A 60,948-nucleotide genomic window follows, 5' to 3' on the forward strand; every position below is an offset into this window, starting at 1 on the left:
CTATTTTTCAATAATCACCATCACTGCTTATGTATTTTTGTGACCAGAAATGATATGATCCAGGAAATTGTCCTCTTCAGCCTCATGTTCAGTGGGTCATGATAAACCGACATATGGTGTTTCTGTTCTTGTATGAGAACTTGTGGGATCCACCTGGCTCAAACTTTGGAATATTCCAGCACTGGCACCATTGTTTTCAACACGTTGAAGCTGATATTCAGCTCATTCTACAGTTTCCTGGTTGTAATCTGCCTCATGTGGATGAGCTGATCGAGATGCTCTTCATTTTGTGGTGCCACAGCTGCACATGATGGTCTGGAACATGGCTTATCTTTCAGACCACTTTCACCACTGCTGAAACACATCACCACCACCTCACTGTGCTCACATCCACTGTTTGCTCTCCATAGATGTTCAGCAAGGGTCTATGACTGTCAATGGGTGTGATTTTTTCCAAAGAGAGGAATTCAGTTCCACACAACTGCTCTGAAAGCACTTCTGTGTCAGACATCATTTTGTCAGACTACCCCCTGCTGCTATCTGTCACACAGCAACGAAATGAAATGTACAATTGATGGGAATGTTCAGCCTCTACTGCCTCTACCTCTGGTGTCATGGGCCAACCTAATAAATTAGGATGCATTACTTTCAGAGCAGGCTTCATATTCCATTTCAGGCCTTCATCTATGGGTCATAAAAGAAAGCAGAGCAGGTAAAAGTTTGTGAATTGCACTGTGATACCTTGTCAACTGTGATATAAATGTATATCCACACTATTCTTTGTATCTCAGTATTACAGTAACACATATTCACAACTATGACACTATGAGCCTTCAATCCTTCTCTGTGAGAGTATTTGATGACTCAGCTATGAAAGTTGCAGGGTTTTTCTTTTTAGTATTTTTTTTTCCTCTTGCAATGGAGCTAAACAGAATACTTAAGGATGATATTCAAAATTAGCTTTAGGGAAGTTTTGCCAAAAAAAAAAAAAAAAAGAATCAAGTATCTAAGCAGGCCTGGGTTTTATAATTTGAAAAACCTGTACTTTCTTGTCTTATTTTTTATCCACTGTCCCATGTATCTCAAGATCTTCATATACTTTTGCCTGGATTTGTTTCAAAGAGTGTGAATATTCCAAGTTGATATGGTCATTTTCTAACATGCTGAATTTTTACTCATATCAGATTTTGATCAGACTTTTTTCTATTTGCCTGGATTACTATGATTTTTTTTTTCTAACATTTTAGTATTGATGTCTTGCCAATGTGTAGTGTGCATAATAAACTCTATTTTGTTTTTGCAGGGTATTTCCTCTATAGCTGATCCTTCTATCTAGTTAGCTTAAAATGAGAAAAAACACTTCATTCATGACAGCTCATCACAACTTCTGGGCAGGTCTGTGTTTTCTGAAGCTTTACCAAAAAATTTTGCTATCTTGTACAAATGTAGTTGAGGAGCATGTCTGATGTCTGCGTGGACACAAGGGTTTCAACAGAGATGCTGAACTAGTGTGCCAATGGTCTTAAAGTTGAAAGATGTCTTCTCTCTCTTTTGTTTCTTCTTTTCACAAGGAACTACTTCTTGCATTTAACAGAGTTGGATGTTGACATCTCTCTGTCCACTAAACTTTAAAACACCAAATGAAGTATAGATAGTTGTATTAAGTTATGTTCTAGTTCAAGTCAAAAACATTATCTGCTTAATGTTTTCCAGTAATGTTTCTTTGGAATTTGAATGTCTGACTATGACAGAAAATGCTTATGGTTCAGAAAACGCTTATAATCAATCTCTGAACACATGGCTCATGATTTAATTTCATTGCAGCAATAAAAGGATGTTCCTTTTCATATATTTCATGCCAAGAAGTAAAGTTTTTCTTTTCTGTACTTGAACTATTTATCATTTTGCTCTGGCTCTTCTGAATTTCAATAATTATCTTGTCACTCTAGTTCTCATCAACTGTCTAACTGTGTATATCGAGCAGTCTTCTCAGGAATCTGAAACACAATCACGTCATGCTATGGACACTCAGAACAATCTCTTTCCTGAAAAACTTTCTTACTATTCGACATGGGCTTCTTTGTTAAGTAGAGCAGCAGGAGACATTTATCCCAAATTCTACTACTGATGCCCTGTATGTAAGTCTAAATCTTTGATACAGGGAATGCCACAGTTTGCACTTAAGGGACAGGGTTTTGTGGGGTTATATTGGTGGCAGGTGGATGGTTGGACTAGGTGATCTTGGAGATCTTTTTCAACCTTGGCAATTCCATGATTCCATTTATCAATAATGTTCTGTCCTGGGATGAACCCTTCAGTGTGACACAGATCATCTTTTTTTTTTTTCCTATGAGTATTTCCTAGAATATCTGGGACATTAATATCCAGGTACTGTTGTACAACTATCCTTATGCTAGATAAGTTTCAGGATTTGGCTTAGCCAAATAATTGCATAGTTTTCTTTTATGGGCTGAATTTGATTCTTAAAAAAGTCTTTTCAATGCTAATTGTAGGGTGTTTTGGCATAATCAGAAGCTGTTGGCTTTTTAATTTGAATAGCTGCTATGCTGTAATCCTTATAAACAAAATAGGGGGAAAAATATATTTACTTTCCTATTTTTCTTGCTAGAATCCAGAAAACTTTTGTGGAAACTGCAGAGAATAATTTTTAACAGCTGGTTCTTAATATGATGATTGAATTGTTGTTTAACAGTATTGAAATAAGTGGCTTATCTCAATAAACTAAGCAAACTGCTGCCTTATTTGGTAAACAGTCTTGAGCCTGTCAAAGCTAGAAATAGATACAGCCCTTACAATAAATATTTAAGACTCCAACAGAATTTCTAGTGATTTTAGTTTTATAATATGCTTGGAGTTTGAGTGCTGATTCTTTTGTTTAAAGAGCATTCACTATATCTTCACGCATAAAAGCTGTGGTGTGTCTTTTCTGATTGTTTTTGTTGTTGTTTTGTTGTTGATTTTTGTTAAACAAGACAATCTAGAAGTGAAAGACAGTATCCCAAAAGAACTTTTCCTTGTCATTATATTAGCTTTTGCATTGACCTATATTAGGCAAATTGCTTAAAACTCTTTGAAAGGGTAGATAACAGCAGGACAAGGCGAAATGTTTTTAACTTGAGGGAGGGAAGATTTAGCTTGGATATCAGGGGCAAGTTCTTTACTATGAGGGTGATGAGGTGCTAGAACAGGCTGCCCAGAGAGGTTCTGGATGCCCCATCACTAGAGATGTTCAAGGCCGGATTGGATGGGGCCCTGGGCAGCCTGGTCTAGTAAAAAAGGTTGGTGGCCCCGCTTGTGGCGAGGGGGTTGGAGATTCATGGTCCTCAAGATCCCTTCCAACACAGGCCATTCTGTGATTCTGTGATATCATTTTGACATTTGAACTGAACATTACTTGAAATATTTTGGAATCCTATGAGAAAAAAAGTCCTTAAAAATGTGAAGGTTTTCATTGTCCTTCATTACCAGTCTTTTACTTTCTTCTATCATAACTATTTTTTTGTCAGGATTGTTCCATTTTGTTGTTGTTTGTTTCTTCTTGTTTTTTTTCTCCACACATACAGATGTCTGTTTTTTATATACACTAGCTAGACAAAACTTGTATTTGAAAGCTCTTGTTAAAAGAAACATCTTTCAAAGAATAGTAAGAGACTTGTCCTAATATCATAGTCATACTAGCATGGATCCGTCCTTAATTAATAAATCTGGGTATTTTAACCAGACTGCCATTTGTCTGCGGTACTGTTAATCCATAGAGAGACAACTCAATAAAATAAGAGGTGGCTCTGTGTTTGTGTTCATTCTTTCCTCACAAATCCATATAAAGTTGACTTCAGTACATCTTGCTTTTGCAGATTACACATGCTGGTCTTTCCTAGATGGTGCAAGTATTGGGTTTATTAGGATGTAGCTTTTGCGAATATGAACGTCAATGAAACATTAGTAATATTTTAAAGCTGGGGCAATATTCAAAACTCAGCCTTCAGTTATTGAGTTTATTTGTGGTATGGATTTCAATCATGCCCAGAAGTGATTTCATCAAGAGACAACTTATTTCTGGCCATTCTAACTACCACAGTATTCAGATGAACTAAAGAGCTGTGTGGATTTCAGCATTGCCATGGTTACGGATTTAGCCTCACTTTTCCTTGAGCTGGTTCTATGTGTAGTTGGAGAAGAATACTGCAGAGGCAGATTTTATCAGATTTTATCATACAGTACTCCTTAACATCTTTATCAGTGACATAGATGATGGAATCAAATGCACCCTCATCAGGTTTTCTGATGGCACCAAGCTGAGCAGTGCAGTTGATACTGCAGAAGGAAGGGATGCCATCCAGAGGGACCTCAATAAACTCAAGCGGTGGGCCCTTGTGAACCTAATGAGGTTCAACAGTGCCAAGTGCAAGGTTTTGCACTCAGGGTGAGGTAATCCCAGATATATATACAAACTGGGAGAAAAAGTCCTTAAGAGTAGTCCTGCTGAAAAGGAGTTTGGGGTCCTGGTTGAAGAAAAAGTTAATATAAGCCTCCAGTTTGTACTTGCAGTCCAGAAGGCCAATGGTATCTTGGGTTTCATCAGAAGAGGGTGAGGGAAGTGATTGTCCCCCTCTACTCTGCCCTCGTGAGGAGCCAGCTGGAGTATTGCATTCAAGCCTGGGACCTCCAGCACAGGAAAGATGTGGAGCTTTTGGAGAGAGTCCATAGGAAGGCCATGATAAGCCAGAGGCTGGAGCACTTCTCCTGTGAAGACAGGCTGAAAGAACTGAGCCTGTTCTGCCTGAATAAGAGGAGGTTGCTGGGAGAACTCACTGTGGCCTTTCAGTATTAAAAACATGAGGGAAATCAACTTTTTATGTGGGTAAATAGTGATATGACAAGAGGGAATGGTTTTAAACTAAAGAAAGGGAGATTTATGTTACAGCTAAATCTCTAATTTAGAGGAGGAAGTTTTTTACTGAGAGAGTGGTGAAGTGCTGGAACAAGTTGCCCAGAGGGGTTATGGATGCCCTATCCCTTGAGGTGTTTAAGGCCAGGTTGGATGGGGCCCTGGGCAATCTGATCTAGTATTTGATCTAGTGCCTGGCAACCCTGCCTTTGGCATAGTGGTTGCAACTGAAGATCCTTTAGGTCCCTTCCAATCCAAGCCATTCTATGATTCTTTGAGGGCAATTTGATTGCAGTGGGTTGTAATGAGTCAGTCTCAGCAACAATCTGCTGGAGTTATTCATATTCCTCTTGTCCGTTCTATTCTCCTCTGGCCTTTAAGTTCCCATAAGGCTTATTTATTTACTCTCTATATCGTGTGAATTTTTCAGCAAGCCCTAGTTTGGGATTCTTCATAGAGTAACAAATCTTCTGTGGTGCTGGGTAGCACAAGGAACAGCCTGCAGTGTTGCTGTTCAACACCTACTTCCAAGTTCCAACATTAAGCAAGAATTAGCATGAAAATGTTCAGTTCAGGTTGAGCCATCTCAATGGATAGCTACTCAGAGGCTTCTGCATCATGCTGTCCATAACTTCTCTCTTAGAAACCATGTTTTCACAGCTATTTCTGCATAGTTGGAGACAATGCAACACATACTACCCTATATACTCAGAGGCTTTTGTACATGTCAGTACAAAATGTGCAAATTTGCAATTTCAGGAGTGTGTTTAACCATGCTGTAAACACTTACCATTTCCTATGTGAAGTAATGCAGTTGTTAAAAAGAAAACACTGAACAAGCAAAAGGAGTTAACCTGATTCCACTGAGGGAGAATCTGCTTGTGAGAAATCTCTACAACAGACTGAAATCTAGCTGCTGTTGGTTTATTTGCTGGAAGAAAACCAGACCATCATTTGCCCACTTCCCAGAAGTGTGTCTGTGTGTGTTCTCTTTTCTCTCTCGCTAATACTAGAGTTGCAATCTTGCAATAAGGCCCAACCGTTAAAATGACTATCTCAAGGAAACTGTTGTTACAGAAAATACTGACATCAGCCCAACTTCTCTGTTGTTGTACTTGTACTTCTCTTGGTACCACAAGAGTAAGGACTGGGTTGCTTCTTTCTTGGAACAAGAAATGCAGTAAGAATTGCTAAGCCTAGCTTTAATTCTTTGCTGGGTTATTTTGTTTACTTAAAACCTTCTTTGTCCCAACCTCTAATTACATGTATTCTGTGTAAATATGGATCAGAGAAAAAAATCTTCACAAACACTGAGTTCTCCAGGAATATGAGGATGATAGAAAGTGCCTCATCCCACTTGTATTTGTGAGTTCCAAAAATAAAGCATGCCTCTATTTACAAAAGAGATATTTGCAATTGGCATTATTCCTTCATCCCGTAGGAGAGGAAGCAACCACCAACCCTGCAACACTGTGAACTCAGTTACTAAAGGAAACATGAATTTGTGAATCTTTGTAATACTCGTTGCAGTAGTTGAGTACCCTGCATCAGCTGGTAAGTGTTGTCAGTTATGTCTTTGGACTGTTACGAATCCATTAAGAAAAAAAAAGAAAAAAAAAGTAGAAAAATAACAACCAAAAGTAAACTGGGCTTGTATTCCCTTTATAATTTGTTCTGCTTCCTACTGGTAGAAAAGGTCAACTTTAAAGGATCATTCCTATAAATCTTTAGAACAGCCACTTTCTGCTCTAGTTGTGCTGCTCTTAGCTAGTTGTCACTGCCCACCATCTGGAACCTTTAGAGCTTCGTGCAAAACCATGCAAGAGAATGTTCCCTAGTCTGAAACCACCTTCATTGTTGGATGAATGGAGCTGGTCCACTTTGCCTGAGATGATAAAAGATTATTTACTTCCTTGTATCAGCAGGTTTAGGGAGATGGTGACAAATATTAGTGTAACAATATTTTCATCTATCACAGCTTCACAGAGCAGTTATCCCTCTGGTTAGTTTGATACAGTCTTTCCCCTTCATCCATGAAGACTGTGTTCCTAAAAAGTGCTGTGATTAACAAGTCAACAGATATCAAAGCATTTTTTTTCCCCATGAAAATGACTATTACAGATGGGAGATGCGAACACAGACTTAGGTACAATTTATATACATGGGGACAGTGTGGATGCTGTGAGAGGTGAAGAGGCAGAAGCAGGACTGAGTGAGCTGGAGGAGGTGTTGGATTTTGGACAGCTGAGATGTTTCAGAGTGATCCGCCACATTGTTTAATACCCTGTTTTGCTAACTGTCATCATTATCCTGTTTTTCATCCTTCATCGTTGAGAGGTAAATAAAATTCACTCAAGTTGGAGGAAGATAATGACAGTGATGAAGAATGCATTCAGATGTGGAGTCTTCAGTACAGAAGAGATATGAACCTGTTGAAGTGTGTCCAGAGGAGGGCCAACAAAACCATCCAAGGGAGGAAACACCTGCCCTACAAGGACAGGCTGAGAGCGCTGGAGCTGTTTTGTCTGGAGAATAGAAGGAGACCTCTGGGTCTGGGGACCTAAGAGCAATGTCTCAGTATCTAAAGGAGGGCTATGAGAAAGAAGGTGACTCTTTAACAGCGTCTGTTGTAACAGGACAAGGGGAAAGGACTTCAAACTAAAAAATGAGTGATTAGACTGGATGTAAGAAAAATGTTTTTTACAGTAAGGGTAGTGAAGCACTGTACAGGCTACCCAGAGAGATGGCTTCCCCAACCCTGGAGGCTCTCCAGGTCAGGCTCAACAGGGCTCTGAGCACCCTGATGTTGCTGCAAGTGTTCATGTTCACTGCAGGAGTGTTGGACTAGATGACCTTTAAAGATCTCTTCCAATTCAAACAATTCCATGATTCTATGAAAAACCAACCATTCAGAAACAGGCAGCAAGAAGGCAGAAAAGGTTTAGGTCAGGCTTTGGCCTTGTGACATGGCAAAGTTTGATAGACATGTATGGTCCAAAAGAGCTCCGTCACAAACACCAGCCCCCTGGAAAGCAGGCACCTCCTCCAGCTGATAAACCAGATGATCTTACTGCCTCCTTCTGAACAGTTATGCTTTCATCACTGTTATCTTTCTCAGATGAATTAAGGTCAATAAATTATGAAGGATGGAAATGTTTAATGGTGGTTAGCAGGGAAAGCTGTTAAACGATTAGTGATGCTTTTGATGAGCAGCTTCTCTCTAGTTTAATGGTTCCATAACATAACCGTACCAAAGTTTATATCACGGAAGTCAGATTCTTAGTTCACTGACCATTAGCACAAGCTATTAAGTTGTCACATCATTATACAGTCCTAAGCTTTTTACTCAGCAGTACTCTTGCCTCATTTGGTGTAGCAGATAAAGGACATTCACTCAATGAACAACAATTCAATATTGCTTTCCCTTGCTTACTCAGTGTGTGGCCTTCAGACTGATTTATTGCATATTGTTTTCAAGACTGAGCTATGAAGACTGTTAGGAATTTTCCTCACTAGGGTGCACACGCATGTCTCACAAAGCAAATTATTTTACTGCTTTTATAGACAAGGGGCTACACCACACAAAGATTACATTTGAAATTATTTGCTAGTTTTGTTTGCCTAATCTGAGGCATTTTGGATCTGGTTTGCTCAAAGTATTTGTAATGAATAGGCCTTCATATGATAAAATACAGATTTCACTGCTCATACTGCAAGTTCTGAAAGCTTTTGCAAGTGATAGCCTGAGATCTCCAGCCAGGCATGTAGAAAATAAGTAAGTATATACTTACAGTCATTTAAATGCAATGTAATTCAATTCTTTACAGTGAAGTAGAATGAACTGAGATCTTTCTCTCCCAGCATCCCCATATCTTAACTTACCATCATTGCTAGATGCAACAGGTATGAACAAACTTGGGGGCTTACAATAGAATTAATGGGAAAAAGGGGAAGGATGACCTAGAACATTGACCAAAAAAGCATCAAAAAAGGAAGCAATGTGTGATATTGCTTGCTGGGTTACTTTCTGAGAGAGACAGAAGTTCCTGTATGTTGCACTGAGCTGCTATCTCCAGAGGGTTGCTGCTTGCCTGAGGCCTGTACTGGGACACTGTTGGAGACCTTGCTGAGTAATCTTGATTTGAACTGCTGTGCTTTGCCTCCAATCCTTACCTGTATGGACACGAATGATATTATTCTCCTAGTGCAGTCCTTGAGCAGATTACTGCAGTCCTCTTGGGGGCAAGAGTGAAAGGTATGGAGCTCCAGGTAGTGTTTTCCTTAGCCTTCTTATCAAAGGAATCATAGACTCATAAAACTACCAAGGCTGAAAAAGACCTCCAAGATCATCCAGTTTAACCACCTACCTACCACCAATACTTCCTCACTAAAACATGTCCCTTAGTACAACAGCTACACGTTTCTTGAACACCTCCCTGGGCAGCCCATTCCAGTGCCTGACCATTCTTTTGGAGAAACTTTTTCCTAGCGTCCAATCTGAATCTCTCCAAGTGCAACTTGAGGCCATAAAACTCTGTGAATACTCTGGGATGTGTGGAAATACTGCTCATTATCTGTGTAACCAGTGTTATTAGAAGGGTTTTGGCCCTTATGACTGTAGGGTTCTGAAGAATGAGAACTGCCAAGGAAAGATAGGGTCCACTTCAAAATCTGGAGAAAGAGCACATTTGCCAACAGACTTGCTAACCTTGTGATGTGGGCTTTAAACGAGGTTTAAGAATCATTTCTTCACAAATGATGTGGGGATCTCTGGAGGATGAGCCCTCCAATGTACCCTTGCAGTGGTGAAGGCTTGCTGTATACTGACCTGTGATAGCAAGAGCATGTCCAGTAGACTGAAGAAGTTGATTATTCCCCTCTATTTGGTACTGGTGAGACTACATCTGGAGAATTGGGCCCAGTTTAGGGCCTCTCAAAAGATATGCCAAGAAACTGCAGAAAGTCTAGAAGAGGGTCTCTGAGATATTTAGGAAGATGGCACTTTTTTTTATGAGACTGGAGGAACTGAGTTTGTTTTGTTTGCAGGAGAGAAGGCTAAAGAAGAAGGCAGAGAGGACTCTAACTGTCTCTAGTTAGAACTAATTAGATGTTGGAGAGAAAGATGGAGCCAAATTCAGACTTCATGGAGGCACACAGTAAAAACACAAGAAGCAAATGCCATAAGCTGCAAGAAGTAAAATTAGTTACATGAGAGTAGTTGGGTAATATGGAGAGAGGCTGTAACATCTCCATCCCTGGAGAAATCTAGCAACAAGGCTCTGAGCAGCCTGAGCTAACTTAAAAGTTATTGTGTTTTTAGCAGGTGATTGACTTCAAGAGCTCTCATTCAGCCTATTCTTTTCATCTCTATTATCTACTGAGATTACCGTTTACTTAAAAATTATCTTCTTGTCATTACAGAGCACACTCTTCTGCTACATAAATCACATTTCAGTGTTGCTCTGAGGCTAGAGATAACATCCTACTATTTGACATTGCACTATGAGTGTTTATCTGGCTCAAGTCTTTGCCAGGGATCATAGAGGAATACTGTAGTAGAACTAGAGCTGCCATATCACCTAGTGCAGTTATTCACATTGAACAGCAGATAATGGCAAAGATACTGTCTGCATACATTTACATCTGTCTCATTCTCTCTTTGCAGGTCACTACAATGGTAATAAATCACTGAAACAATGTGGTTCCTAATTGCTTTCACTTATTGTGTTGAATGGACATCTTTCATCAAAAATAGCCTGAGCAAAGATATTCCTGCCCTGCAAATGAGTCTGTGGAGAGAAGTACATGCTTGCAGTTTTTCCTTCAGTCACAAAGTAAGGATCATCTGCTAATTTGGGCAAAAAGTTTCTGGATCAATATGAATGTGGGTACTATTGTCTGAAAGGATTTATCTCATGCAACAAAGACAAAAATAAATTGATGAGTTATGTGATTTTTGACTGAGCAAGTAAGGGTTACTTGCAGTCTTTGCCAAAGCCATTACTTACTATTGTTGCAACATTAGAGGAGCAGTTACCAGGAATTAGTGCCAGTTTGGTTCCGTGCAAGGCAATGCTCACAGTTCTCAACATATGTCACTGGATTCTACAGAATCTGTGAGCACAATCACTGCTGGTGACTAACTTTTTTGCCAAGGTAGGAAGAAATTGCAAGGCAGTGAGCATTCACCAGAGATTGTGCAGTCCAAGCAGTAATAAGGTTCAGTGCAGAAAGATATCCAAGATATAACTTTTTCTTAGTCTTATGCAGTATGGCACAAGTTCACTGTTTTGATCCAGAATTGGCTGGAGGGTCCCTGTTCTCCTGTACAGCTACCTTCAGATTCAATGGAAAAGGAGAACAGAGAAGGTTCTCTGTCAGAAAGTATCTTGATGGCCCAAAAAGTTGTTTTAATTTGGTCAGTTTAACTTAGATGCCTCTCTACTCTTCCAAATACAGCAGTAGCATTGTGACTCTGTAAAGCCATGTGTTCTATAAGGTTTTATGAGGAAAACATGGAAACAAAATACAGTTTTGAACAGTCTTTTATTATGGTGTGGCCTACTTAACAAAAATAATTAAGAATAACATATAAAATTAATCAAAAGTTATTTTACAAGTGTTACATTTGTAATTCTCAAGGATGAAAGGGTTTAAAGCATCTGTCTGTCCTAAAATATCAATAAGCACTTGTGGCAATAGCAATGTTGGGATTCCTAATCCTGCACGTATAACATGGCTTGTGCTTTTTAAAAACAGTGCACATGTAAATGATTGGCAAACTAGACATCACACCATAAATACAGGAACAAAAGGGAACGTTTATGACAGGCAGTTGTAGAAGCTGACTGTTCTGAAAATCATTAACGTGCAAATACATATTCAAAGAAAAACCATGAGAGTATTGTATTGATTTTGTGTACGTGATGGGTGCACAGGTGAAGATTTACTCAGAATGAGGGATTCTAGCTTTCCATTAACAATTATTATGTAGTAAAATGTTGTGATTTACAGTTGCGCAGACTATGTGCACCACATCTCTCCTGTGCTTAAAGGCTTAAAAACCAGCTAGAAACAAATAATTTTCAGATGCATATAAAGAGCCGTTATGGAATGAGATGGTTTTTCATAGCTATAGGCCTTCAGTAAAAGGTCTTAAGGTCATTTCTTTACAAAACTCACACATTATTAGATCTGTTTTGGCTCCATCTAGAGATTCATTTACAAATTGACAGCAGTGCAGTCCTCCACTGTATCCACGTGGGCTTTTGTGTAAGACACCAAGGGGTACATGAAATTCAGTATCTAGACCTATTTTTAATGCTGTGATTGCTGTCAGATATAAACACACACATGGCCTTTGGACCCCAGAAATCATGCATACTTAAAAGGAACTCTTTATATTTAAGTGAACTTTAAGAAAGAGTAAAACTTTCTGCAGTTTATAGGCTGCCATGGGCTTTGAAACATAGGTACACAACAGTGGCCAAAAGCGTAGATCACCAGAACTGCATTTCACTCATGAAGGCTCCAGATGGTAGCTGTTGGACTGGGGCTATTTAATCTTCCCATCCAAAGACTACTTGGGATGAAATTCTACTGTTAATTTCATGTAACTAGTAGTACTGCTGGATCTTGATATAGGCACGATGGTTTGAAATTTAACAGTTTCAACATACTGCAGCAATTGCCTTTTTGTAGCCTTCAGCTATTCGTACTTCTGTACAGGAGTGTTACCAGGAAAAACATTTACACAGTAGGTTATTGCAGAGGAGTGAATTTGCCAAAGCGGTCAGTATCATGAGCTTTGGCATCTTCATAGGATCCTGATGGTCATAAAGACCCAAGAGATCCTTATATGGTCCAGCAGTGCTGTAACTTGTAGCAGTTCTGTACTTCAAGAGAAGACATTGCAGATGTTTAAGCAATAGGAAGCCCTGTGCGTCAAAGCCGAACTCTAACCTGAAGAATAATCTACAGAGGCAGATTATTAGTTTACAGGATCCTCAGTACAACATGCTTCCAAGAAAGTATGAGTATGATTTTAGAGAAAAATCTGTGTGTTTAACTCTGGTCTTGGTTTGCTACTCCAAAAGAAAACCAACCTTATTACTGATCTAGATTACTTGTATGATGGAGAATCAATGGACATGTTAAAAAAAAAAAAAAAAAAAAAGCAAAAACAAACAAACAAACAACAAAAAAAAAAACATGTTAAAGGGAGGGATGGAAATGACTGCATTCCTTTTGCTTTTTTTTTTTTTTCCCCCTCTGCTCCAGTTTTTACACAACAAAAAGCTGTAAAAAAATAAACCAATGAAAATAAAAAAATATCGAGTAGCGACCTGAGGCCTTCCTCAGTTGAATACAGGTAAGGAGAGCAGACCTAGAATGGAGTATTCCAAGGAAGTTGCCCCTCTGCTGTTCCAGCCCAATCCTCACTGCAGGTGAAAATTTCCCTGACTCGGATCTGTCTCTGGATCCAATTCTTATTTGAAAATAGGTACCTGCACTGGTACTTAACTGGGTACATGTACCTACAAGCTTAATTCTAGAGTACGAGAGCCAAAAGTGTCACCTAAAATTCTCCTACTGTGCTTGTTCCAAATAACAAACATTTTGGCAGGGCAAAGAATCTCAGTCTAAGTTTGCTTAACATTCACAATACAAATCTATAGACCAAAATATACTCAAGCCATTAAGTTAACTTATACCATATGTAATGCTGAGGTCAAAAGAAAGCATTGTTATTATCCAGAAATACTCACTTCTCTAAGAAGCATACGTCATTTTTGCCATAGGCAGACAGATGTGAAATTGAACCCATCTCAATCACAAAATATTTTGTAAATAGAGAAAACTTCTTCACAGGTAAGTACACTCCTCCAATCTAAGAAGAAGAAGAGCAGTTACCACCTGTCCAGGTACTTTTGAAAACCTAACCTAGTTTCATGTTTGAGAAAAATAAATCTGGGACAGGATTCTGAATAGTCCCCACTCCACCTGCAAAGGCAGTTGAGCTGGGCAGCTGTGGGAAGATAGGAAGCAATCACATCTTTATAATGCTAGGTTTTGAGTCTAACTCCCCTCATTTGTGACTGACCAGGCGTCAGAGTCCTCCCTGGCCATAGTACATCAGCTGGCACAAATCCCTTCATTGGCCACAGCTACCAGTTCCCCAGCAGCACACAGAAGCTTAATTCCATAATTCCAGGCTGCAGATTCCACTCCTGCTCTTTTAGGATGAGTCCTGGCTCAGCTACTAGCTTGCCATGTAAACCTTGGCAAATTGTGCTTTCTACTTAGGCTTTTCTCTTAGCAGAAAGAAGACAGTAGTACTGAATCAGATAATTACTTCAAAGTCTGCTAAGAAAAGTGCTGTCATACAAAGGCTGTAACAGTGGAAGCTGTAGAATAGTAATTCATTTCAGACAGACAGTGATTGGAATCCAAAAGAGGAGAAAAGAACAGCTTGACAGCAGGAGGCCAGATGTCAGGCAGACAGGCTAGCAGAAAGTTAACTCAGTCCTTCCAGGTATTGGAAACGAGCTAGCTTGAAGTACTATTGAAAATACATGGCTCTAGTAATTCACTTCTTCCTAGATAATTTTTAATTATATACGGCAAGGAAATCAAAATAAATTAAAAGATTAAATGAGGTTTTCTTTTTGTTTTAGACTTTTTGTCTATCAAGTTTCACGCCCTCAAAACAAATACTTGAGAGCAACAGTTTCAGAAGTATTAATGAGAAATAAAACAGCAAAGATCATGCAGAAGCCCCCCAAAACACCAGACTCCAATCTAACGAAGTGATCACTAAACTAAATCACAATAATAATAAAAGCAATGCCACCTACCAGCTAACACTGTGCTCAAGTCAGAGCTAAGACCTCCTCACCTTCAACACTTTTGGTTATAAATAAACGCAACATGTACATCCTAGATTCTCTAGTCTTCTAGAGTATAGAATCTAGGGCTCCGTACTACCAAATAATTGATTTAATTTCTTCTTAACACCTTAATAGCATTTCCTATACCTAACTCAAAACAACTGTACCATTGCCCATTATTTTTGCTGATTTCAGTTCTTCTGGCTTCTCTCACAAAGGAGGGTTATATCAATAGACTGTCTGTATAAAAGAAAAGCTTACCACCATTTTCCTTCCTTCTTTCACCAAAAGATATTTCAGTATTAGAAGATTTTAGCAAAATACAATGAAATTATAAAATACCATTAAAAAAAAAGCGCCAGTATTACAATTTATGATTTAACACTTAGACATGTCCTACAGTTAGTCATATTAAACAATGCCTGTCAAAAGATAGTAGAAGAATAAGAGTCCACCTGTTTTTCAAACTAAAATTAGAGATGTTTGGCTTGACTCTCATTTTTTTATGTCTTTGCTCACAGTGTATTTGTTTCTATCTTGGAGGCCTTATAGTGATGTGTGATATACAGTATTAGTATCAAAAATTTAAACATCACTGTCCTGGAGTTATTAGATCCTGTTGTGGTATTCTAGACATTAGATGTTCAGAATGATTGACCTGAAAACTTCCTTTGAATTTTACTGGGATGTTAAGAAAGAGCAGGTTTTCAGTAACAGCTGCCCTCATGTACAAGCGTGAGAATCCCAGAGTAGCTCCTAACAAAGTGCAGAAACTCCAAACTCCTTAGAGCTCTGAAAATTTGCTTATTTGCAGTATGACAAAAAAATCATAAGTACTTCCCGTGTTTGTGGATAAGACTAGCAATATCTGGTATCACCACATAGGGACAAATTAAAAAATTAAGGAATCTTTGTGTGGAAAAATGTTTCTGAGCATCTCTGTTCTTAGCACCCACAATTCATAAACTTAGTACTTGATTTTTCAGACTCCTTGGTCATGAGAAACACTGCTTAAGAGCCTGCTTGCATCAGAACTTGTCTTTAAGCACCATGAAGATACTTTGGGATCCCAGGTACCACAGTCTGGTGTGGTACAAAAGCTGTTAGAAAATAAACAAAAATGCCAAGAAGAGTGGGAACTCCATAAGAGATAACAATCAATTTAAACACCACTAAAGAAAAAAGAAATTCCTACTGCAGTGTACTGAACGAAACTAGTTTGGCAGAATGTATTTTCTAGGATCTGGGAGACTGAAATTTTGTTCCCTTCTAAGTTTGACTCTTTTCAGATCTCTGTCCGCTCTGTAGTTTTCAAACTTAAGCTAAAAATCCAGATCTTCTCTCTGCCATAGACTTGCATGTAACTTCAATATGGAGCAGCACAGAGATTTTCTCTTACAATTCTATGGACGTTACTCTGAAAATTGGGAAGACGGAAGGAATGTTTTGAACAAAACACACGTGTCTAGCTTCTGAGGTGTGAGACAGTTATTGCACAACGCAGACTCCATCCTCCTTCCTTACTGGAGACTCAGAACTGATTGTGAGCCCTGACAGTTCTTTAAAAATAATAAATAAATTTGGTCCCAGTCTTCCAGTGAGAGCTGCAAGACCTGCATGCCCAACAGGCAGAATCAACAAAACTCGTTGAAGATGGGCAAAAGCCTACCATCCTTTTCCTGAGCACTAGTATACTGCTAAGACACAGCTGGGTGACTTCCCACTGCGTGTGCTGCCTAATTCCAAATCCCTTCTAAGCACATACTATCTGCTGCAGCACTTCTCAACTCCGCTGTGAGTTGCAGTTATCTGGAAGCAAGGGCCTAACTTCTGTTCTTTGAGTACCTGAAGAGCTTGCATTAGAAATTTCTACCAAGTAAGAGAGGCTCTTACTCAGAGGCTCTGTCTTTAAGGGGACAAAAAAAGAAACAAACCTCAATTTGGAAATAACGACCACTAACAAAGGACCTGGCATATTACAGGTTAAGTGTTCCAGTGGCTAATTATCTGCTATTAAAAATGTTTAATTTGAAGCCAGATTTTATCTGGCCTCAAATTCAAGACATTTCATCGTATTATAACTCTGCTAGATCAAAGAATTATTTTATCAAACTATTTTTCTCCACGAAGGAAATTAGAGGTAGATACTCATTTTGTAACCATGTCTGTATTTGAACTAAATAAATTAAGCTCTCTTAGTACTATAAAGCATGTTCTCGATTCTTGGCATGAGAACTGGATACTGCATTTGGCACTAGCATAAGCACTACTGGAACAAAAGTAGTATTACCTCCCCCATACCATTTGATATTCTCTTTTTAAAGCATCCAAAAGTTGCATTTGGCCAAGTGGGAGCACACATTCAGATGACTATCCATCATGTCTCCTAACTTTCTCCCAAAATGCTGATGCCTGGGATGGGCTCCCATTTAGTTTCCAGATGTATGACTTTACACTTGGTGATAGTGAAGTGGGCTGTAAGAGCTGGACACCAGCGAAGGAATACCAATTAACTGTAAAGCCTATAAACCTTAGCATGCCTGAAAACTTTATAAGCAAGTTGTTGGTGCTTCAGAAGTCTCCTGTTGCTATTCCAATGGCTATTAGGTAAAGCCTCTGGCTTCAGTTCTGACAAAAAAAAAAAAAAGATGATGATGGCCATTCCAAAAGAGGATAAGAGTTCACAGAAATTTTATTCCAGAACGTGTCAGAGTCTGGCAGTTGTAAACAGTGAGAAAGTAACATGTTTACAAGAACCCAAACTTTATCATAAAGGATTTACATTTTTATTGCTTAGGGACCAAGTGATTTTCTTCAGCATCTACATTTAACTCTTATTACTTTGTAAATGCTCCAAGATGTATTATTCACGCTTTGTGTTAACGGATCATGCCTCATTTCCAGTACAAATTCTGACCTTAACTATCCAACCACAAGCTGTTTCTGTAATTGCATACTATGAAACATGCCTGGCGAGCAATACTAAAATCCTTAAATTTGTGCTAGCAGAAGAGATGACCAACTCCTGAATATATTATCAGTGCAGCTTTAAGTTAACAGAATCAAGTCTGTGGCATGACAAGATGAGAACTGAGGTTTCTCATGATTCTAATAGCCTATGTATAATTTCCAGGGGAAGACAGTTTTCCCTTTGTCCAACATCTTCATGACAATGCCTTCTCACTGCAAATCAAGACTGCGTATCACATTAAGATTTTTAAAAAACAAATTACTTCAACGTTTTTCAATTCACTCACCCAGAAATCCACTTATTTACCCATAATATTTATTTACTTGAACTGAAAATCCAAGGAACTGATACATTCCGATTCAGTAGTGATCAGCTTTAACTGGACAGAGATGGTGTTACTTTCACTTTCGTCACAATAAACTGTGTCAATGCATTTTGGACCTTTAAAGTCACAGCAGGGGAACCGTCAGGTATCTTCAGGTTTCCTAATTCAGTTGATTGAACCTGTAAACACTGTTAACACTGTTACCAACTGACACTCAGCCCTTTCAGCAATTTCTTCCTAGTAATTATTGAAAGCACTCAAGTCTTTCCAGTGAAGCCACTGCTTTCACTTCCTGAGCCATTTACAAAGATGTAACAAAATTAGTTTTTGACAAGCTTTAACAAACTGGCACTCCTGTTACAAGCTTTTGGAAAAAAAAGTCAGCACCAGTAGTTTTTAAATCAACACCCTTCGTTAGTGCAATACAGTGCCACACCTCACCCTGAGAAAAACATTCAGATAGAATAGATGCAATCTGTTTATCTTTTGGACTAAATGTCTCAGCAGGCTAAGATCCTTCAGTTATCATAGAATGGCTTGGGTTGGAAAAGATCTTCAAGACCATGTAGTTCCAACCCCCTGCTAATGGCAGGCACACTTCCCTCTAAACCAGGCTGCTCAAAGCCCCATCCAGCCTGGCCTTCAACGTCTCCATGGAGTGGGCATCCATAATGTCAGCTTGAATACAAGTTCCACTCAAGAGTTCTGTAATTTTAACAGTCTCTCTATTAGACTGCTAGTCCAACACATCAGCAACAACTGTTCTAATCCAAACAAATCTTGTGGCCTCCATCCAATTCTACGATATCCAAAATAAAACACTGCAAAAATATTAGGTAAAGCAGAGTAATTACTCACAATGTCTAAAATACTTTTTGCATATTGCATTTTATTTTTCCTTTGGTAAAAAAAAAAAAAAAAAAAAATCACCCAAAGTTGTTAAGAGCTAGAAGTAAATACTATGACATTAAAAACACCATATTTATGTTTTAAGAACAAAAGATCTAACCTTGGCTATTCTTTACATAAAGAAATGCTCGCATACTTCTTGTCACTTAAATAATTAATCCCTTGCCTGTCTGAAGCTGTAAACAGTATTACCTGCATACTGGGGATTCAAAGAGTAACTCATATTTTTAAAGAGGTTGCTCCAAATTGTCTTACCAACTAATGCTGCTATGAAAAAGGGTTACAAAAAGAACAACTGAGGTGACACTGTTTTGTGCAAGAAGATTTTATTAACAGACCAGACTTTGAAAAATTGCTGCTGGGCATCTGAATCTGAAACAGAAAGAAAGAAGCATCATTAGACACAGACAGATCTGAAAATACTTTGGCCACCCGAAGAGTTCATATACTGTTACAGTTAATAATGAAGACTAAAAACACTACTTTTTCTTTACCAGACTTAAAATTTTGCCAACTTCTAAACTGACATCTCTACACTAAAACATCAACTTCCATTGACAGAGCTAATTGAATTAAACACTTCAACCTTGAAGTATTGCTATCTGTTTTCCTATTTTTCTGAAAGCTTAGCAGAAGACAATTCTGTACACAAAGACTTCCTGAGGCGCTGAATGTATTTAATATCTTCTCCAATAACCCTGTTTTCAGTAAGTTTCAGGGATTGCTTACACAGAATAATTAAAACAAAAAGCAAACTTGTCTCAAGTTTCTTTTAAAATCTGGTTAAGAGCTAAGAGCATCCAATAGCTTAAACTGAAGGACAGAGTAAAGCTCCAATATCTGCCAGTATTGTTTGGATGCTTGACAGAGAAGATGGAGGGCAAAGAATCCATGCTGATAGAAAAGCTACAAAGTTTGAATCAAATATAGTATTTTTCATCTTATGCTCAAAAACCACCCAGAAACACAATAGTAGTTGTGCTCAACCTTTCTTTTGAAGACTCACAGACTAACTTTAGAGAAGCACCTGCGAGAACATAACACTTCTAGAGAATGCTTCTAAGAGCAACATAACATCGCCCAAGGAATCAAACATTACAGCAGCTCACTTTCTCAAAATCAGTTCTTTACACAGGCAAGCTAAAAAGCTTTATGGGAACATTGTCCCTGTTTTCCTGAAGTGCCAGGCTTGCATGTGCTGTGTAATCAGTACTTTAAAGGTCCACCGCTTCATACAAGACAAACAAAAGAATATGCAAGAAGTTTGGAAGAGGGAGAACAGAGGAAGAACAGCCTACACTAAGCTTCAATAAAACAGCTCAGCCAGACAACTGGAAGGTTATCTCACAAGGTTCTCTGGCTTCTTGCACAGAGAGTAGATATGAAAGAGCTCAATCCACTAAAAGAAAAAAACAAAACAAAACACCACAGCAAAGCCTGATTAAAAAGAAGCAGAGATCACCTTCCCTTCAAAAACATGTTTCTAAGAATTATTTATTTATTTATTTTAATAAATATGTTAATAATCTTATTAACAACAAATAGCTTCTACTCTGATTTTTAGCTCTAAAATCTCATTACTACCTGCTATTTATGTTAACCAAGCCCTTGTAAGTTACTAGTTCTTAGGCAAACCACAAGCTTCTCGCCTTTTAGGAGTTTGGGAAAAACTGCATTTTTGCCTGTTAGTTTTTCCAACCATTCTGATATTACAAATCTTAAATTCCAGAACATTTGGTGTAACAAAAAGGCATTTATCCTTGAGGAAAAATTGATAATGGCAACATTGAAGTTGGCTTAGTGTGTGAGAAAGATGGAAAGATGGGAAATACGAGACTTCTGAAAAAAACCTTTGCCTCTGAATGATTTTTCATCAAAACAGAAATAGCAGAATGACAACAGTAAATGATAGGACAGACAGTTTAAAGCAGATACTAATTTCAGGCTTCAGCAGCCACTTCCAAACTGCTTTAAGTGGTGTGTCAATAAAACTACCCATTTCTAAAGGACAGCATATTTTAAGTGGCAAATTGATCTTTCTAAATTAAATATGAAATAATATGTTAATATGAACTGAATCATTTCAAACAAAACTTTAAGCTGAGAATTCAGGTCATTAAAATGCTGTAAATTGAGAATTCAGTTTCTCCCAATCTTAAATAAACTTCCTTCTTTTTTGGAGAAATCAGACAGTATGAAGAAATACTGTATTACAATCACAACAGTAATTGTATCAAGCATTTATTAAAGAGAACTGAAGACTGCAGCCAAAAATCTGAAGGCCTCCCATCGTAACATTTAAACAATGCTTTCAAACATGCTACTGGTGAAGGGAAAACAAATTACTGTAATGCTTCCACTTCATAAATGTATCATCTATAATCAACATTTAGCTTCACAAAGACTACTCCACTTGGCTATTCCAGGTACCTACCACTCAAGCACCAACAAACTGTCAACCAGAAACAACTCCAGCTTACATAGCAGAATAGTGAATAATGTTAACATTTGGTAGTATCTTACCATTAGTTCATTCTCCTTATCAGTCTGTTTATCTGATCTTCTCTGTTACCAGCATCCCCACCCTCCACAAAGTGGATTGTTTTCTTCTTCATTCCACCCCGAGGAGAGGATAACTTGAAGGGCCAAAGGAAGTTGTTCACAACTTTGAAGTTCTTGCCAACAGTGTAAATTTCATGGATCACATCTTCCATGCAGATGATGCCAAGTTTTCCTAAAATTTAGAGAAGTTGTTTCTAGAAAGTCTACAGAGCCACCACCAATGACAAGCTAAAAATTATATATTTCTAATTGCCTTATCTATCTAGCTTAACAAAATTCACTAAGCAAAAAGCATCCACTCCGTCAATATAGCTCATGACTGACTGTCCAACAAAAATGCATCAGCTGCAGCTAACTCAACATTATTTCATCGATACTTTTTTCATATTTGTGTCCAGCAATGAGGAACAAAATAAGTGCTCTGTGGACCTTCAGAAAATAGACTTTTAAATACACATGAATACAAGTTCCATGTAGCTCAGGGAAACTCACTGAACAATTCGTGTTGTTGAATGATGCAACAGCATGTTTTCTTCATGCCATTCGAAATTCTTCAGTGACGTGTAACAGTGAACTTCATCAAACACAACACTATAAAGGCAGGTGGTAATAACATAATACCTGCACCTTCAGAATTTGAAAGCATGAAACATGACACTTCTGACTGGAAGGGAGATTTAGACAAGAGAGACTTTACAATTTCTTGGCATGACGGGGAAAAAAGGAGCCTTAGAGTTCGATGTGACAACTGACCACCATGCTGTGCTTTGACGAAGTACACTGATGGCTTTAATAGCTACCTCTTCTCACAGAAACATTAAAAGTTTACCTGTTCACCAGAGCATGGATGTCTAAGATATAAGCAAATTCCAATACTGAATTTGAAACTTCAAGGAAACGTATGATGAACTTCCTTCCTGTTCCAGCACTTTTTCCTTACAGAAACATCTACCAGTCCATTAAAGGTCAAGGAGATTACAGTCAAAATTTACAGGTCTAAAATCCTAAACTTTGGCTCTCAACACTTTTACTTTCAATACTTAATAGTGAAAATTACTGCATGCTTTGTATTAAAAAAGAGCCTGTTAACTAATCAATTCTATTCCCAAGAGACAAGTAAGTACAATTGTCCAGCTTAGCACCAGTTGTCCAAGTGCAACTAGTTTGGTTTTTGTTTCGTAGAGGGAAATTTTTGTTTACCAAGGCGCTTCCGAATCAGGGAGTTATCGGTCAGAGCAATGCGCTTCTTGTTGATCTTGCCATAACCACGCTTGTAGATCAAATCATGCACAGACTTCAGATTGGGATAACTGAAATAACAGTCAGGTAGAAGTTATTAAACTATACAAGCTAGATTCCAAATGGAATTTCAATAGCAAACAACTCAAGGTAATTACAGCACATCCCAAAAGTAAACATAAAAGTAACATAGCTCACAACAGTGCTGGCAACAGAATGTAATCATACGTAGCAAGCACTGCCTTTACCACGATTTTTTCTTTCCCTCCTTTGATTTCAAAACTGAGCACAGGAAAATATGCAAGACTAGCATAACAAAATCCAAGACAATCAACATTCGCATCACTTTGATACAGTTGAGCATGTTACTCACCCCCATGCAATATAGGGCTCAACAATCCGCAGCATGTTGATAGAAGCTTTGTTGAGCTTCACAAAGGTGCCATTAAAAATCTGGCGCAGGCGAAGAAGCTGTAACACCTTGCGGACCTTGGGGCTGACACCATTGATACTAGAGGAACACAGCAAAAAGCCTCAGTTATCTGCATCTGAAAACATATAGGTATCATCACAGCAATAACAGGCATTAAAGAAACAAACAGAAAAATAAACAGTATTGGCTTCCTATCTTAAAACACATCACCATTTGACCACTTTCACTAAGTAAAGCCAGTATGTTATCATAGTTATGAATTCTAGGATTAAAGCAGATGTAACTCCATGAAAATAATTCAAACAAAATTACACTTCTTCACTACATATCATTGTGTTCTCCTGCATACAGTTCATTCTCTTGTTAGTTTTCTCTTTACACTTTTACCAAAAGACTAGTAACACTCAGTAGGGAACAGTGGTATAAAATTTTATCAAGGTAAACTTAAACAGACTAACAGTTTGCACATATTTGTAGTCTTGTTTTGCTTTATTTGTTGTTTTAATAAATCAAGGATTCCCAATGGCAGTACACACAAAGCAAAATGACTTTTCATTCAACTGAATAAAGTCACTAATGTATCATCAACGTGACTGCCAGTGCCTTTCCAAGCATCCTGTTGAAAGCTTGGATTTATTTACATGTTTAAGCCCACAAAACAAGGGAGGTGACAAAAAAAAAAAGAGAATTTCAGTGCTTCTGAATAGAAACAAGGTATTCTTATTCTTACCCTCTTATCCTGATGACAAATGCAAGCTTGGGTTCAGCTGGAACATAGTAATTACCAGCTTTTCGGGCCATCCTGGCCATACGGATCTCCTGTCTATACATGTGTCTGTACTCCTTATGGTAAGCTTTGGCCCTTTCATAGATGATTTTCCTTTGCGCTTTACGAAACTGGAATAAACCAAACATCACTTCAGGCTATTATAATGCATTTTAACATACGAAAGTCAAACTTCAAATAACACAGCATATTCCTGGACTCCCCACAGATACGAGGCACATCTGTCTCTAATGCAGACTTCAGGATGACCATCAGTCAACAAAAATGTGGTGAACTCTGCCACCCTACAGTAGTGCCTTATTTTGAACATTACCACATATCGTGCTTATCCCTCACAAACAATGCAAAATCTTTCCCTGCTGAGTATTAACTTTTACAGATGCTTTGTCCCAGCTCTGCCTAAATCTAATTCTTTGTATACAATTCTAACCCCTTCTAGTGAATGTTTCAGATCTTAATATTTGAAAATACTGTGGCCTTTCAATACTTGAAGGAAGCACATAAACAGGAGGGAGAACAGCTGCTTACAAGAGTGGACAGTGATAGGATAAGGGGGAATGGCTTTAAACTGAGACAAGGGAGGTTTAGGTTACATATTAGGAGGAAGTTTTTCACACAGAGGGTGGTGATACACTGGAGCAGGTTGCCCAAGGAGGTTGTGGATGCCCCATCCCTGGAGGCATTCAAGGCCAGGCTGAATGTGGCTCTGGGCAGCCTGGTCTGGTGGTTGGCGACAATGCAGGGGGTTGAAACTGGATGATCATTGTGGCCCTTTTCAACCCCAGCCATTCTATGATATAAACACTACAAAGTTCCTGACTGCTTTCTGTCAGCAGCGACAGCAGCTTGCTGAACTGCCTACAAAATAGATAGCAATCCAAGCAAGGAGTCATGCAACACTCACCTTTTTTTGTGCCAACAGCCTCTTCAAACGTTTGGCTTTTGCAGCTGCATAAGCCTGTCGCCTCTTCAAGAGGCTTTCCGGGACAGATGGCACCTTCTTTGCCCTAAGTGACAAGAAAAACACTCTTAAAACCCACGTTTACTAAAACCAGCACATCATAAACACCAAAAGCAACGAAAGACAACATATATACAGGCTTCGTTGTCTCCAGCCAGTTCACTGGAGGCACACAACTTGTTCTCACTGCCACTTATAGCACTGACACAGCCTGACAAGATTAAGACAAGGAAGTCTGACATACTATTCTTCAGTCTCTGCACACCTATCAAAAATAGTTAGCAATTCAACTTCATGAAGCATTTAGGAAGTAGCTTTAGGAAGAGAAAAGCCCGATAATTTAATTAAATTTTACTTTCACAATGTTCAAGTTTACTTGCATTTGAAACTCCTTGATGCTTAAACACGTGCAAGACTGGCGTTTATAAGTTACTAGCAGCTCGGGCCTGCGCCTGCGAGTCCTCCCAATCCAGCACAGCCCTGGCTGCATTCAGCCCCGCAATTCCCCAGCCCCGCAATTCCCTGGCCCCGCAATTCCCTGGCCCCGCACAGCCGTGCCCGATGCCGGCTCTACCTCCCCCCCCAGCCTCACGGCTGGCCTCAGAAAGGAAGGGAAAGGAGGCGGCAGCCACATCCCCACCGCGCTCAGCCCCAACTCCCGGCGCTCCCAGGCCGCCCTCCAGGTCACTAACAGAGACCCTGCAGCCAGGGGACGGCAAACAGCATCCCGACCGCGGAGGCTACCGACAGGAGCCGCCACAGCCGCGGATGGCAGCGGATTGTCGTGGGGCAGGGCGGCCACTTACTCCTTGTCCGCCATGATCAGCCCGGAAGAGAGAGAGCAGGAGCATGCGCACGGACAACTCAAGCCGCCTGCCTGCGCGGGCAGGGCCCTGAGCTGCGGAAGGACCCCACGTTTGGGTGTCCAAGGCGGTGCCGGACCGCGGTGTGGAGCCCGGGACGGCCCGTGAACGCCTGCGTCGCTTGAGACTGCGGTGCGTCGTGCGAGCTTTCCGTGCTTCAGCCTTAGATGCTGCGCTCCGCACTGAGGCACCGCGGGTCGCCGCACAGCACAGCACAGCACAGCTCAGCCCCGCAGCGCGCCGGTGTGCGGGAAGTTTCCTCCTGCTGCTCTCTGCGAACATCTATCTACCCGTGTTCCTAGTCCACCGTATATCCCACCGAGGTCATTAAAACTGTAGCGGGGAACGCAAATTACTTCTACCAGAGCACAGATGTGCGATAAAACACCTATAAAGTCAGGGGTAAGCGCACAACCCGCTTTCCCCTCCGGCGGCTGCCGAGCGCCCTCCGCCCTCCTCCGGCGGACCAGCAGCGCGGCGTTCTGGCCTCTGCCTGAAGGTGGCGCTGCAGCGCGCGGGGCGGTGCACGCTGGGACATGTAGTCGGAGGGCGGGCTCGGCCCGGAGTCCGGCCGAGCCGCTCGGGTGAGAGAAGCCGCTGCCGGCAGGCCGGGCCTGGAGCGGTCGCAGGACCCTCCCCCGGCGGCGGGGAGGGAGAGCGGGGCGAGGAGGGGCCGCGGCGGGGGTGGGGGTCCCGGGAATGCGGGGCGGGCCCGGGGGAGGGCCGGGGAGCCCGGGAGGTGGGGCCGCGCCGCCCGGCCCGCCCTATATAGGGCGCCGAACGAGCAAGATGCTCACTGCCAACAGCGGGGCCGCGGGTGTGCGGGGACGGGGCGGGTGGCGAGCTCCTTCCCCGTGCTCCTTCGTCGGGCGTGGGGTGCGGGACGGAGCACGGGGCGTCCCGGGTGGCGGCGGGCGGGGCGGGGCAGCCCCGGCGGCGGTAGCTCCTCCGGTCCCGGGCTGCCTCGGCCAGAACAGCGGCCCCAGGTGCGGAGCCGGGCGAAGGGAGGCTCCGCTCCGCGCCGTGCCCGCCACTGCGGGCGGGGGTGAGGGCCGCCGGGCCGGGGGCGAAGGGCCGCCAGCATGAACATCCTGCTGGAGCTGTTCGTGGTCACCTTCCGAGTGCTGTGGGCGTTCGTGCTGGCCGCTGCCAAGTGGCTGGTGCGGCCCAAGGAGAAGAGCGTGGCGGGGCAGGTGTGCCTGATCACCGGGGCGGGCAGCGGCCTGGGCCGTCTCTTCGCCTTGGAGTTTGCCCGGCGCCGGGCGCTGCTGGTGCTGTGGGACATCAACACGCAGAGCAACGAGGAGACGGCGGGCATGGTGCGGCACATCTACCGCGAGCTCGCCGAGGCCGCCCCCAAAGGTAAGCGGGGCTGCGCGCTGCCCCTCGGAGCCCACCTGCGGCCGTCCCGCCCCGAGCTCCGGGGCGGCGCCGGGTGAAGGCCCTCCTGTCAGGGAGCCGGGCTGCACGGCCCGGGCCGCGTCCCGAGTGTCCCTTCGTCCCCGCGGCGGCTCTCGGAGCTGGCAGCGATAGCGAGCGGGCGAGTTCTCGTGTACCGTGGTGACACTAAAGTAAACAGAAGTTTTAGTGGGTTGGAAGTAAGTTTGCTCTTTCGCTCGATTCTTTATTTGCCTGCTGAAATCCAACTGAGAACGTTTTCTCTTTTCTTTCCTCTGTGTTCCTTAGTAGCTGGAGATGGAGAGAAAGATGTGCTGCCCCATTGCAGCTTGCAGGTTTACACATACACCTGTGATGTGGGCAAAAGAGAAAACGTCTACACAACAGCGGAGAGGGTCCGCAAAGAGGTTGGAGAGGTTTCGGTCCTGGTTAACAATGCTGGCGTGGTCTCTGGGCACCACCTTTTGGAGTGTCCTGATGAGCTGATTGAGAGGACCATGATGGTCAACTGTCACGCGCATTTCTGGGTAACTATATGTTCATTTGTCCTACCTTTTCTGTCAGTTAATTTGAGGGAATTAACTGCTGTTGCTTAACTCCTGTCTCCTCGGATTTTGCACTTGGTCCCTTTCATTTGCAAGCTCTCCCCTTTGTAGGCTTCTCTTTTAATTTAACTCTCTGTTTAACAGGTAATGGTGGGTATTGAAGTTATTAATAAATTGCTTTGAATTGGCTCTATGCTCTTAGAACTTTAAGTTCACAATCTCATTTAGCCTTATTTAGCCTTGGATATGAAATCTCTTGCAACTGTCACTTCTAAATTTACCTTAAAGGTCCTTGCTATTAAGGAATGACTTTGCTCCCTCCTTCCGTAGTCTTAGAGCACGATGTCAGCAGCTTTAAGATGCTGTTTTGGTGGTGATTACAATAGCACAGTTGCACACTTCTGGAGAAAAAGGCTTATTAGAAGCCCCGCTGGAGATCTTGTTTGAATTGCCTTGGAGGCAAATTGTTGCTTTTGGTGGCTGGGAGAAAAGGCCAAGAAATCAAGCCAAGAGCACTTCTTGGGAATCCTGTGTATTTGTCTTCATACTTTCTCCTGGGGCTACCAGTAGAAGTAAGAAAAATCTTCAAAGTTGATTCTGAGGTGATACTATTTCTGTAACTAGCAGATTGTTATCGAGAAGTTATTTGATGAAGCTACTTGATCTTGCTCTTCTTGTCTGCCTAAATCTTGTTTCCTTGCAAGTTTTATTTTTAATCTCACTGTAGTGAGCTATGAAAGTTATGTTGAAGGAGGGCATGATGCACACTCGGGTTAGCATTAGCTGTCAGACTGAGCCCATTGTTAGTATTGAACTGTTCTTTGGTCCTTCAAATAGTGTTATGAAATACACTTGCATAACAATCAAATGATTAAGCAATCTGAAATACGCTTCAACTTGAGCTTTCCTTGGCTGTTCTTACCTTTGGATGATAAAATTTTGTAAAATCCTCCTCTTTAAAACTTAGAAGGGCCTCACAAACCTGGGGCTTCAACATGGAAGTTAAATGCTGTTTCATAACCCTAAAGGAGCCCCTTCAAATCCTCACTGTGAAATACCTAATGGCAGAGCAGTCTTTTTCCAATGTATTGTAAAGCTTGCAGAAAGTGTGCTTATACTTCAATGCACACAAGGTTGTTTAGAAACTATTAAAGTATATTTTAGGCAATTTGGGCAATTTGAAAGTTTTGAAAAAGTGCATAAGACTCAGCAACAATTAAGAGCTCTGTGTATTCCCTTCATAGAAGTGAAACTGATGCTGAAGCAAATAGAGATGTACGCTGGATTTAATGACTGTTATTGATGTGGTTTAAAAGCAGAATTGACAAAGTTTCCAAGAACTCTAAATTATGACATCACCATGAATTAAAATATGGGAGGATCCTAAATGCTCCAGCTGTTCTTCCTTCAGGCCTAAGTCATACACTTATTTATAACATTGTTTCAGAGACCTTTTTAAAGCATCCTGTGTGTGTTCTTTTACAGTAATTAAATATTAAGCTCAGTCTAGTATTGCTGTGACTGTTATTTTTGTAAGTTTCATTCATCTCTAAATGTTAGTATCAAATGACTTAACTGTGCCTTCTTAGATAACTTTTTCTTCTTAAGATCTGAACTGTGGAAATTGAGATCTTGGCATAATCTTCTAAGGAGTAGTCAACACCCTTTCTATTTACTTGAGGATCTGTTCATATGTACGCTTCCTGCAGATCTTGTGTCCTGCTTTGCTTTTCCTTTTATTTATTTTTTGCTCTTGGCAAAACTTTTTCCTAGTCTTCCCCTTCCTGATCTCAGAAAAGACTGGCTTGGCCAACAGTGGGTGGACTTGTATTAGAAAATAATAATACTTAATTCATAAGATATCATCTGAATCAGCTGATTTGAAGCCAATTTTTTTTTTTAAATGCAAGTCAATGCTGACTTAAATAAAACAATCTGTCTAGATGTGTGAAGTCTTATGCAGCTAGACTTTTCCATGTCAGCTAAACTGGTGGTCCAAAAGCAAAGCAAATCCTCTGGAGTATTATGTAGACTTCTAACTATTCTTGAAGGATGTTTCATCCAAAAAGCTGTAAAAGAATTTTGTATTGACATGAATCTTCCCTGTAATATTGCTCAGTAGTTCGGCGTTTGTGCTTTTGGGGTTGTCTTGGTTTTTTTGTTTTTTTTAATTTCTTTTTCCTCTCCCTCCTGTGTAACACAGTACATTTTCCAGCATATGTTGATCACTAACAAGCCTCAGTGTGCTTGTACATAAAAATGTCAAATGGAACTATGGTACTGTCCTCTTGAAGCCTCTGAAATGGGGTTGATTGCATGTTCTCTGTGCAGGTGAACTGAACTTGTTTTTTGTTAGCAGTTATGATTTGAAGGCTGCTGAACTTCTGCAGTAGGCAGTAAAACTAAAGCCTGTCACTGGTTTGCTGTTGTGACTCTAACTGAGCTGTGTACCATATCACAAACTGGCAGTAAGGAGAGCTTTAGCAGCATACCACAGCCTAAACAGATGCTTTCCATTTTGCTGACATTCATGATTTGTGTAAGCCTTCCTATATGTGTTCTATATAAACATGTCACCAATGCATCATGTAGCAATTTCCACAGCATAAAATCCATTGCAGTATTAAAAACCTGTTATTTCATGCTGTGATAACTTGAATGCTTCTGATATTGAAAACACAGGGACAAAATCCATTCTCAGTTTGAAACAAGCCAGCTCTAGGATACTATAATTTGCAGATGCATAAAACTGTAGCAGTAATGTAACAGTATCTTTCTTGCCAGTCTGTTGCAAGAATAACTAACTTGGCTGCACTTGTCAAATACTGGAACAGGACTCCTGCAGACTGGGAGTTCTTTTCCTTTATGTCAGGATCCAGATTTGAAAAATAAAATATTTAGTGCAAGATTAAGCAGTTGTTCTATTGATTTTTTAAGCAAAAAGAGTTTTTATAACATTTCACAATAAAGCCTAAGTAAAGTATCAGCACACTGTATTTTAGATCATAGAAAAGTGTTCAATAAAACTACTGTACAAACTATTTCAGGATGGATTGAGATTTCTTGTATCTATTATTCTGCCTGAACATGTAGTTATAAAGCCACTGCTGAATAGACAGGTATTAGTATTGCACCTCAGCGTAGTTCCTGGTGACTTCTCCCAGATTCAGTTGTTGAACGGAGCGAGATGATGATCAGGTACCACAAAGTTCTGTGTTAAGAAGGTCCTTCTGTACAGCAGGTCTTTAGCATCCAGCTCTGAGAGAACAGTGATACTACTTCTGCTTTTTATTGTCACCTCAATCCTCTGAAACTTTCAAGTTGAAGCTCTTCTCCTAGTGAGTTCTCTTCAACTTACCAAAAGGGGGAAGCAAAAGCATTTAGCTCCGGCTCTGTCATATTTAAAAAGAAGTGGAAGGCTAAAGCCTGGACTTGTACATTGCTGCCTTGCTGTTCATTTCACTTATAAACCACTTTCTTTCTCCCTTTGCAGGGATGTAACAAATTCTAAATGGCCCAACACTGACTATATGAGGTGAGAGAGACTCCATAAGAGGGAAATACTACTTGAGTAACTTAGGTATTTTGCACTATATAATCCCTTGAATGTAAGCACCTTTGAAAGAAAAGGCTTGGTGGAATCTAGAGAGGTTACTGAATTAAATACGTATTTATATAGGTTGTCAGCTTAATCAGGCTGGAAAACTTGCTAAAACCTTGGAGAATAAGTGATTTATCTGTAAGTACTACCTAATCTCCAGCTCTAAGGATTCTGTGATTCTGATCTCATGTAGTTCCCCAGTGTTCAGTAGAACTCATACCTGTGGTTAGTATGTGAAAATGTTATGTAAAAATGTTGCACATCAAGTGTGCTCAGTGACTGTTCTACAGAAGAAAAGTTAATTTAATTATACGAAGCTGCTATCTGAAACTGTGCCAGGATAAATCTTTTATAAACTATTGGCACAGTAGTTTAATTTCTATCTTCATTTCTGAAGTTCTAGTGTTTATGATAAAACATACACACTTATGTGCCAACTAGCTGTATTTAGCATTTTGGAATGAGTGGAGTTAGCTGTCTTAATTTTTAATTTCATGATAACATGTCCAAAGAAGTTTGCTTACTAAGTTTATAAGTTCTTGACTTTTTTCTTTGAAAAATGAGTTGGATCAAATTCAAGCCAAACCATGTGTATATGATCCAAAAAGTGTCATCAAAACTAACTCTTCCCTTGCAAAGTGATTCCAATTACATGCCACCAGTAAATTACCCTAGACAGCACATGTGTTTCATATAATGCAGTAGCATGCTGGGTAATGAAAATGAACCAAAAGCAGTCAGGCTCTTAGCTACAGACATAGGGTATTGGTCATATTTAAATCTTGCAAGTGCTTTGGTATGTTTCTGTGGTTCATATGTTCTTGGGCTTATTTATCAAGGAAATAGAGGAAATCTTCTATCAGTTGAGGAAAATACTGTCTTCCAGATGTAGTTTTCTAAAATATCCATCTTTCCCTCTAATGCAGCAATATATTTAACAAAATCTTAAGCAAATAAACAGATGTATGTATACTTCATGCTTGCTCATGATTCTGAAACTACTGGCTTTGAGCTTTCTTTACTGATGTATTGTATAGTGTACCAGGACCTTGTCAAGTATGGTTGCTATGAACCTGGAGTCTTCTATTCTGTAACAATTGGTTCCTGCATCTTGCATCTGTATGCATCTGTAAGCTAGTCTTCTCATATTTAAGTTGCTGTGATTGTTTTCAAAAAACCAGTCTTACTGACTTTTTTTCCAGTTTTCTGATCCTTTTTGAGCAAATAAACAAAAGAAACACATCTGATTAGTTACCTAGAGTTTCAGCTGTGGAAGGGATCTTGCATCACTTCCAAGAGTATCCATACGTGTGGATTGAAATGAGTGTACTCATTGATCTGAAGAGTTATCGAGCAGTGTGGGTTGGGGAGGTGGATGAGTCTCAGCCATATTTGAAAGAAAAAACAAACAAACAAACACCTTTAGTTTGTCATTTGTAGAAATTGTGTGAATTCAAGCAATAAATTAGTATGTGAGAGAGGAGCTCTACCAAAACAGCTTCTAGAGCGCTAGGCTTTGTTGCCAGCACTTCCATCAGGACTGTGAGAAGAGTGTATTGAGGATTCTTTAGATGTGTTACAAAACAAGCTTTCCTGCATGTATGTTCTGTGCTAGGTAATCTTACTTGTGTGATGGAGAATGCTGACCTGTTTTGTTCAAGCAGTAGTTGAATCCATGCATCTCCCTTTTCTTCTGTGGTGTAAAGTGTGTTGTTGTTGTTGTTGCTTTTGTCCCTGTCAGTTCACAAAGCTGAAATGATGGCTCAGTGGGTCTTAAAGTGCTTCAATTATGCTCAGTTTTCTGTGGCTGCTTTCAGGCATACTTTTGAGATGGATTTTCTGCATCATTTGAAAGATGTATGGAACTTGGGCTTAAAAAACAAACAAACAAAAAAAATAAATAAAAAACCCAGAAAATAAAGGTTTTTGAATTGCAGCCTGTTAATTGTTTGTTGCCTGTAGGTCAGCGGCTGTGAAAGTGGTGTACCACTTGGCCAAAGCAATAACAGTATTTTCACAGAACAGAAATGTGATAGGCCCTTTAAGGGAAAGGAGAATTTCTCTGAAAAGAACATGCCAAGACTTCTCAAACTAATTGAAATACATTTCAAGTATTAGTCAGTTATTAGTGGCTTGTAATTCCAAAGACTTCTAAAATAAAGCTGGAAGTGTAGTGTAGCTTGCAGAGGAAAGGTCCTTGAGGTAATCTCACACTTCAGTCTCCTGTGACTTTTATGAGGGTTAGAGACTTGTCAGCAAACCATATCAGTGCTTTCGGGATTGCTAATCTGCTCTGAAGAAATGGTGCTGGATGAGTGATCAGTGTGGTGATTAAATTTCTCCTTCTTTTGGAATGAGTTAAGTCAGCTGAATAAGCAAAAACTCCTGAACTTTGGTCTGATACTATGAAGAATTTGGGAAGCAGGAAACCTTGAATGGATAGTTTGCCACTGTGATGCTTAACCTAGCTTGAAGTGGAGAGAGTGCCTCTGCTGTTTCAGGGAAATACTCCGTATAAAAATGACCCATGTGCCTTCTTTGTCCCTTAGTGGTTGGAAGAGCAGTGCTTTGAGAGAGTATGATGAAGTGTTAAGTTACTGGTTGTTCTGTCTAAAGTAACATTTATAATGTTACAAAAAGTGATGATGTTAATGAGATCTTAACACATTATTACCTGTCTGTAATAACTGAGTGACAATAGCATACTTCTAGAAGGCAGATGTGTTTATGTGCTCAAATATGGAGAAATATAATCTTAATTAAGATGTGAGTAAGTGTCTTGCTAACCCAGTATTTTCCTCGTTGACAAACCAGCCTCAAGTGAACAATGTGAGCTAGCAATCCTTGTCTGTAGTTCCGAGGGCCATCAAATACTCTGTCTAGACAGGTTGAAGAAAGATGAATGTTGTGTTTTCTAGCACTCTCCCTGCCATTTTTTAGCATCATGTTCTTATAGTCTTCTGTACTTTTATATCTATATGAGCTGGAAACTATTATCTTTTCCCAGTGCATCTCATAATTTGATTTGATCTGGATCTTTTTTTTTTTTTTTTTTTTTGTGTGTGTGTGTGTGTGTGTGTTTTGCTTGTTTGCCTGAAGTTTTTATTAAGCGTTTGTAATATAAGGACTTTCTCAAGTCCTCTGTATGTAAAAGCCAAAGCATCATTTGCTTGATAAACCTTGCTCCCTAGCTTTTAAGGTTTCTGGCTATTCACAATGATAATAAAACTGAGTAATGGATACGTGTGTGTCTTTTGTGAAGAGTGGTAGAAGTATTTCTGCACAGGCAAGCTAGTACTGAGTCACATGTTATGCTGTATGCTTGTATTCATGATCTTAGGCTGCATAAAAAGGTGTATTGAAAAATATAGCTATGATCTAAATAAGGAGACATAAACTGCTGGCATTTCAGTTTCTTATCGTTTGTTTTGAAAGGAGATATGTAACAAGCAGGAAAGAGATTTACATCAATGCTTAAACCTCTGAATGAACGCTTTGTTCTTGTAAATAATTGTATTAGAATAATGATTTATATGCCAGCCAAATTAACACTTGACACAAGTGAGGTATCACAATCAGGAGGGGAGGGCATTATAGGCCACGGAATGCAGAAACAGCTGCAGAGCAGAGGTGACTCTCTTGGTGTGAGCCTTTTGAAATTCAAGTTTGTTTGGCTGTTGAATTCTGCACCTAAATGTGCCCTGGTCAATTCTGCCATCTGTTTGAACTTGTGTGACAGCTTCTCAAGCACTCCACTTACAGCATTGGCTTGTATAAGTGCTTGAGCGTATGCTTAAAAGTAACTTGGCCATAATTTCTGTTGACTTAGGAAAAAAATTTAGAGACAGCTTAGTGGCAGCAAGCATGGGGCATCCCTTGAATCCATGTTTTACCTTACGCTAGTTTTGTTCATCTGATCCTTGGATGAACCAATTCAGCTCACAGTACTCTGCAGAGGGAAGCTTCATTTTCTTGTTCAAATTGATTAGTTTTGCTTCTTAGAGACTACACTTGCATCATCAACATTTTAGACTGGCACTCGCCAAATAGCATTTGTGTGAAAGAAACGAAGTAGGATAAAACCATGTGGTAGCAGACAGGACCTTCACAGCTGTCTAATGAAACCTCGTTCTCGACAAGATTTTCTAGAATAGGATGTATGGGCTTAAATCGTTTAAATAGGCATATGTGGTTCCAAGCTATTTAAATCCATCAGTCATAATAGTCTGAATTTAGTAACTTCATTTCTAGAGAGAGCAGTATTTTAATTATGCACTATTAAAAACCCTTAGATAAAGGGTTAACGACTTTTGCTTATTGCTTTGCACTGATACTGTGATTGCTCTTGTGCATCATAGAAGGCAATTGCACTGTTTTGGTCAATATACTAGCTGTAGTTTTGGTCTTTTTTGTTGTCTCTTATCAAGAGAATATTTACCTGCTAAAACTTTTTTCTTAGACATCTTTTTTAGGAAGGACATGGAGAAGTATTTCCACTTTGAATTTTAAAAATGTCTTATCTCCATGTGCTTAAAAAATATTGTTCCTCATTCAGTGATTTACTTTGTAGTAAATGGGAGCCTTCTTTTAGGATTTTAGCTTGTTCCTGAACAAGCTTTAAAGCTGAATTTTCATTCAATTGCAATGGTTTCTGCATTTTTTTAGTTTCCAGTAAATTAGACTACTGAGTGAAGAGAGAAGCTCTCCTCCTAATCCTGTTTTTTTTGTTTGTTTGTTTGTTGAAATATTCAGTTATGGTGCAATTACTTTCATTTTTTTTAAAGTTATTGATTTGAAACAATGGCCTAGTTACAGAGTGGGGAAGGGTGAATGTAGTGACTCAGTTTTCATACTCATGCAGATATTGCACTGCAGTAACAGTGCTGTGGAGCTACTGCCTTAAGGTATGTAAAGAAATCAGAGACTATTTTTTATTTATTTTTATTTTTTTTTGGTTTAGCCACATCTTCAAAAGTCAGTTACGTAAATTGTAAAACATGAGTGATGACTTCATATTTTCCCTAAGTACTGTTCTCTAGTAATATTTGGAAATACGCAGACTAAAATATTAAGCGTTACTAAGTATTCCAGAGCATGACTAAGCTTATGGCAAGCTGGAGAAGAATGTGTATTTGGAAGTTGAATTGCGTTCCTGTTCACTGAACAGAATATTCTGAACTCTTATCTAATAGCTTTTCTAAAATGAATTTGTTGTGTGGATTTTTCACTGACTCACAGTGGCATGTTTTCATTTTTTTTTTGTCAAGATTATCAAATAGCTGGCAATAAATAACTGCTCTCCAAATGGTTGGACATTTGCTACAAACTTGTGCTAATGAAGGTGAGGGACTGATGTGTTTGTTACACTAATGTCAACATTGCTCTGAAATACCACGAATCCTTTGACTGGGCCATTTGTCAGTATATAAACAAAGCAGAATTTCTAGTCATTTGACTTCAACAGAGCTTAAACCCAGCTTTTGTGGAAAGAAGTAGCCAACTGTTATCTTCTGATATTGCTTGACCAGCAAACTCTGAAGTAACTTTAAATTTGGCATTTGGATAAATGCAAGTTAGATCTTTACTGACAGATATGCATGTGGAATAAGATAATGTTGATAGTGCTGTCTACTGAAATTGCAATTTAAGTCCTTTAGCTTCTTAGAGTGGTGGTGGAACTCTGTTAGTTTTGAATATACGAAAAGCTCTGATGCCAATAGGATTGTTTAAAGAAAGCACATCCTTCTGCTTGAAGCTGCATGTTAGTTTTCAGAGACTACTGCCAACTGTGTAGCACTTGCCTTAAACTGAACATGGCTTGATAGTGGTTATAGTCTGAAAGCGTATTGAAATATTGTTTGTAGACAATAAACATCAGTCTGCTTAATGAGATATCTTTGGGCAGGTGGAAAGAGTTCATCTTTTCAGCATAATGACTTCATCTGAAAGCTTGAGTTCTCAGCTTGGTTATGTCTTAAACTTGTGCTGACCAGAGAACTCTGCATGTATATGTTTGTTCCCAAGTTCCAGTAGACATTTATCATGTTTGTTTTGCAATGTGAGGCAGAACTAAATGTATAGCAAGTCTCCAACAGCCCTCTTACCATGCTATCTAACCTACTACTAAAACTTTTCAGCTTTTAAAATTTTAATTTGGCATTTGGAATGCACAATCACTGGCAACCTATGTTCTGCACTTCTGCCCTGCTTAAGGAGGTAAACTCTTCCCCTTGTTCATTGCTAGCTGTTGAGAATCCAGTATGATTGTACTGTCTGAGCCTTAAAAGCCATTGAAATTCAGTGCAGGCAGAATTGTCTGTGAGTGCTCTGAATGAATACCTTTAAGAAGCTGGCAAAGGAGTATAGTCAGTGAAAGGTTTCTGATAGAAGGGAAGCATCATTTTATTTTTGAAGATAACACAATGTGTATGTGTCCTGGGTTCAGCTGAAAATACGTTAGTTCCAGAGGACACTCATCTAGGTGTCCTGTGCTGCCTTACCTTACTGGACTCACTTTTTCCAGTTGAAGGGTCTTTAGAAAGGAGAAAGAGTGGAAGTGGAAAAGATATCATTTTAGAGTGGAGAATGTGCTCCATTATTCATAGCCACGTGAAATCAAAGATTTGCAAGAAGTGAAGAGCCCTAACTGTACAATAGGTGATTTAAGTAGCAGTATATACTGATGCACATATATAAAGCAGTTATGCAAGCCATATCTGTAAGTACAGATAAAGTAAATAAGTTTATATGCATGTATGGTAGAATATATACAAGCATGTCCATGAGAAGCAGACAGATGCTTTCACAGAAATGACTGGTGCAGCATATGCTCTTTAGGAAGACCAGACACTTAAGTAGAAGTCTGACATCTGTGGGTGAAAATAATTTTAAAAGCTTTAAAAATCTACAACCCGTTTCTTCTCAGTAGGAAAAAATACAAAAGATCTTGGAGCAAAAAGATGGAGACTGCATACCAGTAACATGAAAGCCCTAACTTCCACTTGCTGGTATAGATTAACAGGGGTAGTTCAGCTTGAATGCCCAGAAAGCATACAAAGCAGAGGCTTTTTTTTTTTTTCTTTTTTTTTAAAGTGAAACATTCTTAAGGAAAAACTGGGGCCACCTTTGGCTGTGGTACATGTACCTGAAGTACATGCTCTTAAAGGTGTCTAAAGTGCTGCTGTGGTGATGAACACAAAGGAAAGGTTTGTGTAAGGCAACTGGGACTTTGGTTAGCTCTAGATTGCCTTAAGGCTTAGGTAACAGTGGAATTTCCATCTTGACTCTCAAGAAGAAAGCTTCTGAAACAGGAATTCTGTTATTTAGGTAGCATGGTTGAGTACTTACCTACACATCAGAGTAAGGGGAGAACAAAGCAGTTTTCTGTTCCAGTCCTAGTTATGCAGTTTGGGATAATATCACAGGAAATGAAGCCCTTAAACGAAAGGGGAGGGAGAGACAATGTAGTGACATGATAAGTTAACAAAAGTTTCTGTTGCAAGGTCCTTTCCTAAGCACTTCTCATATTCTACTGTCTGTATACACAACCCTTTTCCAACTAAGCCCTGTTAACAAACTATACAAAAGACAATTTATCCAGGCTATGTTCAGTTGTCTTAGGCTTGGCATAATTAGTTCTGGTAGTAAAGAGTGGAAAACAATGATTAATGACTGAGAGATAACTAGTGGTATTAGTTTCCTGTGGGTTTTTTTTTTTTTTATTAGCATTACTTATCTTATCTTTACTATCTATGCGTTTTAAACAGCTTTCTGGCACTAAGTTTTGATTAAGGAAACTACTTTATTCAGTTTCAGCTTTCTTCTGATACACTCAACATGAGTTTATTCAATGCAAGGGAAACTACCACAAGAGCTGGAAACACTGGAAACAGTGGTAGCTATTGATATTGAAATTTCAAGAAATTTTGTCATGGCACCCTAAGTACTACGAATGCAAAACAATGTGGAAATGTAATTATGGACTGTAACATACTTTTATTTAGCAAATTGCATTATACATTTTTGTAACTACTAACAAACCCACTTATAAACCTCAATAAAGGAAGTTTTTTACAGATATGATGATGCTTAGCTGATTGTGTCTCTTGAGAAGCAAAGGATTTTGTGGATGGATCAGCCATGAGAGAGGAGAAAGCAGGAACATTAATTACTGATACGAATTAATTAAAAAAAAAAATAAACTCCAAACAAGTGATTTAAGTAATAGATTATGATTTCACTAAGCAGAGACGCTGTGTACTTCAAAGTCCTGTTTCACACAGAGTTAGAGAGAGCAAAAATATGTTTATTTCTCTGTAAATCAAATGGAGTTTAAAATTATCTGGTGTTGTCTTAGTGACTTAGTTCTTCAAAGTACTTATTTTGTTACCTTCACCTCTTAACCTGGTTGGATCTTATCTGTAGTTTCACTCTATCTACAGTTATAGGGCACACAATATTGGTGTGCCCGTGTGTGGCTTCACTTCCTTGCTACTTGTCATCCTTACAGACTTCTTTCAGGAGCTTGTGGTTGCAAGGCAACTGTAACATTATTACTGTGCATGTGTGTTAAGCATTAACTGCTGTTGCAGTTCAATATTAAAGGAATCCCCGTGGTCCCAGAGCAGTGGGTTTTTATGTGAAGGACAAATAAAGCTTTAGTGAGAAATTAAAGGTTGTGTTGCCTGCCAGGAGGTAAATAACTAAGGGACTCCTTTTGAAATGAAATATTGAAGTGCTAGCTTCTTATTTTGAATGCAAAGCCTTTTCAGATAGTTTCTTTCCATGTTTTTAATGCCACAGATGTCTGTGGTAGCTTGGCTTGAGCAAGACAGTCTATCTCCCGTAGAAGGATCTAGGCGTGATCACCTGTGAACAATCCAGAGAAATGCGTGGCTTTTTTAATTCATTACTGTATGAAAATTACATAATTCTGACTTGTTTTTCACAATAGTTTATTGAGAATAGAAACTGAAGATCAGAAATAGCACTGATCTCTACAGCTATTTAAATATTTACTTAGACAGTGGCTAATTATCCCAACGGGGCCCAGTGCTTCTTGAAACCAGCCAGCAGACACATCTGAGGTCCTTTCAAGTTGAGGCACGATTTTGGTCCCTTACATTTGCAAGGTCAACAATAGTTGTAGACTTGTATCTGCCTTCTGTAGTCAGCCTGTTAACAGCACAGCCATGTCTGCTGTGCTGTGTGGTTTCTCTAGTATCCAGTTCAGGACTTTTGATGTAGTCTTTGCACAGTTAATAATCTCACCTTAAACTAATATTTTGGAGATACTTGTATAGTGGAATTTAAGGGTAGGGATATCATACAGAAAAAGTAATTGAAGTGATGGTGCAAATGTCAAACTATTGTGCTCAGTTCTCTTGGAAACAAAGAAATAAAAGGAAAACGAACAGTTAAATCCAATCTTGTAATGGTATGCTTTGGTGTATGAGAAGGCATTTTTGGATATTGTAGCCTCTAATGTGAATAAATTCTCCTTTGAGTGTTACACAGTTCTAGGGTATACTTTCAAGACTCTTCTAAAAATATTTGGCAATGGCTTTTGTTGTAATGCTGTAAATGAGGTTTTACCCCATGTTTATAAAATGTACTTACAGTGGTTATCTTCTGAAATAAGAGCGACTGTATGACTATAGTTGAAAATAACTTCAGTATATTTAGTGACAAGCTTGCCATGGGTTTTTTCTGCCTTTTAGGTGCCTCACTTTTCCTTTCAATGTGCAGGAGTGCATTACTGCTATTCTATCCAGTATTGAGCAACCTTCATTAAGACTTAGGCTGCCACAGACAGTTTGCAGAACACTTTGATATTCTCTTTTGTCAGACTTCCATACCTTACTTTCCAGTTATTGCAAGGAAAAGAAAGCTGGGGCATGTGATAACTTCTGAGTTTTACCCCATGGCAGCCATGTGCTGTCCTACATGGAAGGAGAACCTGCAGTGCTGTACTGTGGTCCACAAAGAAAGGGAAGAATGTAAAATCAAATGTCCACACAAGGCAAAGAGAGGATGGAGAGGATGAAGGTGCATTTTAAATAGAAATGCACTTTTTTTTTTTTTTTTTTTTTTGTCACTGTCTCCACTGCTTCATATTAATACTTTCATGTTATTAGCCATGGTAGAAGGCTGTTGTGACTTCTGCTACCTTAGTTCCAGGCTTAAATAGAGTTATCTAGATGGGTCTGTGACTAATGTCACCAACTCTGCCTTGTGGATCTGGCTGAAAAGTTTTTAACATGAAGATTAAACAAAAAAAAAAAAAAAATCAGTTACCCAGATGTACCTATTAATACTGTTATGCATCTGGCTGTTCTGGCAGTCAGGAATAGCTGTGGCTTGAGTAAAATCATTATTTGTTACACCAGCATGCTACTTTTGTGGATCAACATCAGCAGTAGGCAAACTTGCCTATTCCTATCAGCCCCTGAAAAGTAACTACACTCTATCTACCTTATTTGAAGGGATCAAGTGGAAAATAAGCTATCCCTTTGGCATAAAGGAATTTCTGCCTTTATGTAAAGCAGCTTGTCCATGCTATCAGAATAGTTGTAAAGGCTGGTTGGGTGTTGATGGAAGGCAGAAAGTATGGAGAAAAAAAAAATACTATATTGAAAAATAGAAACTTTAAAGGATCTTGCACATCGCTACCTGCTTTATTTGTTTCTTTAATATAAAAACAAGTCTATAAACATGAGGTAGCATGTGCTTTTCCACTTCGGTGTGCTTTGTTCATTCAGTATTCATTGTTTCAAGCTGCATACATCTAACATTGTTTTCTATGTAGGCTTGCTTTCTACTTTAAGAATAATTACTCCAAAATTTAATTAAAAAAATCACTTTCCCAAACAGGGTATTTCTTCATATTCTCATTTGCTGTATTTAGGCTAATTTGTCTTGACATTGCAGCTGTGCTGTTCTTTGTGTTGCACAATCTTTTGAGTTTTGTTTCATTAAGAATGGAACTAAAGAATTTGGGGAAGGGGAGGGAAGAAGTGCTAGACTGTTAGAAGTTAATTTGCCGTAAACCAAAATGTTGAGAACAGATTACGAAAGCTATGAAGTGACATGTAAATACTTGTTCAGTTTCACACTTACGAGAAATAAGTCATTAAAGCTGTGTGCACGTGGAATACATGTTACAGCTACTGGGAATAGTTCTTATATATTCAGAAGCATGGAGGAAATTGCTTAGAAGGTTTGAAATTGGTCTTTTATGGAGCCTGAACATAAAAATTAAACAGTCTCAAAAACAAACAAACAAAAGAACTAGCTCTGCTCTCTGTTCAGAGTAGCTTCTTACAATCAGTCTGCCCTACCTACCTACCAGTTCAGATTTATCTAATCTGAACTGCAGATTAGAAAACTTGTTTGTTCAGTACTTTGGGTTTTTTTTCTGTTTTTCTAGGAGAGGGGGAAATAAAAAAAAGAGCAATTCTGAGTAAAGAAGATGCTTAACTTTAAATTTCTTGACTTTGAACACCGTGCATCTTTCCTGATTCCTCATAGCATAATTCCTTTCATCTACTGTACTCTCTGGTTTATCCTCTGTGTTGAAAACTATGACATTTGTCATTAATAAAAGACCTCACTTCAACTTGAACCACTTAAATGATTTTAGTTATATGTCTTTCTCCACAGCTGTGAGACGTAAAACTGAAATTAAAAGATCAAACCTGAGGCAGATAGTTTGATTAAATCATTTCAGTTAGTCTGGGGGCCTGGTTCTTGACCTCTGATGTCGTGGACAATACCACATTTCTTGCCTCGTATTTTCTAATACTTTTTTTGGCGGAGGATTAGTGTGTCCACGCATCACCTCAGAAAGCCCATGTGGGCTGTGCTACCTGTTCAGACAAATGCCAGATGGGAAGGCCACCCAAGAGGCATCTTGCCCCTGAAACAATCGAACTTTGAACTGCCTTCTCAGCATCACGACAAGCACAGAGAAGATGTCAGGTCTGGTAGGCAGATGTAGCTAAAGCTGAAAGAAACTAGAAACAAGAAACTAGGTTGGTCTGGTTTATGTACCAGACAGAAAAACTAGGGACCAGAGTATGGAGGAAGCTGCTTTGATCAACGAAGTAGACTGTGCCAGAAGCTCAGTAAGAACACTGATTTATTTGGGGATTGCTTATACCACGGAAGAGAATAACTTCACTTTGGGATTGTTTTTCCCAGCAAGAGGAGGTTGGGAGGAGCAGTGGGCAAGCCTTACTCTGAGACTGAAAATGTGTCCCCCAATAGGGTGTGTCTGCCTCTCGCCATGCGTGTTTTTAAGTAGTGACTCCCAGCTGCAGCAGATGGCTGGAGGATGGCAGCACCAAGGTGACTTACTATTATCCATTTAGCTGAGGTGTTGATAGCTGACAGCTGTGTTTTGTACATTTTTGACAGTGCAACTATCTTTACCAACTGTAAGAGTAGGTAATAATATGGATTTACAGACACAACTACAATTCAGTGTATTTCCTCCACAACTCTCAACAACAAAGATGAAAAGAAAGAAGATGACAATACAGTACAGTAGAGAAGACAAAAAAAAAAAAAAAAAAAAAAAGAAAACCACCCCAAAAGCCTAAAGGTGCACTTTCCTGTTGAGTTTCTCCTATGAGATAAACATTGTCTATGCCTTGGATATGGTAGGACAAAAAATCTGTTGCTACTTTTTTTCTGTCTCCCCCCCTCACCTATTGAGGGACAAACTCCAAGGCAAGTGCCTCTTTCTTTCTGTAGTTCCTATGCTTTGCAGGCATGGCTTCAGTCTGCGTTATCACACTTTCTGGCAGTGTGGGGTGGCAATCAGTCATTCCAGTGTGATGTGGACAGATAACTAAGTGAAAACTGCTGATGGAACTGACTAATGCTATGGAGGGGAGTAAATTTTTAGCAGGACTGAACCGGGTGCTCTGCTGTCTCTGAGGAGGTTGGTGTGGAAGGCATGGGCCAGTGTACAGTGGTCAGTGCTGTGGGGTGACTGTGGAGAAATAATGTACTGTATAACTTGAGGAAAGTGAAGCTTCTTACCTTTTTGAGACTGTGTTGCCTCGTGATGACCAGGCAACATGGGAAGAGAGGCTGAAACTTCATGTGCCTGGCACAGATTAGTTTAACAAGTGAACTAAATTCTTGTCTGAGGCTCTATATAAGAGGTTTAGAGATCCCTGCCACGAGGAAAGAAACAAATGCAAGACAGCTTGCTCTCAGACTATATTTTATAATTAGCTTCATTATACAGTTATGACAGAATCTAGGAGTTATATGAATCAACAGTAGAAAAGGCAAAGAGTCAGGAGGTCTGTTAATCTTCTATCATCTGCCAGCTATCCAGTGAAAACACTCTTTTGTGTGGTGTTAGGAGGTCTGGATTAGTCATTTAACACCTGCAGGCAAATACGCTGTACAAGAACATGTGAAAATCATTAGAGCAAAACTATCCTGACATCTGTGATTGGAAAATGCAGACAGCATAAGAATGGAATTAGATGGATTCAGATGTAGCTTGCATGTCTCTTTAACAATGCAGCTGACAGGATTCAGACCAACAATTAAGCAAGCAGCAAATACTTCAGGGGCATTTGCATACTCTGGGTTTGGATCCAAATTACATGGGAAAACTTGGTTTCTGGGATGACAAAGAATTAGTAGTTCTGCTTGAGTTAGAATGGAATAGAAGCTTTGCCATGAGTAGATTTATATATTAACCACACATTTGTGGTTAACATACATTATCTGAAATTCTTTGGCAACTTAAAAGCGTTCTAGTATAGTATGCTGATTACATACAAGCAGAAGTAAATAAGAACTGAGCAAACCATTTTACTACATAATTGAGTTTCAGCATATATGATGTTCTGCTTGATATTATATAAAAAACGTTAGTGTGAGTTGGCTTCAGAAAGAGATGAGAAAGCTAGATATTGTAGTAGAGGTGGTCTTCTGAGAACTGCCTTCAATTTATCACTTAAAATTTTATTTTTTTAAAGGTGTTTAAGCAAACAAACTTTGAGATAATCAAAGTGGTGGTTAAAAGCACTCATAAGGTTTCATCTCGACACTTGATTTTGTTTTATCTTTGAAACCCTTCAGATATGGAATTAATGATGGATGTATACATCTACTTTTAATTAGAGCAATGCTAATGGATACTAATAAAGATGGAAAGCAGTTCAAACTAGCAGATGTTTAGTGTATTTTGTATGTGAAAGGTAATATCAGCAAAACCTCTCCGGTATTTCGTTGTTGTAAAATGCACAGGGTAAGTTAAGTGGATAAAACCAACCATAGCTAGCTGAGAAAATACATTATCAATAATTAGAACTGGTAATTGGCACTGATCTTAACACCGAAATGCTGTACAGCATAATTAAACACTTTGCATTCCTTTTTCTGTCTTAAAAAAAAGTGACCTCCATTTTAGGTTCGAATTATCTCTTTCTGATAACTAGTCTCTTGCAGAAAAATAAACATGTCTGAGCTCAATTGATCTTTTAACCTTTGCATTTCTGGAGATACAATCATTGCAATACAATTCACAAACTTGCTATAGATTCTCTGTTGGCATTTTTGAAAAACCAAGGAATTCCAAATCTATGCAATGATCTTCTAACTTCTTTATCATAAACTGAGGTTAAGGTTTTGAACACTTATAACTAATGTAGTAGTTCACCTTTTTTTCTACTTTGTTTTATTTATTTTGTAGACGACTAAAGCATTCCTTCCCAAGATGCTGGAAATGAATCATGGACACATTGTGACAGTTGCAAGTTCTTTGGGACTGTTCAGTACTGCTGGAGTAGAGGTTTGTTGAATTGTAATAATCTGGCTTTTTTTTTTTTTTGGCTTACAATAAGGTTTTTGTTTTTTTTGTATTAGCAGCTCAAGAAAATAGTCAAATCTTCAAAGGTATTTGGAGATTACAGTAATATGGATAACAAATCATCTAACATCCCTCTGTGAGTGGGATCCACAGGACTGAAACAGACACCATACCTGTGCACTTGCCACATGGATTCATTCAGAATGCTAATGATTGTTGAGTAGCCTGGTAACTACTGGTAATTCGAAAGGCATCCAGCTACCCAGTACTGCCAAGAAATGTAGTGCTAAGGCTGAAGTCAAAGGCAAGGATTTTTGAAAAATCTTGTTTTTTATTTCCTTTTTTTTTTCCACAAGGAAATGGCTACCTACTTTCCTTGCAGGATAGGTGGCTCACATGCCTTACTAGGCTCCAAGTTATAAGCAGTAGGTCATCTAGGACCTGGCAGCCATTTGAGAACACCAGTTTCTGTGACTCGTTTGATACATAAAACTAGGTAAGAATTAGAGCATATTAGCTTGCATTTTGAGTCATTAGTACAAATGCAAGTGGAGACAAAAATCATTCAAGTAGTGAAAAAGAATAAGTCTTACAGAATAATGGTCGTACTACCTTGTAAAATGCAGGGTTTTTTTTTTTTGTTTTTTTGCTTTTTGGTTTTTTTTTTTTTTGCATATTGTTTAGGCTGAATCCAGAATCTTAAACTGCCCTGTTTTGTTTTGTTTTTTGTTTTTTGTTTTTTTTTTTTTTAGCAGAAATGAATTAAGCTGGTGTAAGTTAAAGCTTTTTTTCAATGTATTTACTTTCTTGAGAATTCTTGAGAGAATTTCCTTGATGATGGGTGTGGGTACATCCAACTGAAAACTTGGATGTTAACTGCTGTCTCTGCAATTATTTTTGAATTTTGAGTATTTTATGAGATAAGCAAACTATACAATTTTCTAAAATTAAATATATAATACGACCAAATCTTTGTTATACCTTCTATTGAAACTAACAAAAAGTGAAACATTTCAGATTTCTATACCTATGTCCTGCCATATCACTAGGCTTCTTCAAATCTGACCCCTACGTAGTATTAGATTTCTCAGTCTTCTATTCCAGCATTTGATATTAAGCAAACTGGTAAACAGAGTAACTTGCCATACAAACCTGCCTGCTTCAGAGACTTGATTCCAAGTTAATCTCATACATTTTCTGTTTTCATGATTCTGTGATGATTCTGTGATGATTGCTTTAAAATTGAAGTGACAGATGAGTTGATGTGATGCTGTATTCAGTGGGTGTCTTTCATTGTTGCTATCTAAGTTTGTGTAGAGTCGCATCAAATATGCTTTGGCTTTAAACATGATTCATATCTATCCCTTTTAAGGTGCTATTTTTTTTTTCCCTTGTTCATTGCCAACACAGGATTATTGTGCTAGCAAATTTGGAGCTGTAGGTTTTCACGAGTCTTTGAGCCATGAACTGAAAGCTGCTGAGAAGGATGGAATCAAAACAACTTTAGTCTGCCCTTATCTTGTAGATACAGGAATGTTCAGAGGATGCAGGATCAGGTGAGAAAAATTTGTCTTCTTTATGTTTGTAGTTTTATAAAAATATTTGATGGTAATTTAACCTCATTACCATAAAAATATTAAAATAAATATTATGTCTGTTTGCATGTGTTGGTGTGATCAGTAATGCTGACCCCAAAAAGGGACTTTATGAATTTCCTTTGTCCCATGGTACTTAGCACAAATTTTGACCTATAAGTGAATAGTGAATGCAAAAGTTGAAGTATTTGTTCTTTGCTAAGGCATTCCAAAAACAAAAAAAGTGAGTTAATGTACTTTCTGAGGTTGGCAGTCTTTTATGTATCTTAATTAATCAGCCTTAATCAAATATTTCAGAAAAGAAATTGAGCCTTTCCTTCCACCGTTGAAACCAGAATACTGTGTGAAGCAGGCTATGAGAGCCATCCTTACAGATCAGCCGATGATCTGCACGCCTCGCCTCATGTATATGGTCACCTTCATGAAAAGGTAACATCTGAGATGCTGCTTAGTTGGCAATACAAGCAGCAGAGTGCTAGTGAAATATGTGAACATGTCTGCTTTCTAGATTTAAACACTCTCATATACAGGCCGTAGGTGCTGTTCAGTCATAATTCCTGTCTCTTGGCTCGCATAAGTGAATATTGCCTTCTTGGGAAGTTCCATAAAACTGTGATCCTATGCATTGTCATCAAAACATCCTAGTTTTGAATGTCTATTATCTTCCATTCTCATTAGATTTATATTCTCTTCAACAGACTTTTCTTCCATTTTTTGAGTTCTTTTTATTTAGGAATGGAGGAATAAGGAAGCTTCCAGCAAAGGAACCTGTGTCATTTGTGTCTAGGATGAGTATGGAGGAGGCCCTGCCTGCAGATTGTCTAGGACTTGCATCAATACAGTAAAAATCTGCATGTTCAGAGCCAAATTGCAGAGTCTGTTTGTGGAAAAAGTTATTTAAAGGAATCGTCTTCTTTTACTCTGTCTAACACTTCAGGTTTGGAGAACTCTGTAACTAGCCTTCTATTTCAGTGATGCAATGTAATACAGGAGTTGGCTCACTTCCACTTATGCATCATCACTTGCATGCTAGTTTGTAAAGAACAGTTTCACAGCTGTATGGATTTTTCTTTTTCTTTAACCTTGTGTGTAGTAGGAACCTTTAAAATCTTGCAGTCCTGTGAGAGATGGTTGAAACTGAGAGCATTGGGATTTTTGCTGTACTTGCAAAGCATTTGTTCTCTCCTTCAAGTCTCTCCTGGTGGATAGGGTCACCAAAGATGAGGGAGGACCTTGACTGCTCTCATCATTGCTGGAAGAGAGCATGTATGTGTTTCTTCTGCCAGCAACTTGAGAACACTACAATCTTTGAGCTAGCTTCAACCAGAAGCTCAGAGGGTGCTTCAGTGCTCTCTGCACAAGCAGTGCCTCCTGCAACAACAGTCACATCAAAGGCCCTTGGGGTTTTCTTGCATTCAACACTTTAGCTTCCAACAGGGAGATCAAAGCTTCTGCATAATCCATGCCCCAGGCAGCCGCACTTAGATCAAAGGCCCTCCAGTGGCTACTGCACAAACAGTACTACTGCCAGCAAAGACACCTGTACCAGTGACATCTATTTCAGTGATCCTTACTCCTAATGCCTAGATTCTGTGCATTACTTTCCACTAAATGAGTGTCTGTCACACTGTTTCCAGAGGCTGAAGAGATTCCGTCTTAGTCCTTTGATAGAACTCCTATTATCCTTGAAATAAAAGTAGTATATAGGAAGGAGGGGAGGGTCTGTAGTCAGATATTCATCTCTTGGAATTTTATCTGAAGGGGACAGAGAGGAAATTGCTTTCTTTATTTCAGACCTCTTTTTGAGGATGGATGATTGAGTTTAGAATACTTGTAAAAGTTGTTAGACATCTGGTGATCAAAGAATTGCATAAACTAATACTAATTCCAAATTAGATTTTTCTAAATGTCTGATGACTTTTGGCACTACTTTTGGTTGTTAGTAGTTTTTGTGGTGCACTTTGCACAGGTTTGTGAAGAAGCAGCAGAAAATGTGTTCTAAGCTGATACCTGGTGAGCAAGTAACTTCTTCCTCCACCTTTATGCCTGCTTGTATGGCTGGGTCTCTAGAATTTCAATTTTCTCAGTAAAATGTCCTGGAAAATACTTTTACCAAACTATCTTAGGAAACCCCTGCGATGGCTATTATGTTTCATTTGAAAGCCCAAGTACATAATAAACAGGGCTTTTTTATTTTTGTGCCATCTTTTAACAATTTTTTAACTTGTGTTTTGCAGTATTCTGCCCTTTGAAGCAGTTGTATGCATGTACCGGTTTTTGGGAGCAGACAAGTGTATGTACCCCTTCATTGCTCAAAGGAAACAGGCTACAAACAACAATGAAGCAAAAAATGGAATTTAACACTGGTTTGGATGGACTAACGTTTATAGGTGAATATGATAATGTTACCTGAGTGAATTGTGAAGTGCTCTTGCATCTAAGAGATGCAAAAAGTCATCATCTTACTGTGGCATTCTCTTGGGTCCTCAACCTGTGTATTGAACTCTAAAAATCAATGTTTTTTAATATACTGTAAATAAAACTGACTAGAGTACTTGGAAAATGTGATAGGTAAACAAGGTGAATTTACAATGTAGCTGCCACCATTGTCCTTTAGAATCTCACTGTATGTACAGTAAACTAGTCATACTACTTCTTGTAGGGATGCACTGTGTGATATCTCTTCCTCAGCTTACCAAGAGCAGTCTACAACCAGAAGATGCAATGTCTCAGAAGTTGTTCATTTTTCCCTACAGTGTTTGGTAAGGGGCAGGGAGGGAAATCTTTATATTTAAGCTACTGCTTATGCCCTTTTAGCAAATTCAAGGACAGTTTCTGACTGCATCTCTTTGCTTGTTAATCCAAGCTCTCTAAAGGACACATGGCCAGATTGTGGTGTAATTCTCTTTTGTACCAATAGTGTGTATTCTATTTAAACAAAGATAAATTTTTTTGAAATTTCTGCAGATTCAAAGGCAAGTGAATGTATCAGAAATACATTCAAACTTGTACTGGGCATCTGGCTTTCTAGGAATGCAGTCAGTGATTTAAATTGACTTTTTTTCAAGTCACTTGATTTGAAATATGCTCTGTTCTGTTTCCCTCCATATATATGTCCGAGTCCAGTCTGCTGTTACGGACTATGTTGCTTTTCATAGTACTTATTTCCGACAGAGTTCTCCCACCCCTGAGGAAGCTGTTGTACTAAATTTCTGTAACTGGACTTGTGCCTAAAAGACAAAGCAACTCAGCTGAGATACAAACTGTTTATGTAACTGCTGGTCATATGCCAACTATTAGCAAATGAAAAATAGAGTAACGCCTGATGCAACTTTACATGTGGAGTATGGAAGGGTGTAAAGATTTTTTTGAGTTGTACTAACATTGTAGAACAGCAAATGACATTTTTACAGTATTTTTTGTAAAGCGAACAATTTTGTGCCTTGAATTTGGTAATCTGTATTAGTGAAGCATTGTAAAAGTGAACTTCTACCTCTGTATCTTAATGTATACCATCCACTTGTAAACTACTATTGGACAAATTGTGATTACTTTTTCTAGGATGTCTTGTTACATAGTGACCAATGCCTGTGGTTATTAAAGTGAGCCACCTTTTCCTTAAATCTGTGATTGGAATGCTTCCTTGAAAGACTAGTTCAAGCTACTTGTGCGTGCTCCGTAGCTCTTTATCATCAACACAGTTCACATACTTATTGCTCAGTTCCTGTGTCCGCTTTGTCAACTACAAGGTTTAGTCTAATCTCTTAAGCATTAGTAAGTACTGTGAAATTAGGCTTCAGGAGTTGACAGGTTTTTTTTTCTCTCTGGTTTCTAACCTGGTCAGTGTAGTAATTGGTCAGTGAGCATCTGAAGAGTTTTGGTTTTCTATAGAGCTTAATTAGATATACATAAAAATAACCTAGTGTGGGTGTGATTTTTAAGGGATTAAAAATATTTCAGTGCAGTTGCAGTTACTACTTATTACATGTACATAGCATACATACATTGTTTTTTATTTTGTGTGTTTGGAAAATAGTGTTTTAACTAAATCTTTTAAAAATTAGTTTAAAGTAGATGAAACTGTTTACATTAGCCCTTTTTCCAAATTCCATCCTCTTGAAAATGACTCTTAATTTGACCCTAGGGAAGTAATTAACTTCATGTTCTTGCAGCAAACTCACGAAGAGTAAGTACAACAAATTTCATTCTATTACACAGCATAATTTTAATGCACTTTTTTCCCCCTCTAAGGTGTTTTAATCTATATTGCTGTCTGAGACTGAGAAGCAGATTTTATAGTTGATATTGATTCCCAAAACACGTAGTAGTCTGGCAGAAATGGAAAAATAGAAAGCTGACCATAATATGAAGTTCCTGTGAAGCATCATACCATTTTATGAGGATAATAGACCAACTTAAAAAGCAAATTTCAGGGTTTGCAGAGTTCTACTTCAGTAAGTAGATACGTTATCATACTGATTTCTGTGAGCTCAATACTATCCCAGAACATATGGTTCATCTCTCTGTTTGAACTGTTTGGCTCATGGTTGGTGCCCTCTGTGAACTGAGGCTCATGGTTGGTGCCCTCTGTGACCATGTTTCTAAAAGTGTTCAGACCCTTAACTCCATCTCCTGTTCAATAGTCAATTAGCTGTATGTAGAGAAAGGAGATAACAAATGCCATGTAGATCTTAGAAGAATTGCCTAAGTGCTTGTCAAGAGGTCCTTTGAGATTAATCTTTTATTTTTCTAGTTTGTCAAGTAATATCAAAGTTATTGCAGACAGTGTCCCCAGAGACAGCATAACTACTGATTTAGCAGAATTGATAGCATGCCTTGCAGAATGCTACACTGTGCTTAAATTCAATTCAAGCTTCACATTAAACAAATTCAAAATGTTGTTTTCTCCATTTCAGGAAAAAAAAAAAAAACTGATTTGGAAACAGTTTTGGAACTTCTGTTAACTCTGGCTGTACCTTAAAAGGAATAGAACATTAGAAAGGTTGTCATTCATCCAAGAAATTTTTTTGTTGACTTCATGTCTTTCCAGTTGCACAGGTGCTGCATACAGAGCAGGAAGTGACGACTTGTGACTTGGCTTAGATTGTCCTGAACTGCTGCAAATACTGCGTCACATTCAGAGCTTCTTTTAACACTGGGATCAGAAACTATGACAATTACTGTGTAAATAGATCAGATTAGAAGTTTTAAATTAATACTGTAAATATGCAACTTGATATGGGAACATTTTCCTTCATTCTGTAGGACATTACCTGTTACACCTAGGTGAGCAAATGCAACATGCCTCTGGGTATCTGTCTGTCTTTGTCATGCTGTAACAACCAGCTGGAATAAGCAGATCATTGAACATTTCACAGAAGGTTCCTATCTTAACAGTGCTAAGCTTGTAGTCATGTAAATCAGGTATCCGAAAATCATTCTCTAGAATTCTTTCCTAGTACACAGGACAAATCACACCCTCTACTTGGCACATCTACAGTGGCACTTATGGGTTAACAGTCAGTGGAGAGAAATAGGCACTACCTGAGTTAGGCTCTGGGGATTTTTCATCCTGTTTTAGTCATGTGCCTACATGAAGATTGGGTACTTTCACTATGGAGGAGCTGGATTCTTTCTCACTAAAGATGTTTGGCTAACTAGTTGAGGCATTATCAGCTGTTTGGTCACAGGAATGGTGCCTTTGGAGTTTACACATGTTCCTTTTAAACTGAAGCTTGAAAAGTATGAGATAACACTTTTTTCTCTCTAAAGAATAAGCTTTCTTGTATTTGGTCGGTGTTAAGTATTTGTGTACAGACAGTTACTGCAGTGTAACTGGTATGTCAGAAATGTATTCTCACAACCAGTTCTATCTCATGGTATCTTGCTCTTTGGCTTACACTTTGAGAATTTGTCAGTAAACGTCTACACAAACAGTCCTTTAAAGCCAGGCTGTGTTCACTGGTGCCCAGTGCCAGGATAAGGGCAGCGGGCACAAACTTGAGCACAGGAGACTGCCTCTGAAGATCAAGAAAAAATTCTGTGTGGCATGGGTGAGAGAGCACTGGTACAGCCTGCCCAGATGCTGTGGAGTCTCTTCCTTAGAGTTTTTCATAGCTGCCTGGACATGGGCCTGGGTGCCCTGCTCTGTATGTCCGTGCCTGAGTGGGGGTTGGTCCAGATGGATCCAGACGTTCCTTCCCATCTCAACTATTCTATGATTCTTCCAGACAAAAGGGAAGGAGCCTTCATTCTGGTTAGTAGACGTGCAATGGAAGTGAACTAGCATCTCTTAAAGGCTGGGCCATGTAGGAAAGAAATTTACAGTAATTTGAATCCACTCTCAGTGAACCAATTAATGGGAATCAGAGCCTGGATTAATCTCATAAAATTATGAGCTAAATAAGAGCCTGAAAGCCTAGACTTTCCTTCTGTAGGGCTGATATATCTGGGGGAGAAAACTCACTGCTGTAAAATCCAAGCTGTTCTCAAAGTGGGTATTCATTCTCTTCCACTCCCCAGCCTTTATAAGAAATATGCGGTCACTGGGATCCTAAACTGGGTATACCCACTAGGTAATCTGAGTGAAAAAAGGCAAATTTAGGCTTTAAATATCTTCAGTTTTGGTGTTAGCAATTTCTTGTACCATGTACATGTTGGGTACTTTATGTTTTAATTTCTTTGCAGATTGGATCACCAAACTTAGATGCCTACTGTAGTTCAAATAGTTCTTTCCTCACATACAGTTAGGCCTGGTCAGGTGGTGAATCGTTAGAGCACAGTAAACGTATACCTTACCTTACATCATATAAGTGGTGCAGAAGATCTGTTGCTGAGATAACCTAATCAGGAACCATATCCTCTCACTTCATAATGAATAAATACTCCAGGAGCAACCTTTGCTCTCCACATTCAAACACTGTCACAAACTGTCATAGCTTATGTACGTGGACAAACCCTGAAAAGCCTTTTCTTTATGAGGAACTTGGGGAATTCAGAGGAATCAAAGATGTGTAGCTAATGCACATAAATTAAAGGATTATACCTGATCACTATGGCTCTGAACATGTGCATCTGCACAAGAGTTTAATGCCTATTAAAGTGTTAACTTAACCTCTCAATTTGATTCCTAACTTTTCTCAGCGTCTCTGAGTAAACAGTTCTAAGCATCTATTTAACAAAAACAGATGATCACAATGTTAAGTGGTAATCCATTATGTACTTAGCTGCAGAGTCTGTTTCTGCCCATTAACGCATAAAACCTACGTTTTCTGAGTACAGAAGCTTGGGGCTGTACTCACTGCTTACAAGTCCATACTGCACAAGAAAGAAAGAGAACTGTCTATCCCACGCAGAAGCTTTTCTCAGTGCCCCCAAAACACAGTTAGGCAGAGCTGGTTGATGAGGGCAGTTGATTTAAGGCTGACATTGTCAGGAAGCTCCTAACCCTGAATGCCAGGTGTTTATTCACACAGCTGCTCCTCTTCCTTGCAAAAAAAAAGTAAAGCTGAGAAGTCCAGGGCAGTCCCTGACAAAGTCAGAAATATACTTACAGAAATCCTCAAAACCTGGTATCCTAATCAGTCTACCATGATTCAACTTGGCCATTAAATGCTGATGTATGTACTGGCAGAAAGTCTGGTTTATCGTGCCATCAAAGAAATGAAGAAATCCGTACTAACTTTATTTAAACATAGTTTAAGTGGACAACCCAAATATTTAAAATAACTTCAGAATCTGCATTACAGCTTGCATACTTACCTAACTCCTAAATACTGGCTATACACAAACAATTCATCTCTTCCACAAAAATTAAAAAAAGCTTTTGAACTAAATGATGAATGCACAGAAGTCATGATCGTGTGTGTGTGCATAAGTTAGATCATCAGGATGTTTTTTCCCCCTCCCTAAACAGGGCTACTGTAGCTCTTAATGAAGAAGCTGCAATGCGTTTTCAAAAACAGCTCCTTTAAACACAGCCTGACCAAACTGCCCTCAACATGTTAGCCTGTTCTGACCAAAAACAGTTCAGCAAGCAATATGCCTGTCCCAGTGTCTATGGCACTTTGATAATTGGAGCCTTTCTTTCCTAATCCAATTACTGATAAAAGCTGCTGTGGCACTGAGACACTGGGATCAGCTCAGAGCCATTAGCAAAGCCAGTTGCTGCGTCCAGGGACAGATTTTTGATAGGAGAGGAAGAATGGGGTGCTAATATAGCCTTAGGGATTTCTTCTCCATACCCCATGTTAGCAGCTTCATGCACACACAGCACCCGGCCACATGCTGACATCGGGTCCCCATTGGATTGCAGCTGCAGCCAGCCATTGTCCCAAGGACACTGCCAGTTCTTGTCCACACTCATCCCAACTCAGAAATTACTCTGGGATGACTGTGCTTACATGTGTACCCTTACATGTCTTGTGTGCATGCACCTTTATATTTTGCAACAAGTGTAAACTGTTCTGGCTTCATTTAAGCAAGAGCAATGCTCTGGAAACCAGGAATATAGACCTTTCCAACTTTTTTGGACAGGTACTCCTGGCTAGTTCAACCTCTGACATGTAATTTGAGGAATGTCCTGTCAGCAGAAAGATCAGAGTAGAGGGTGGAATTAAGGTCTTCTAAGTATTCCCAAATCAACATAGTGTCATTTCTCTTCCTTTTATGGGTATCTCTATGGAGTTTTCATCACCAGCTCTTACCATGTTGCTTCTACTAATTCAACCTTGCTTCTGGTAGAAACAGTGGGAGCCCTAACATGAATACATCTCCAAGGGACCAGTGTTTCCTCAAAGCCTCAGCTTTCCCAGGGCTTGCCTGTGAACTGCAGTGCTTGATATGCTGAGGGCTGCCAGTTTCTTGTCCAACAAGTGCTCGCAGTGGTGGGAAATAAGCACAAGGCAGATGACACTGAGGCTTCCAGTGGAGGGATCATAAACCAGAATGATCCAGCAAAAACATTGATACATGGATTTTCTCATCTCTCACTTGTATCCACAATCCAAACAACCTGATAAGAAATGCCAGCTTTTCTCCGCTTGCAGAGAGTCAAAACAAAAATCATTTAAACAATTGTTCTCCTTATTTTTTTTCCAAGCTTACAGAAGCGACCATTTCTCTGATTCTTTAACTAACAGTTTTGACATGTAAAGGTAACGTGTAGCTCACATAATACATCATCTTCTAGCATGTGCAAAATAAGGCAGTTCATTAGTCTCACAGCTAAACTGGGAATTCCTGAGGAATACTAGTATGGTTCTGAAAATTCAGATTGCTCAAGTGATAGCTCAGACTGTCTGTTCAGGTGTAGTATTCTTTTACATCCTTACTTTGTGTAGCAAAGCCAAACAAACAGAGCAATTAGAAGGTGTGTAAGTGTCCTTCCTTGGCAGCAGAACAAGCTAAGCTCTCCATAGTAATGCCAGGTGTATGAGAAGTTTATAAGCTTTGGGAGTAAGTTTAAAAAAAAAAGTTGAAATTTGTTTTAATATGGAATCTTTATGTATAGGTAGAGTACTTACAAGCCACAGCTGTTGGAGGAGTTTTCTAAAGAAAATAACTCATTTCACTTCTACTGAAGAAGAATCATAGTGACTTTCAGCAAGCCACTGTCCATCTCAGGATGGGACTTGGACCAGAGCAGTGAATGGAAGGAAGTTATGCCCAAGTTATCCATTGCTAAAAAAAGAGGCAAGACTTTATCTGGAATGAGCAAGTACAATAGACCTGGAGGTAAGCGTTCCCAGAGTCTCCAAGAAACAGCTTTTAACTTTCCTTGGCTTTTTGGTATTATAAATATCTGCAGTCCCTTGTGAAGATTCTCCTCTGAAGACCTAGAGCATCTAATATGAGCAGTCAGGTCAGCCAAGGCAGCCCCTTTTTACCGAAGGGCAAAGCTGCACTTGGAATTCCACGACCCTTGAGCTTGTGAGACCCAAGTTTCTTGTTTTCTCAAAAACACATATTTTCATTTTTGCCTTCCTCCTGATGTTTGAACGATCAGATGTGGAGATGCTGTCAGTGTTCCTGGGATTCACCTTGGGAAGCCGAGCCTTTGTTACTAAATATTTGGAATTGGACCTAAAATTATTCTCTCACTGGGGACTCATAACACAATCTGCTGCCTTGAAAATTCTTACACAAAACAGCTTGTGGGACTGGGATGGCTGGGAAGCGGAGAAACTAATACGGCACTCTGGGCCAGAGGGAACAAGGCAGAGCAAAAGCTAAAGCCCCACTGGGAAATTCATTAACCACGGCTCCTACAGCTGCTGTAACTTCCTGTTCTGTCACTGTCTGGAGTTTTTCCCCAACTCTCACTCCCTGAAGATAATCCCAGAGTCGTGGTCAGGACTGTGAGGCCTCTCACCTGCCAAGGTGCCGCATCCTCACCCCTGTCCCTGCTGGGCTGCTGGGTCTGGCCCGGGGGACTGGAACTGACTGACGTGGCTGACCGCGTCAGCCTCTGGAGGGGAAAAGGAAGCTATTTACCATCATTCTCGTGGCTCTTGCTTCTCTCCCAGCCTACGCTGGAAAGTTTCAAGCACCCAAAAAAGAAGTGGGGGTGATATTTACCACACACAGCGGTGATTTTTCTTGCCCAAGCTTCTGGTGTTGCTGCAGCTGGAGAAGCCGTCCTTTTGTCCACAGCCCTTCAGCTGGACAAAAGCATCTTTAGCCACAGATGAGAAAAGCAGGGGGCACGTATCCTGACATCCTTCTCACCTGGCAGAAAGGGGGTGAGAGAACACAGGCATGTGAGCAGGAGCACACAGAGGTGGTCAGGGTACTAAACAAAGCTATCTTGAAGATTGTGAACCAATCCCTCTGCAGCATGTGTATTGTCTTCCTCTGCCCTCAAGAAGAGGACAGCTACTGTCCCACCTCCTTACAAAGCTGGAGTGGAACTGAGGCCTTTGGCAGGGCTGGCTGTGCTGCTGTGTGGGCTGAGTCTGCTTTGGCTCCTTCTGTCCTTGCAAGAGCCAAGAAAAATATTCCTGACACACCCAGTGCACAATAAGCACCAGGCTGGCATTTGGCACTTGCACGGATGAGTCAGATGGCAGGGATGGGGCAGGGGCAGTGCTGTGTATCCTCGTGGTGAAGAACTCCTGGATCTATTGACTTCTCCCCAGGTGAGACCTTCTCAAGTAGAAAGCATTCAGGGGTGGGAGATCCTCACTTCCCACCTATAAGGAGGGAAAAGCAGTTCACTGGTTGGAGGGACGCAAAGATGGGCATTCTATGTGCCACTAGTCTCCAGTACCCCAGTCTCTGAACAACACACTTGAGAAATGCCTCAAGTCCAAGTTCTGCCACCATAGACCACAGCCATGGTAGAACTGATCACTTTTCAAGGATCAAGGCTGTTAGGCCAGATTCATCACCCAAAACCATCCAGGCAGGCTCCCATCAAAATCAGCAGGACTCACTGGGAGAGTAGAAGCCTTCTCTGCTGGAACTGCCACCATCTGTATGCCTCTTTTATTTCAATTTCTTTTTAAATAGCCCCTTGGCCTGGTATCAGTCTTAACCAGATAAGTTGATGGCTTTCTACCTGATGCCCTGTGGAAGGGCCCCACTGCTGATCTGCTTTGTGTGTTCTGTGTCCGTGCCTGAATCCCTGGCTCCCAGAAGCCCAGTGCTGCGGAAGGGCAGCTGAGATACAAAGGGAAAGAAATCGTAATGGCTGCAAAAATCTGCCCACAAACAGTGCTTCATCCATCTGCGTCCATCCATTAAATCATGGCCCTCTGCATCTGAATGCATCAATGTATTGTTCAAGTCTATAAATTCCTAGTGAAAATTGTCATTCATATCTCACATGCCACTAAACAAAAATGGTTTACTTGTCCTGTGGTATCATCTTGCTTCTTTGCAAACCCTTATTGCATGGCTACCTCGTGTTCTTCCTTATGTAGTCATGCTGCACTCATGCTGCACTAGATCGAAACACGGGTTTTCATCTTGGATTAGGTCTTGGAGCATGTAATTTACCTCACTTGAACACTTCATTTACCTACTACACCGACTTCAGAGATGTAACTACTGCATCAGCTTCACAGATCAGGTTTGCGGATGTATTTACAAAGAGCAGTGATTGTTAGCAAAAACACACAAGGTAGACTGGCATTTGAATGCAGAATTCAAATACAGAGAAACAAGTTTATAGATGTCTACCATGCATAGAAAGCAAATCCAGCAAGCAGAAATAGCCCCCTCGTTCTCAAATCTGTATTTTGAACTGACTTTCAACCAGGTGTTTCCACTTTAATTTGATCCCAGGCATTCCTAGAGGTGATGTAAGATCCAGATCCACGAGGTAATAACGAAGTCAAGAGTTGAAAAATTATCAAGGCCTAATCTGGCAATTTAGTCCCTTGTAAATCATTGTGGTTAGTTATTGCAGGGCCATTCTTACCAACCAAGTTCTCTTGGGACTTAGCATTAACTTTGCCACCTGTTTGACTGTCAAAGAGATAAATTTCCTTGAAGGGAATCTTCCACTCCTGGCTTTATTTATGACTGGGGGGAAGAGGATGGATCAACTGGGAAACTTCAACTGCAAAGTTCTGCATGTGCTGAATGAGAAACTGATGCAATTCTTTTAATCTGTTTGATATTACACATCAGTTCCCAAAACTAAACATAGAGGATGCATGTAGGATCAAGAAATTCCTCTGGCCTGTTTGCCAGACTGAAAGCTCTAATGAAATGGAGTCATTGATGCTTCTTCCTCTTTTATTTATTTATTTTTTTAAACAATCAGACTCAAAAGTCAAAAGATCACCTCGGAGCTATATAGCAACCTCAACTGCAGGCATTTCAGAGCACCTGTGCTCTCAGCGTCCCAATGGCTAATTCACAAAAGTGTATCAGTGAATTTGGAAAGCTCCTCCACTGGGAGAAAAAGTGGAGACAAACTACCAGTTGCTTCTGACAATATTTTCCTGAGTTTCTTCACTTTGAACTGATACAGCTAATAGCATCTGACTTGTAGAGAGTTTTTGGATGCAGACGCCGACACAAAACAGAGCTTTCAGCCTTGCCTCCCCTTGTTCAGTACCCTGGATCTGCATCCAAACCACACAACTTACTCTGAAACAAATCTGTCCACA

At 39.6% G+C, this 60,948-nt stretch overlaps 2 protein-coding genes across 3 annotated transcripts; one reads left to right on the forward strand and one right to left on the reverse strand.

Moving 5' to 3' along the window:
- Window positions 1–19,313: 19,313 nt before the first annotated feature.
- Window positions 19,314–25,924, reverse strand: RPL7 (ribosomal protein L7). The gene is made up of 7 exons (XM_052703858.1): window positions 25,793–25,924; window positions 24,930–25,032; window positions 23,969–24,135; window positions 23,179–23,316; window positions 22,767–22,876; window positions 21,528–21,738; window positions 19,314–19,376 (listed from the first exon to the last, which is right to left on the reverse strand). The coding sequence occupies exons 1-6, from the start codon at window positions 25,804–25,806 to the stop codon at window positions 21,530–21,532; spliced, it is 741 nt and encodes a 246-aa protein (XP_052559818.1). The 5' UTR covers window positions 25,807–25,924; the 3' UTR covers window positions 19,314–19,376; window positions 21,528–21,529.
- A 783-nt stretch (window positions 25,925–26,707) lies between these two features.
- Window positions 26,708–51,450, forward strand: RDH10 (retinol dehydrogenase 10). 2 transcript variants are annotated; one of them, XM_052703853.1, is made up of 6 exons: window positions 26,708–27,211; window positions 27,539–27,774; window positions 46,116–46,214; window positions 47,643–47,788; window positions 48,125–48,256; window positions 50,065–51,450. In XM_052703853.1, exons 1-6 carry the CDS (start codon window positions 26,932–26,934, stop codon window positions 50,186–50,188), a joined length of 1,017 nt encoding a protein of 338 aa, XP_052559813.1. In that variant the 5' UTR covers window positions 26,708–26,931; the 3' UTR covers window positions 50,189–51,450. The 2 variants fall into 2 exon arrangements, with proteins under 2 accessions (XP_052559813.1, XP_052559812.1); XM_052703852.1 differs by having other exon boundaries at window positions 26,712–27,211; window positions 27,536–27,774.
- The last annotated feature ends 9,498 nt before the right edge of the window (window positions 51,451–60,948 follow it).

The sequence above is a fragment of the Tympanuchus pallidicinctus genome, unplaced genomic scaffold (genome assembly GCF_026119805.1).
Source record: "Tympanuchus pallidicinctus isolate F22 unplaced genomic scaffold, pur_lepc_1.0 scaffold5, whole genome shotgun sequence".
Lineage (NCBI taxonomy): Eukaryota > Metazoa > Chordata > Aves > Galliformes > Phasianidae > Tympanuchus > Tympanuchus pallidicinctus.

Bases quoted from the DNA above. Each gene is read 5' to 3' on its own strand.
- RPL7 (XM_052703858.1), bottom strand. The intron at 24,136-24,929 runs GTGAGTGTTGCA...GGTTTATTCCAG, and splicing joins GGCTGTTGGCACAAAAAAAG to TTTCGTAAAGCGCAAAGGAA. The intron at 23,317-23,968 runs GTAAGAATAAGA...GTGTTCCTCTAG, and splicing joins TTTGTCATCAGGATAAGAGG to TATCAATGGTGTCAGCCCCA.
- RDH10 (XM_052703852.1), top strand. From the start codon at position 26,932: ATGAACATCCTGCTGGAGCTGTTCGTGGTCACCTTCCGAGTGCTGTGG. The intron at 27,212-27,535 runs GTAAGCGGGGCT...TGTGTTCCTTAG, and splicing joins CGCCGAGGCCGCCCCCAAAG to TAGCTGGAGATGGAGAGAAA. The intron at 47,789-48,124 runs GTGAGAAAAATT...CAAATATTTCAG, and splicing joins TTCAGAGGATGCAGGATCAG to AAAAGAAATTGAGCCTTTCC.